Source organism: Scleropages formosus, chromosome 1 (assembly GCF_900964775.1).
Source record: "Scleropages formosus chromosome 1, fSclFor1.1, whole genome shotgun sequence".
In the NCBI taxonomy this organism is placed as follows: domain Eukaryota; kingdom Metazoa; phylum Chordata; class Actinopteri; order Osteoglossiformes; family Osteoglossidae; genus Scleropages; species Scleropages formosus.
The window spans coordinates 34,934,542-34,987,159 of NC_041806.1; the positions used below are offsets into that span (position 1 = coordinate 34,934,542).

Below are 52,618 nucleotides of genomic sequence, written 5' to 3' on the forward strand. Positions count from 1 at the left end.
ACTACATGTAATCTTAACCAGTAACACTGTAAACACAATGAAGAAACCATTCCAAGGACATCCCAAACTGTTTAAGTCATGATATATCATGCATTTTTCTACTCTTGTGGTGAAAATAGTCAGAAAATGTTAATACATTTCTTTTACAGACATTTGAACATTCCAAGGAAACTGCAATTTTACTCACCCAAGCAGTGGACTTAGTTAAATTTCACTGACCATCCCACCAGTGATTTGAATTCCACTGAAGCTACGAAGAGAGATATCATTCCACCACAGGATCTATCTTCATCTAAGGACAGCAGCAGCTCTGCTATGGTAAGTGTAAGATCGTGAACCCTCTTCTGTATACCTACCCACTAATCGGGCCCTGTGGCTTCTATGAATAGAAAGAAAAGCCACTTTAATCACCTTGAAATTATGCTGTGAACTCCAAGGGACATTGAAACTGGTCCTGTTCCATTGCATAAATGTAGATAAACATAGCTCATTCATGGCATGAAGCTGTTACCTTTACATGCCACGAGATTTAACCTCGTGGAAAATCTGAATCAGTTCTGTTTTTAGACATTTTTCACTAATTTTGTGCATGGTAGAAAGGAACTGTCAAATAACTCACTATGAAAAAAACTTTTAAATAAATGTAAAATTTATTTATTCACTTTTGGAGTTAGTGAGAAACATTGGTGGGAGCTGGTATTCACAAGTGCTACATTTTGAGATGACATCTTTCAGTATTAAAACACAATTATTATATATCATGCAGGAAGTCTTATCCATGGAGAGCATATCAAACAAAAAATGAGAGAACTTGGATACACATTTACTTCTGTTTCTTTAGCGGCTGCTTTTCTGCAAAGCGACAAACTGTGCCAATTACAAATATTTTAACCCTTTTATACAGCTGGGTAATTTTTCAATGGAGCAAATTTAATGTATGTACACAAAAACAAGTACATTTTTTAAATTAAATAAGTTGAAATATGTGGATTATGCAAGATGCGCATCTTTCCGAAGTTTTATCTTGTGACACGAAACACCTTGTTCATTTATTTAAATTGATGCGAGGTGTGGGAAAACTGAGCGATACGGGACAGTAAAACAGAAGGTGGGGAATGTTGCGTTTAACCAAGTGGGTGGTCTTCAAAGGCACGGCTCTTCTTTAAAGTCATCCACTTCAAAATGAGAGAGATGCACACATCAATATAAGGCACAGTACGGGTCAGGACAGCTCCATATGAAGGTTTGGCAACCGGACGTGTGTATACACAAGTTTTGTTAGTACTTTATCTGCTGCTTTTGTTAACCAGTGTGACATATAATGTGCCACTTCAGCAGAAAGTATGACTTTTATCTTAAATGGTCACATATACAGGAACGTGTCTGGAAATGATTTACTGTAACACGATTACTGCAGAAGCTACCAAAATTTACCCAAGGTTTTTACTTCCCAGTATCACATGGTTCTTGCACTTTCCAAGGCACTCGAGAGCAATATATCTACTTATCATCTCTCAAGAAAGGACAGAAAAAACACGGAGAATATCCATAATTTTAACTATAAGGCAATTAACGATCAGGGTTTTTATACATTCCTATTATTTTACATTCCTTACACTACAAAGTCACTGCTTTAGTTATCAACAAACTTCTCTCTGGCTGAGTCTAAAAAAAAACGCAAGAAGCAACAGTCAACAGTGACTGAAAAATGGACTCAGGTGTTCCAGGGAAGCTTGGCACTCATAAACCTGAGAACCATTATATATTAAGTGGATTAATTAACATTTATCTGCCAGAATACTGGCTTGCTGTTATCCCGATGAAGATGACCTGGGCGACCAGCCTTCACCTAGTGGAAGCTGAAAATGTCCCAAAGCAGCTCAGCATGACTGCTGCAGTAGCAGTAAGACACAAGAGACACATGTCTCCCGTTGCTATGGGTGATACCTGAAAGCTTTCATACAGCAGAAAGGGAATAGCTGGGAATTCAATCAGAGTCAGAGCAAATATTGCTAATGACCTGTGATCAAGGGAACTGTCCCACCTACAAGTAATTTACACAATAAGCATTTAAAGCTTTCTTACTGAAGCTTTCTTTTTTTTACTCCTTCACTAAAGCGTTCATATTCTTTCAGCTTCTGTCATGGAAGCAATAACGGAATTGATACCAGTTGATACCATTTCTGTGTTTTCATTCCATTGGCATAACTGGGGCCACACTATATTATCAGTTGTCCTGCTCTTTAATAAAAATCAAAGATTTGCTGGTCAATATCAATAAACATTTTTCCTAAGGTGGAGCTCTTGAGGTGTTCCGTATCTTACACTGAACGCGCCGGCTGTTACAATAGTCAGCACCTTTGTTTAAAACTGCTTTGACTTGGGGCAGTGACAAGTAATGGGCGAGCAAACATTTACTTGGTCATATTATGACAGACTGCATTCGGGGGGCAAATTCTGGCGGGGTGGGTGTGTACCCAGTCCGGATCCGCTGTAGACGCAGCCCTGCCGTTCAGCGTACACCCTAAGTAGGATGCCAGTTCATCTCAGGGAAGGAGTAAAATTGTGTGTGTAAACAAGGCAAAATTATATATTATATACATGAGTAAAAAATGAAGTAATATTTTAAGGAGAAATAATAATGCACGCATGAATCAAAATGCTTGTAGTTTACTTTTTAGGATGAAGGAGAGGGGGATTATATGAACTGTTTCCTTATAGCTTGGTGTCCCGCTGGAGGATTGGGATCCTTACAATTTGACAGCCAGGAGTACAGAACCCTCTTTTAGCCTGTTGAAGGAAAAACACTGTATTGGAGTTCTGTCCCCGTATGAAAAAGGTGGTATAAAACTCTCATGGACCCCAACTGATTGTGTCCTGTTCAAAGAAAAAATCCAAAAACTGTAGAGGTAAGAGGAGAGTTTCAAGCAACGGTAGTGAGTAGTGTTGAGAGGGCTAGTATTAACTACATCTTTCAAACTAATGCATTTTATGCGGCTACTTGAATATGCCAATAATCAGTCATTAGATATTATACAATAGGGACCTTTTCCAGTTGAGCAGATTGACATGCTTCTGAAAATCTGTTCCGTGCACTCGCTGCAAAATGTTCAGTGCTGGAAGAATTCCCACCGAGTTGCTATATTTGCAGCAGACAGTCAAAACATGTTGCCAAAAAAATTAAAGGCCTTCTGAGTTTATCGTAACAGAGTGGCCTCTTGTCGGTACAAAGACAATATTAAACAATTAGCGAATGTGTCCCTTATCAGCACTCGGCAGCTGGCTGAGTCACCCCTGACCTTGATGCTGAAGTTGTGATTGAACGCAAACTGCTTATTCATCAGAGAGCGTACCTCTCCCGCCCGCCGCCTCAGCCTCCCCACAGCGCGTTCCCATCCTGCCGCCTGACGCCTGCCGTAAGGAGCTTGGGTGGAGGGGGTGTTCCAGTGAGTCACGGGCAGCGAGGCGCTCCTCTGACTCAGAGCAGTGGAAGCGATGGTGAGCAGCGGGGTCCTCCCTGCGACGTGGGGAATACGCCCCACCCAAGAGCGAGTCAGACTGCTGTCCACTGGAGATCCCCAGCCTGACGCCTGAGTAAATGTCAGCGGGGGGGGCTTGAAAGCACAGGAAGGGGCTTAGCTGCACAAGGGGGACATCCTGGTACCCCTCTTCAGCCAAAGCATTAAGACGTTCACTAGAGCCAGACCGACTCGGCGGCGGCAGCTGTTGGGCTTTAACTGCAATAAGATGGTTTTTACTCTTTCCTTATAGAATGTGGCCTCCGTTGCGAAGCATGCTTTCGCAAACCATCAAACTAAAGCCCCAGATTTTAAGTTCATATTTGCAACAACAGTTGAAGTTCAGGATTAACAACAATGAAAAGTTACCGAATGAAAGCAATATGTGTTCCGCTGAGGCCGAGTCATTCAAAAAGAAAATCGTTTTAGTACAACATCGATTGTTCTGAAGCGTAGGTCGTCAAGTAAAAGCCTAAAATGTCTTTTCAGGACCATTTTAATATTTTTCACATCCAGCTCATGTTAATACAATATTCATAATATGCAGCTCGTTTAGAAATCCTGGTAGTTATTTAATTCTGTTTTATTCCCTCTCATACAGTAGCTGGTTCCCAGTTCTTTGGAGCGAAACAGCTAAGCAGCACTAACTGTGCACAAGCCTGCCAGGAAAAGGTTCCTGCAGTGTTAAAACCATTAACCTCATCAACCTTTCCCTTAAAAGCCTGATGGTTAGGGCACTTAAACTGAACTACACAAAGGATATATCTGTTTTATATTGACAGGAGTCATAGCAAGACGCTGAGATTTTTATAGTTTGTTATTAATAAAGGCATATTACTATCTTGGCAATCTAGAATGTATTTATAAACAATCTGGTGATCTTCAGCCATCACTCGTTTATTTCTCCTTATTTTAGTTCAGTTTCAAAATACTTACATGATATTTAAAGCAATGGGGGTGGTAAAAAGTTTAAAATAATATGTGGGTTTCACTACCATGGAAACAAGTAAAAGCATGTAGAGCCGTCCGAGTGTCGGAACAAAATGGGCGAGTCGTTCGTTCGCTCTTCCCTATCTCGCGTGGACCTAGTTCTCCTCCTGGGCACTGAACGTTTCTGAGGTGGCGCAGGCCTCCGGGCCTGGTCTGAAACTGCCCCGCAGCGGGACTAATTCCTCCTGAATGCCACACGTGAGCCCAGGCACCGGTGTTAGTCACACACTCTGCCCCAACACATCAAGCCTAATTAGCAAAGACGTGGATCTGCTGCGAGCTTCGACTATGTCCGCCGCCATCCTCTCCAGCTTTCCTTCCTGGGCTGAAGGTTGATTGTGCGACACCAGGTTGAGGTCCGCTCTCATGCGTTAGAAAAGTCCTTGAGGTGGTTATTGCTGTTGGAAAAAAAGAACTTCAAACACCCACCCAGTCGTTTCGGTGGCTGTTTTGGCGCCCGTCGTCTTCCGCGTGTAAATTTCTGTGGATTTAAAAGTCCAAAGAGTGTTTTATTTTTAGCCTGACTCAGTTCAGACAATCCCACACTTCTGCAAACAACCATTTACTGCAACCAAAAATTAATGATCATATCGATAGCGCTAATCATATGAATAGTTTCCAAGTTTTTATCATGTGTGAGCATCAACATACGATGGAAACGTTATTCATTTAGCAAGAATGTTTTTGCATTTAACATACAGTATTTCCAGTCTCTTTTGTTTTTCTAAATGGAAAAAAATCATAAAAAATAATGCATGTGCAGTATGTTTGTAGGTGCAGCAATTTTTTTATAAAAATGATACGAGTGTGGAAAAGAATATATTACATAAAAGAACTCGTTTATCTTCCTTCTTTCTTATCACACGTCATACCCAATATAAAAAAAATAACTTAAATTGCATAATGCAGTATATACACATACACATACATATTTCAGAACTGGAAACCACATAAAAATGTATTGTTTTATCACAGATTTTCATAAAATTACCCCAGCGCTGCCTGCTTATTTCAAATGCTAAGAACATAAGTAGAAGAGGTCTTTATACACTCAAGGTGACAAGCTTTAGCGTTTATGTAACCAATGCTGGCCTTGCGAACGCCATTCCAGTCCGCAGAGTCCACGGGATAAGAACGAGAAAATCGGAAGTAATTGCGTGGAATTTGCAGCGTGTAAACACCTTGTCAGCTGGTGTAATTTACGTCAGTGATGCAAGGTAAGATGCTGCGCACGCCTTAGAAAGACCGATTTCTGTCCCAGCTGCACATCCTCAGGGGAGCACTTTCCACCTAACAACGCAGTACATTTTAGGCAGGCTACATCTATGCCAACTTGCAGATCCTATTAACAGAATCGAAAGTCTTTAACAGCCTCAGATTAACCGTAAGATATTCAAACGTGAGCCAAAAGCTGTCGGGAGCCAATTCTATCCAAAAGGAGAGTGATCGTCAAACATCCGCCAACAACACACCGCTAATGTTAGTGCAATCATGTAACCCCAGCGGTGTGCGAATAAAAGTACTTAAGCAATCTGAGATATTAACTGTACGACTGACAAACACACTGTCACGTTTAGGGAGAAAAACATTGTGACACTTTGCAGGTCATCTGCATGTAAAGGGCTCGCAATGTATGCTCATGTAGGGCTTTTTTTTAATATTTATTGTAAAATTATAAATGAACAGGTGGAAAAAATAAGAAACAGCCAAAAATATGTTAATACCAAGGGCCTAATTAGGGCCACCCTTTGCTTCCAGAACACTTCAGTGCTTCTTGTAATGCTGTCATACACGTCCTGAACTTTGTCGGGCATTGCAGCATTCTTCAGGAAGAAGAGCCTCTCGTTCTTTGAGGGGTGAAGGAGTTTTAGTGACCGATGCCCCCTGCAAATCAGACAAATTATGGTGCGGTTGTGTCTGACATTGCTGTAACTCAGATGGCGCAAAGAAATTAATAAGGAACAAGCACACACACTAGCTGAAGCCGCTTCTTCTGTACGGGGCCACGGTGAGTCGGAACCTAACCCGGAACCGCAGGGCGCAGGAGGAGGGGACACGCACAGCATGGGAGGGCAGTCCATCACAAGGCAGCCCTAGCAGGACTCAAATCCCAGACACACCAGAAAGCAGGACCCAGCCGAGCCCGCTGCGCCACCGTGCCCCCCAGGAACAACCCTAACTAAGTCATTGGTTTCAAAGACAGCAAACAGAAAAATGTTCGCATTCACCAACAGAATAGTAATAAACATACGTCAAAGGTCCTCTGCATATTATTGTAATGTTAAAAGCATGGTTATAATATCAAAGTATCACTGACCTGTAAAAATATGTTCTCTTTGTTATGCTATCACTAGCCTTGTCGCAAAAATAAACCTTCTAATCTGTTGCAAAGCCTCGCCACTTACCTCAGTATACTGCGACGTACCGTATTTTAGCTGGGCCTAGTAGCACTGTGCTAAAGGAATCGACGTTTACTACGGTACCTAAGAGCTCCCTTTCCCTTGCAGGTCGCAGCAAACAGCAGCTGTGAGACCTGCCATCATTCCACTGCTGGGGACAAATCCCATCCTTTGTTGTCATGAGCTCACAAAACCATTTCAGGGTTAAGATCATGATCAGCATGTTGTCCATACGTGGAGATTAAAATGCATTGATATGAAAGAGGATTAAAGTTCTTTTCAATTTTACTATTAACTTTTGTGTTATAAAATGTTATACACACACATTATTTGAAACCGCTTGTCCCATACGGGGTCTCGGGGAGCCGGAGCCTAACCCGGCAACACAGGGCAAAAGGATGGAGGGGGAGCGGATACACCCAGGACGGGACGCCAGTCCGTCACAAGGCATCCCAAGCGGTACTCGAGCCCCAGATCCACCGTAGAGCAGGACCCAGTCCGACCCACCGCGCCACCGCTAAAATGTTACGTGCATCTTCGAAAGCTACTTCTCAAAGTGCTTTAAAGTAGAATAGAGAGGGGACAATTAGAGTACTAGAAGAGATTTAGTGCAAATTACAAAAGCAAAACTTGGGCAAAACAAAAGTGAACAATAAACTTGTCCAGGAAGAGTATAATACAAGCAATTGTAAAACGAATCGAGAGTTGGGTTGAAAAGAGGAAAAAAAAAGAAGCGAAGAAGCAGATTGTGAATACGTGGACCTTTAGCCTCGATTTTAATTATGCGCAACACGTCCATCTGGAGTTCATGTGCTTAGATGTATTTATTTCATGAGTGACAATGGTTAATTGATTTTTTTCTTTTTTTTTTTATTGAGAAAAATTAGGGCTGTCAGAAGTGGGATTCGAACCCACGCCTCCAGGGGAGACTGCGACCTGAACGCAGCGCCTTAGACCGCTCGGCCATCCTGACTACCGGCACACTTTCCCCTTCAGATTGTGCTTGATGCGATTAATACCATTGTAAAAAAAATAATATTTAATGTGTTTCTGTCCTCCTGAGCGATCGCTGTCCGTGATGATGAAGCGCAACTTTGTTTTCGCTCCCAGTTATTATTCCATCATTCAGCACTTCATTCCACTTCTCTCTGTAAGGCAACGTGTTTAAACAGAAAATTAGCTTAATTTTCAAGATTGTACATCGTTCTCCATCATCGGACCATGACTTCCAGTAAATGCAAAACACGAATAAATTCGTATTGGCAGAAACTATACTTTATTTCTTTTAACTGTGGTATTAATACTGCTCAGCACAGGAAAATTAATGTAACATCATCACATGGCAAAGATTTACCTTTAGTATTTGCTAACACAGGTTCTGTTTACTAAAGTCTCAGATATAGCTATAAATTATTTTTTTTTTTAATTTAAAAGACAATATACCCGATTTTAGTAAATTTCCCTTAATTTTCCACCGCGTTAAAACTGAAACTAATCTAAAATGACTGAAAATAAAAAAAAATCCGACGGTATCAACACCAGACACAGGTGAGAAAATTGTGTGGTAAAACATCTGAGACTCAGAGTTCCTCCGGCAAGTGTAGACTTGTCCTTTTTTGGGACATTTTTACTGACAGCTAATAACTTTATTCAGAAACGAGCTATTTTTCCTAAACAAACTAGAGAGGAAAATACTAGAAAAAACAAATTAATAAACAGGAAAATGTTTTTATCTTTCAAAAAATGTTTAACTGAAGTATTCATTCCCTGTGTATGTGTGTGTGTGTGTGCAGTAGTATTAAGAACAATCAAGGACAGTCAGTGTGGAGCTCTTATTTTAAAACTTTAGAGAATTAAAGAATTTAAGAATTTCTCTAAATTCGTCACTAGACTAATGGGACTGTCACTAAAAGTCAGACTAATTCCTAATTAGCAAGCTAAAAAAAAGGTCAAAGGGATACCGCAGCACCCCTAGGGCAAACTTTCTGCCCTTTGAAATTGCACATCTAGTATATTCAGCAGGTACAACTGCTTGGGAAATAAATATGAGCGAGGCCTAATAGCAAAGTTATCAGAATGGCTATTTCCTTTTCTACTAGCGCTACGAATACTTCGTAAGTCAGCGGCTCGGCTGGTCACCGGCCTCTCGTTGAGTCATTCGACCGGCTACGTTTTGCACAAACAAGGTCTCGTTCCATTCCTTGACACTCTACTGAGTTGGACCGCGTGGGCCTCCAGAACCTAGAGGCATTTTCCTGGTTTCGTTACTCATTTGTCCTAAGAAATCTGACTCATTTTCTTGCGATCGGCACATTCTTGTAACAAGAGAGTCAGCGTGATGGTCATCTACGTATTTCTCTTGCTCGCATCCTGTTATGCACCTGTCAAGGTGGTGCGGTGTGCGGTAAGTCGAGCTTCCGGGACAGTTTGACTCATTTCCTCGTGTCTCCTTATTTGATCTTCCCCCCTCAAGGAAGTGAGCGTGAGCCTCAAGCAGGAAGGGATTCCTTACAAACACCGACATGAACATCGCTGAGGCTCAGCACCTGCGTGGGGTCACTGGAAACGATGCAGTTGGCGATCAAGGTTTTTCTGCTCTCTGTTGATGTTTGCCAGTGGAAATGAAATGCTCTGGACCAAAGCAATGAGCATCTCCTGGGTTACACATACCGTCAGTTGTTCACTCCTACAAATTCCTACACCTCCAACTGTGGCATTTATGCAAATCCTTTGGATCTAGAGAGTTTAAGTTGCATGCATAATATACAGTAAGGCGAGATGCGAAATGTATTTCTTCAGTCTGTTTTTCTGCTGTTCTTAATCACTACAGCAAATACTACAGTTTATGCATAATGTACAGCATGCATAATATACCATAAGAATAGATTCCAGTTTTCATTTGTTTAGTCTGTATGCAGTTTTAATGAGGAGGACAAACATTCCGGTTCAGTTGCTATTTTTGCATTTTCTGCTGTGAACGTATCTATACGGCTACGGATTAAAGTTTTCTTTTTATTAAATTGATTATAAATTATTTATTTGATTCATGAAGTGCATTTCAAGGCTCCAAGTGGAATAATAACCAAAAATATGCCAAAGTCAATACATCGCATGGCAACATTGTTAAACTTTGAATGAATGTAGTCAAATACAGCTTATGGTTATGTTTATATGTGATTTCTTTTGTGCATACCGACAGCCAATAATAGCATTATCATTTAGCTGTTTGCAGTTTATATTTATTTTCTGTTAACTTTGTGCCAGTATATAGTATAAAAACGAAGCCATGCAACCTATCAGCAGCTCCCTGGATTAAAGAGCGTATTCTGGGTGAATCATCTGTTTATAGTAATAAGGCTGTATCTTCTGAAAACAGGAGATGGCAGCCCTTCAGCAGCTGCATTCATTCTCAGGTATAGGTGGGCGGCCACTGGCTGCCTGTATTGTCCCTGAAGTTTTCTAGGGTCTCCATCTGCATCTGTGGAACACTTATGCCAAATGGCAAAGATCCCTTACCAAGTCTGGTCCATTCTTTGGGATGCACCAAATACACCCATTTGCTGTCACATGCTGTGTCTGTTGTTTCATCACAATGAGGGGGAAAAATTGCTATGGCCATAATCCTCTGCCTTAGTTTTTTTTTGTTTTTTTCTTGCACAAATAGCCAGCATTGTTAGCCAGGTACAAATTATAAACTAATTTATATTATGCAGCAATACCATTTGTAAACTTGACCAAAACAGTCTTTCCAGTGCCAAATCTGGCTGCTGTTTCTTTATAATATTATCATTATGCATAAATAGAAGTTGGGTGCAGACTATTTCATTCCTTGCAATTTTTTTTTCACTTCACGCAGTTTTCTGTACTTTAATAGTTGTAGTGAAAATTTGCTTTAATGGTAGCGTTCCATTAATAGTAAAACCACTAATGTTATTTTTTGTTTGTTGCATAGTAAATTTAATTCCAGAAACTGCTGTTTGGGTAATTACACTGTACCAAAATATAACATTTTTTGAGTATTCTGATGAGGCATCACTTGCATTTTGTCGATCTATCGCAATGTCTGTACATGGATTTGGGAGCACATATTGAAATTGACATTCAAAGTAGACAAAGTCACAAGAATCTGTGCTTCCCACTGACTGCTGGTTGAAAAAAATCTGAAAACTACTGCTGAAATTGAGAGAGATGTTATGATGGATGCATTTTTTTCCTTATTGTATGAAGATATACAAAAATATCTGTTCCGCACAGTGCAAACCCATCTTGCATCATTAACTGTCATCTTTATATAGATATCAGATGAAGAGTCCCCTTTCTCCTGAATTTATGCTATTTAAAGTGACGCAAACAAATAGTCCCAGTGGACGGCTAATATTCAATGCAGCTGTGCTGACACAATGCGTTTATAGCAACTGGTAAAAGAGCTGTCAGGAGGATAAAGCATTTGAGACACTAAGTTGTTTGTTTGTCTTTGGATATGACGGTTTTAGCAGGAGGAAAAAGGAAACATAGGAGACGACCTGACGACCTGAAGCTGTGTGTTGACCTGCATTTGGAGGTAATCCAGAAAGCACCGGGAAAAAAACATTTTCGTGGCTGAAAAGAAACAGAAAATATGTGAAACGTTTAATCAGCTATGGTAAAAAAGGAAAACTCCATGACTATATATCTTGCCATTTTCATATGTAGCCTATATACTCTTCACCATCACGTCAACGTCTGCAAAAGGAATGTATATGACATCATAAATTATTTTTAAAATGTTATATATCATTTGAACTGGCTTTCTTAAGTAGTTCAACTTTTCATACTGAGGGCATGTCTGTGTGAGTTGTAAGTGCTATGTTAATAAAATCACCATTGTGACAACTTATCAGATACGGGGGGGAGCGAAAAATATTACAGTACTTATGAGTTCTGCGCATATGGTGAAGGGGATATGTTAAAGCTTGAATGAGCACTGAGGAGACACTTGGCCCCTGCCCCCCCCCCCCAACCCCCATCCCTACCTAATGCCCTTGTTCATAAATAGCTTGGAATATGAATGATTGGCTGGTATTTATCAGTGATGCTTTGAGAACTGAACATAAGCTCAATTAGTTTCACTCACTTGCATGACTAAACAAGTTCATTGTCAATATTAAAAAGGAATCGAGCGAGTATGGCTTTGTATTCCCTACACGCCAAGGACATTGCATCTGTCTCCGTTTGTGTAGGTCATCACCCCTATTTCAGTCAAACACGGTCTTTCCTGGGATGATTAAGACCAATATTAAGGCCTTTGAGAGGAGCGGCGCCCTTTAGCGTGTCGCCCTACCCCCAGGTGATGGGAAAGGAGTAGGAGGGGCTCCTTGGGTGTCTATGGGGAACCACAGCAACGGGGCCTTCTTGGAGGCAAACAGGCTGACCCTGAAGGTGCCGAAGCTGGTACCACAGCCAAGGAGTGTGCCTGGAGCTCAATCCCCTCGTGACCCCTGCTCCAAACCAGCACCCCCTCGCAATGGCAGGCCACCCACCCCCCGGGGCACGGCAACATCGCAGCCCAGAGAACTACAGCGATGTTGGCTGGACAAAAGGCAGTGAACCCTGCGAGAAGGATAAGCAAACCTAAAGGGTTTTGCACATATCTGTTTGCAAGACCATCAGAACCATCTCTGTTTTAATTACTCGTGGATACACATGGTTTTCCACTGACGTTGCTTGTCTCAGGACGATGAGAGAGAGCCTACGTGGGCTGCAAAGACCCCCCCCCCCAAAAATGAGGGAGGTGTGAGATGTTAATCAGCCAGGCTTTATTTCCTCCCCCCAAACCAACGGTGGCTCCCCTTCTCTCACGACAGCTTTTTAATACGGGATAGCTGGACCTAAACATCCTGATGGAGAGGCTGGCTTATCAGGCAGGAAACACCTCTCCTCTGGAACATCCTCTTTACAAGAAATGCGACTCGGCCATTCCTGAAAAAAAAAAAAAAAAGAGCCACCAGACGTGAATTTGTCAAAGCCCCAGAACTCCTTTTATCAAAAGAATTCACAAAAGGAAAAATACGGAACGTTTGAAAAAGTCGACGTTCAAGATTTTTTCTCGAATTCTCCGAGATTGCAGAAGTCTGCATCGGGCAGATAGCGCGAGGGGTCGCGGTTTATACACAAGGGTGGAACGAGGGGCAAAGAGAACAGGGGTGCAAGATGACGGGTGGGACTGCGGTACACCGATGCACCGTACCACGTTACAATGCAGCAGAGAAGAGGCGCCTGGGAGAGGGAGAGGATGAGGCTGGCACACGGCACAGAGTGGGTTCCTCAAGCTTAGGTAGCACATTGAAGATTTCACCCTGGTTTACGGGTGGCCGTCCATTGGTTCCAGCAGGCGCCGGTGTGGAGGAAGCGTGGGGGAGGGTGGCTGAGAGGATGAATATGTTCACTCGCCTTGGATTCATGTCACTGGTACCGAACCAAGTGTAACACAGCGAGGCTAATGTCTGCCCACAGCACGGAGGCGATTCAGTTTATTATTGTTAATTGCTGGAAATGTCTATGACAAATGAGTATTTGCAGTACGCCTTCCATCGCAAGGCTTCTTGCTGACAAACTTTTGGTCAAAGTTGAAATGTAACGCAATTTCCATGCTTTGTCAGGCATGGCGTGAAAGGGAAAAAAATGCCACGTGATGTTTCAGATTTGCTTCTGCTAAAGCGATAAGGCCTGTTATTATGAAGAAAAAAAAAAAAATCTCTGCAGAAGCGATCAATAAAATTCTAATTAAGGGGACACTCAAAGAAAAAAGTAATTAAAAGTAACTTATTTAGAATTTCTTATGCCTTCTGCTATTTCCTGATTCTTAAAGCTCCACCTCATGCTAATTAATTTCTCTCTGATGCACATGAAAACAGGTAGAAAAGGAAATACAATGGTTCCCTTTAATTAATCTGATTATATTTATTTCGTTGCTTTATTACCACTGATCTTTTTCGAGTGGGACAGCATTCTATTACAGATCTCACAGAATACAAAGAGCATCCACAATACATAATTTTCATCTGTCCGAGTTCACATTACAGAACGTTGGTATGTTTGCAGTGTGGTGCAGTGTATTTACACAATGGTATTTGATATGAGATTACAAAAGGGAACAGCTTACTTTAATAAAATATACAGTGTGGTGTTTTTTTTAGAGCTCACCTCCAGCCACTGACATATCGATGTTGCTCTGCGAGTGTACGGACGCATTTAATTACATATCATTGGTGTTTCTCTCTAAAAAGCACTTGTTTTGTATTTAAATTAATTTAGTTTCAAAATCAGCACTCAGTTATAATAACTATCATAATCATCATCATTATCATGAGTAAATATTTAAAAACACAGTGAAAGCAGGGAGCTTATTTTTCTTCATAGTACACCCATTCGGACCCAGTATGGACAATTTCAATCATTTGAGACATTTGCATAAGAAGGTTCCAGCACTATTTAAGAACAGTGTTGAGGTAAAACTCCCAGATTAGTGACAGAATAAAAAGTCATACATATTTTAACAAAAACCGAAAGAATAGATTAAGGGACTATGCGGGACACCGAAATATTTAAATAAGCTGAAAAAGCATCTGTACATGCCGAACGGACAGCAGGCAAAGAAATTTAACAGGAGGCCGTTGGTCCTTCACATCACCTTTCTGTAAGAGTATGAGACTGAAAGACATCACTGTTCTATCTGTGCATCCCTGAGGTGTCCATAAATAATTCCTTGATGCCCAAGCTCGTTGTTTTTCCCCCATCTGTGCTTTCCGCCAGTGACTCTGCGTTGTTCTCACGGCCGCCCAGGAGCCGTTTCTCCGTGAAGCCGTCAGCCAGAGAGGCTTTAGGAGAGGCTGTAGTTGTTGTAGTAAGCAGCCGTGGCGTCTGCCAGCACCGAGATGAGGCTGGTCTCCGTGGCGCTGCCGGTACACGACGTGGAGGCCGCAGTCACCTGGATGTGTCCTGCGACCGTCATGCCGCCTTGCTCCGGACGCCCGGTGGAGTTCAGGTACTGGTCGAACTCGTTCCTGTCCACCTCCTCCAGCAGCTCAGCCTGGCTGAGCTGATCCAGGGTCTCCAGGTTGCTGTGCTCCGGCGGGGGCGAAAGCTGGCCCAGGTGGCCTTGGAGCCCGTGCTGGACAGGCGCAAACGGGGCGCCGTAGTACGAGAGAGGCGGGGCGGACATGAGCGGCGCGCCACTCTGAGGCATGGCCATGTGGCCAGCGTGGGGCCCGCCGCAGTGAAGAGACGGGCGGGAGAAGTCGGGGTGGTAGGGGGGCGGGCTGCCCATGTGGGGAGGGGTCGGTCGGCGGTCGTCGGGGCAGGAGGCGGATGAAGCCGGGGAGCTGTAGAACGAGGGGTGTTCGTGCTCCACGGCGTCCAGCGGCGACATCTCCGGCGGCGTGGGCAGGCCGTAGGGGTAGGTGTCAAAGCCGGCGCCGGAGCCGGGCGCGTCCCTGAAGGTCCGGATGGCGGGGAGGCCGGGGGAGTAGCTGGCCTCGTCGTCCTTGTCCAGCGAGCGGCAGCAGCCGCGGGCGTCGGGGAGCGCGTTCTGATCGGGGGCCAGGCCGGTGAGCAGGAAGCCGGGGTCCACGCGCTTGCAGATACGTTTCAGCTGCTTCTTTCTGCGCGGCCGGTACTTGTAGTTGGGATAGTCCTGCATGTGCTGGACCCGGAGGCGCTCGGCCTCCTCCACGTAGGGCCTCTTCTGGGGAGGGGTCAAGGCCTTCCACGACTTACCTAAGACCAATGTCAGAATATTTACAGCATTAGACCTCTTTCGGTTTCAATTAAATGTTGAGTGGAACATCACAAATCTGCACCTGTGGACTTGCTGCATTACGTTAAGAGAACGTGTTGCAATAAACGAGGATTTTCTCTAGTCTTAGAAAAAGTCGTCTGCAATGTGACAGTTCTTCCTGGAGCTGCTGAAAAGGAGACATTTCAGTCCACCACAAAAGCCACAAAGTAGGGAAAAGGTTATTAAAATAATCTTCATATATTTATGGATATATCAATATTTTGAAAATCTGCACATAAAATTGTTCACATTAAATTAAATTAAATTAAAACTTTTTTCTGTAACTTCACTGGAATCAAAATTAGGCACATAACATACATTTTTAATTAATTATTAAAATGTTAATAAAAATTGAATACATTTTTTACATTTAAATATTAATAACTAAAATCTCATCATAATATCTAAAGTATTTCACTTACAGAGTACACTGATATAAGGGTTATTCAATGTTTATAACTGCAGATTTAAAATATTTACCAATTAAATGTTTAGACGTCTTCACATGTGCCAGGATTCATACAATGGATGGGTGTTTGAATGCACAGATTTGTGGATAATTATCCAAAGAAATATGGTCTCTTATTATAATGGTACAGTGTTGTAAATTTTGCAGTCTTTGTATTTTTTCTTCAATATTTTAAGAAAATAATAAAGCAAGTATAATTTTCCTCTTTTTATTTCAAACACTACACTGGTCAGTAGCGGCCATCTATCAAATTACTCATTCCAGATGCTTCAACTTGCCAACATGAGTGATTAATTCATGTATTTATTGTGAATGTGCACAAAAATCTAATAAACATATTTTAAGGGAAATTTGTCACTTTGTAAAAAAAGCATTGATTCTATAATGAAGAGTTAAAATTTAAGTGAAGGAAAAAGTAAAAGTGTTCAAAATAACTTTGCTTTAAAATGATTTTGTGGCCATTTCCAAGGATATTATTACATATTTAAGACACTGCCACAGACAACGTATCACAAGCACTACATATTGACAGCTTCTGCAAAGAATGATGCAGTTTCCCAGTGGCTCAGAAGGGTCACTGAAAGAGGGAATTATGCATTATTATTATTATTATTATTATTATTATTAATGTCTTTTTTTATTTCGATTTTTATAAGAGCGGTTGTTTCCTAAGAAACACAAACACACACACAAACACACACACAGTGACATCATCATCATGAGCTGAACTCCAATCCTTGCCCACAGAGAAAGTGTTTCCACGCAGCTGTTTCACCACCTGAACCGCACATGAAGGTGAACTTTTTACCGCGCACAGCTGCTAAAAAAAGGGGAGAGACGAGCACCTGGACACGGTAACCGCTCCGCTAATATATGAAAAGTGTCTCAAGGGCCACTAAAAGCCTGGCAGTCCATCCATTCGACACTAGTAGTAGTTCAGCCTTCAGGAGAGAATCAATCAGTCACAGAAACTTTAACTTTCGCTCACTCAGCGACACCAATAATAGAATATATTTTATCATAAGGCTTCAGTTTTTGTGCTTTTTTTCAGTTCAGGAAGGAATCATGTCACAAGGTTGTCACCACTAGTAGAGATGCACTGCTGATGGAGAATTAGAGAACTAGTCTCTGCCCCACCGCCGCATTCATTGGACTTCATCATTAATTAATAATAATATGGTTATAACAGATCGAGTTATTAATAATAGGGGCCGGGGGATGGGGTTCCTCACCGAGCATCTTGCTGAGCTCCGCGTTGTGCAGGTCCGGGTTCTGCACGGCCAGCCGCTTGCGCTCGTCCTTGGCCCACACCATGAACGCGTTCATGGGTCTGCGGATGCGCGGCTCCGCGCTGCGCTCCCCCGCGCTCCTGCTGCCGTGCGCGGCCGCGCTCTCGAGCAGCTCCGCGCCGCCGCCGCCTCCGCCGCCGCTGCCAGGGGAGGAGCCCTCGAAGCTCTCGGGCCACGACGAGAAGGTGCTGATGAGGGCCGCCATGCTCACCTGGCTGTCAACTTTCTCGGCACTTCTCGCAGTTGCTCAACTCTTTTTCTCGTGCTCTCTTGTTGTGTTATGGGAGGGGAGGGCGGGAAAACAACAACCAAAAAACAAAACAAAACAAAACAAAAACAAAAAAAAGCAATTCTCTGTTTACCGCTAATTTACCGTCAGATGGAAAAAAAAAAAAAAGAGCGAGTTATAATAAAGTGACTTCCACTTCCATGGAGACACGGGCGCCGCTTTGCTCTATGTCTCTGTGTGTGTGTGTCTGTGTGTGGGGGGAATAAGAGTGTATGGGTGCATGATCATGTGTGCGCGGTTGCCGGTTCGAGGCGCGCTCTTAAAGCCCCTCCTCGCAGGCTGTGATTCACTCCTTCCTCCCACATGGGGGGTTGGAGGGGGGGGGGAAAGAAGCTCTTTATATTTGTACACCGGGTTCCAGCAAAAGCCCCGAAGGGCATTTCAGCTCCTCCTTGACTGCAACCTGAGAGCCGCGACAACAAATGAAAAAGAAAAGAAAAAAAAAAAGAAAAAAAAAGCTGCCGAACGCAAATGAGCCGATATTCGCAAAAATGCTGTAATATTCAGTGTTTCAGAGTTCGAAACTTTGAATGAATCGCTCATTTCGAGCTCTTTTTACACTTTCACATATTTTTCCTAACTAATTAAATGATAAAAGTGCAGTCGGGACTAGGCGACTTGCTTTGCAATCTAGTTTGGGCTGTAAACTTTTTCTATCAGAAAAGAAAAATGTCATTACAAACTGCATTGCGAAAAATGTATTAATTACCCTTTCTCCAAAGCTACTAAGGTATCTACGATTATTTACCCGTTTACACAACCAGGTAATTTTACCAGAGCAATTTTAGGGTAAGTACCTTGCTCACCTTGCTACTACAGCTAGAGGTGGGATTCAACCCTACAGCCTTTTGGGTTCAGAGGCAGCAAATCTTAATTACTGCACTGCCAGCTGCATACATTTTCACTCCATATTACCTGTAGCTCATATACTCACACGTGCTATACCATATTATTTCATATATAATTCCTACATCAGACTCCGCAACACTTTTCCCTCCAAATGTAAAACAAAAAATGGTTTCAATAATAGTGAGCCTGGAAAACAATTTCTGTTAATGTGCACTCACTCTTCATATATTATGTGCCACTCTCATTTATTTACTGCAGTATCTCAGTGTAATGCCATTCATTCCTCTCAACTATATATAAATATTCCCTTGAAAAGAAATAATCTTTTTTTTTACTCGAAGATCAGAAGCGGAAGCAGTGTTTTCGATGCGGTGCCGAAGTGTGTTTTGCCAAACCAGATTACATAAATTGCAAAGTATTACAAAGGGAGACCTACAGCGTCAGGAAGAGCAGGGTGTGGGAGTGTGCGATTGCCCGCCCAGAAATGGGCCGGTGTCCCTTCTAGGGTGGACCCTGCCTCGTGTCCAGCGGTTCTGGGATAGGCTGTAGACCGCCGTGACCCCGTTGACCTTTTTACCTTTGGGCAGAGTCGAGGCAAGCTCTCCGAAACCTTTAACCTAGGTGCTGGAGAAGCAGCAGGAAATCATAATAAGATCAGTTTCCAGCGTCAGTCCGAGGAACACCGTTGACAGGACTCGGCACAAACGTCCGGGTAAGACACTACAGGAACGACAGGAAAACCTCCAAGAACTGAGCAGCACGTTAATTTGTAGCCGCCGCGTTCTTCGCTGAATTTAGCAGCGGCCCCGACAATAAAAACCAGGCGACGAACCAGATCCTGTGACCTATTCCTCGCCGAGTGTCCTGCCCTGACCCTTTGCGACACTTCCGAAAGTGATGCTGTGCATCATCTTTTTGTCTCGGTGCTAAGACTGTGCTCGCGCACCACATTTCTTCAGGGAGCTCATTCGGATCCCTTCCTCTACAGCTGTACACCACACAACACTGTGTAGCCGGTGCTGAAAAAGGTAAGGAACATTCATACCAAGAATTCAATGCTTTTTATTAGATGGGTCTGCAGATCCGACAGAACAGAACTCCTTTCTCCCACCTGGTATCAGCTGGTGGTTCAAACTATTTCCTGTTTTATGCCTCAAACAGTATGCATGACAGGTCATGTTAACTTCCAGTGTGTCACAGAGAATTGACATCAACGTTTACCGAAGAATTTCACATTCCTCGTGTCGATATCTTGTAGGGACGGCCGCACGTGTAATTCCTGTTAGATCGGCACCTGTCATTACACCCTTGCAGAGAAACAAGAATGTCTTCATGTTCGCTATTGTGAAATCAAATCTAACACTTTATGACTAACACTTTAAATGAAGTAGCAGTGATTAAGGTTAACAATGCAGCCTTTTAAAATACTGCTCTCCTGATTATACGTGCAAAATGTATGTATAATCAAGAGAGCAGTATTTATGTCAACCGCATTAACCTCACCTTTATGAATAGACCATGTTAATTTATGTAGGCTGAAATGATCTTGATTGTGATCTAAAAACTCTCAAACTACCAAGGAATAACATTCAGCACATTCAACACAGAAAAAAAAATGTGCTGTCTAATCTCAGCTGCAAAGAGTCTAATAATATATGTTAGCAAACAGTCGGTTCCCACATATGCAGAGACTGCAAGATCATTTTATAATGATCAGATGAACAAAGCATTAATTGGGCCTGTTTTCTCTGAAAAGTACGCCAGGCAGGTTGCTCAACATAGCAAAGGTAGGATGAGCAAAAAAATTACTCATTTGTAAAATGGCAGAAGATATTTAAGGGGTGTGGTTTGCTCTCCGGTTCAGGTTTCTGAGGATTAAAGGTATATTAAAAGCAGTTCTCAGACTGGTCGAATCACCTTGCAACAGGTATCAGGAATCAGAACGGTAAACAAAATGTATTTTCATTTTCTGTGTTCATTTTTAGAAATTCACAGTACAACAAATGCTGTATCTTGGAAATAAAATTTCCAAATGTGTAGTTTTAATCCAGATTCAAAGTTTAAAAAAAAAAAAAAACCCTGAGCATAGGTATTCCAAATTCCAAACATAAAATCTGTATAAAAACCATGGAGTCATAGAATGAGGAAATGTTAAAATATTTTGTGGTACATGAATACAGTTCCACAAACTGAAACATTTCACTTCCTTCAAAATTTTATATAAATGTAATGATAGTTTCATGTGAGTTTTATATACAGAATTAAAGAATTTTGCTCTCCCTCAGAACTGCTGAATCTCTTTCAGCCTTCAAGAAGGGTCTACAAATCCATCTTTTTCAGACACGCCTCCCTAGTGAACTCCTAGCGTTTATTCATATTTATTCATTAACAATTTTATGACAATTTTAGAGCCTGCAACTCAAGTAGCGTGCACCAGCCAAAAGGCAGCAAAAAAGCTGTGCTATGAAAATTTTGTGTGTGCATCTAAATCTTTTCATCTATTGTGAAAAGCACTTTTGCTTACTACATGCATGTCATTTTTTTTATAAAAACATGACACATCCATAAAAGAATGTGTAATTCCATTCACATTACTTCAGAGCAAGGTGCTATGAAGAACTAATAAAAATGTTAACTGGTTCACTGTGAACCTTTTTAGTTCCAAAGGTTTTAGGAGAAATATCTAATGTAGAGCATGGCTAAAACCCAAAGATATACTGAAAAGAGTTAAAAACCCTCCTCAAGCTTAATTCACAAGAAACACAATGATGTACACATGTTTAATGGTTATAATATTTAAAGGTAATGTTCAACAAATTAATGAAAAATTCATGTTGAAGCAGATCTCAACATCATGTCATACAGGTCTGACCACACTTCAAAAAGAGAAGGAAGTTGGTTGGTAATAAATAATACTATCCTGTACAAAACATGTATTCAGATGACTTGATTTTCAAAACATGGATAAATGTCCTTGAGGGGAAATTTACAGTCAAGCTTTCACAGGCATTTCAAATTCATTTCTCTAAGGTAGAATGATTAAAAAGGCACCAGTACTGATTACAGTACATCAAAAAGGACTAAACACCTCGGCTGTCAATTTCCGTTTAATTCATGTTTTCTTTTCTTTTTTTTGTCTTTTTTGGCCTTCTTCTCTTCACTTGCTTCTGGAGCCTCTGCTTCCTTTTTCCTCTTCCGACCCTTTTCAGGCCTGTCCAAGTCAGCAGCCTCCTCCTGCACTACCGTGTGTTCGTCCTCCACGTCGCTCTCTTTTGAAGGCTTCTTGTGCTTCTTTAGCTTCCTGTCTGTGTAGTGTTGAGCCTCCTTTCCATCCCCAGCTCCAGTGTCCAGGTGCTCTTCATAACTGGAAGTTGTGACCCCTCCCGTTTCCTCCTTATCCATGGACCGCCTCTTTTTCTTTTTCCCACCTGTGCTCCTGCTGCTCTGTTCATGCTCCTTTTCCTCATGCTCCTCCCCATCAGGGGAACCAATGCAATCCTCCGTTTCCTCTTTACCTACGTCTTTGTCCTTATTTTTACTTTTCTTCTTCTTCTTTTTCTTCAAAATCTCATGTTTCGTATCAATGGCGTCCAAACTGTCTTCGGACGTGCTGGGGGTAGTGGTGGGGTTGCGCTTCTCCTCACGTTCATTCTTCAACTGGGCCATCCTCTGAGCAAAGTACTCCTGCATGGTGAGAGTACTGGTGACCGTGTTGACTGTGACCTCTACCTCTGAACAAGGAGTCTCATTCTCCTCCTCCTCCAACTCCTTTTCGCCTTGGGAATCCTGGCCATTGCTCTGTTTTGAAATGAAAAAGCAAAAAACAGAAGAGTCAGTCATCAGAGAGTGAATGTTCTTCCGGAACCAGAAATTTAAGGTATGCTGTTATAGAATATTCTCAATACAAATCAAGGTTTCAGAGTCTAGAGGCCTGATTCACTACTATCAACAATATCTTTGCCTGGGAACACATTTCAAATACAACACAACAAACCATCACTAAAATTAACAGCATGATACGTTGGATAAAATACTTCACTGTATTTCAGACAGTTCCATTTAATACAAAGTACTTTTACAGGTCTTTCCCACTTTCGCAAAAAATTGGTATAAAAGTTGAGAATCTTTGACAGCCCATCATAAAGAAAGAATTGCAAGAAAGGAGAAAAACTTCTGTGAGGTTCCAGTTGCTTTCAAGTAGTATATAACATTTGCAAGGACGGACACGGACACACACTTGCTGAAAGCACTTGTCCCAAGCGGGATCGCGGTGAGCCGGAGCCTAACCCAGCAACACAGGGCGCAAGGCTGGATGGGGAGGAGACACACCCAGGACGGGACACCAGTCCATCACAAGGCACCCCAAGCAGGACTCAAACCCCAGACCCACTAGAGAGCAGGCCCTGGTCAAACCCGCTGCGCCACTGTGCCTCCCTTCATTTGCAAGTAACAGTGGGTTAATTGTAAAACCTTTCAGAGAATAAAACCCCAAGCATTTGATGTAAAGGGTACCAGAGAAAAGAGAATTAGAAGAAAAAAATTCTGCCAATATAGAAAAGCCTTCACTGTGAGTGGACCTCAGATTTGTAGAGGTTATCTTATGTAAATTACAGAAACTCAATTAACTGCAGTAGTGTTTAAAAAACATAGGACAAAATACAAATACAGGGAAGACTTTTTTTGGGGGGGGGGGGGGAAATCAACTGTCTTTGGTGATGAAGCTTACAACCAATCAAGCTCATGGTTTTAGAAAGTAAATAATACTGGTAAAATATAACTCAGGTATAAAAAGCCACTGCTTTTTGGGGAGAGGAAAAGAATATAAGTATTATGTATGTTTCGCTTATACACATCTGTAATGCAACCTTTGGGTATTTAAATTTATTCACTTGGCAGACGTTTTTCTCCAAAGCGACTCACAATGGATAATATGTAGCGCTACTAGCCCACACGCTTTATTCACTAAGGTGATTTACACTGCTAGATACACTACTTACACTGGGTCACTCATCCATACATCAGTGGAACACACTCTCTCTGTGACACTCACACACTACAGGGGAACCTGAACAGCATGTCTTTGGACTTTAGGAGGAAACCGGAGCACCCGAAAGAAAGCCACACAGACACGGGAAGAACATGCAAACGCCACACAGACTGAGCAGGGATTGAACCCACGTTCTCTCACACCACCCAGGCGCTGTGAGACAGCAGCGCTACTCACTGTGCCACTGTGCCACCCATATTCATATTCATGCTCCATTTGAATGACTGTTTCATACATCAGTGGCATTTCATGTGACATTAGTATTAGCATATTCTTTATTGTAATGTATTTTTTTTCTAGTTTTTAATAGGCAGCAGCTTAATTTACACACTGCAGTTGGTATTTCACGCATACAGTAAACAATATACGGGGTATCGTTAAAGAAACTAGCTAAAACTATTGGCCATTTGGAACTGTCCCTATAACGCCCATGCTCCTTTGGGTACTATTTCCAACCACAAAGATGCAACTGTCACTCAGCACCACAGTTGGTTCTGTTTCAACAGTGGAAAACCCAAGAAAGACACTCGCAGAGTAAGTGAGAAAAGGCAGGAGTAAGTAAAGATTGATATTTGTTACAGGAAAAGAGATGGTCTCGGTGACTCTAAAGGACCGCTCATATGGATTGTTCTGTATTCTCTGTATTCTATGAAAACACTTTGTCATCCATACCAACGGTCTCATCCGTCTTCATTTTCCTAATGGCCTACTCAATGCATAATGATTCACTATGAAGAATATCCAGTTCGAAGACCACACAACACAATACACTGCCTGTAATGTCCACGAGACCCTGCTGAAAATGGTACCCTAAAGCCATTATGTACAAACAACGGCCCTCAACTTCCCCCTTTAAGATCACAAAAGTATTGGTGCTGAGGTGTACTTTAACACCAACTCCAATTCTATAGCTCATAATGAACTTCATGGTCCCATAAAAAATTGCCATATAAATGCTTTAAATGGCTCAACGTTACGCAATACCCTTACCTAGAGCTAATTTATGAATTCTAAATTGAGTGCAAAAATAAACTTCGCAATTTTGTTACAAAGTGCAGACCAAAAATATCAGTTACAAACTAGCAGGTTAACATACAAATAAACGTGTTAGTGTTTACAAGACCGGACTTTGAGCTATTTTAACAACTGTCCCAGAAAACATTATTTCTGTAAAATGGCTACATTCTCCCAAGCCATCTCACAACTCACATTTAACATATTGTTAAAAAGTGTATTAAACTCGGTGTTTTGAAGGAACGCAGCAGGGAAGAATGGAGAGCGGGGAGAACACAGAACGTCGAGCACTTTGGTTCTGGCAGTGGCACAGGGTCAGAACCAAGAGTGTAACAAGATGCAGCAAGGATTTTGCTTTCAATTAAGAGCTGGAGGCCATCTGAGAGAAGCGCCTGAGATTACTCTGAGGAGAGGAGTGCCAAAATCCAAGGAAATGGCAATTTTGTGCACAGTCTGTCACTGGTCAGCCCGAGGTGGTCTATTAGGGTTATCTGCAATGTGGCTGGAAGAAGTGCTGTACACAGCATTCCTGCTGCTGCTGAGCTGTACTGTCATTCTGCTTATACTACAGTACACATGTAGCCTCTTGGTCCCATGCTCCGTGTGTACTGTAGTGTACTGTGGTCCAGCAGGGCAGGTCAAGTCATGTCTCCAAAATCAGAGAACCATTTTTTAACAAAATAAAAGGTCAACAAGAGATTCAAATTATCTATATTGACATCTAACAACTTCCTGATACTGCGCTGTCCGTTTTGACCAACAGCCGGATATGAACCCAAGGCTTGAATTCTGAAAGTGCAAAATAAAGACTTGACCCCAAAAAAGGCCACTCTAAATTTGAAACTATGCTATGCTATAAACTAAAGCTACTTTTGGAGGTAAAATTGCAAACTTTTTTGTTTAATTGTTTTTGAACATTTTCTTTTAGATGCCCTAACTTTTAATCTACTTAGTTGCAATGAAGAGCACAGGTGTGAAAAGATGTTAGATTTGGTTTCTGACGGAGCTTCCCAGCCAATCTTGAGAGTCTCTAGTGCTTCACTTCACCGCTGCTCTCAAACCTTTGTGAAAGGAACTGTGTATCCCACAGGTCTTTACCCACTCCTTTTGGGCCACAGAAACTCTGCCGGAGGTGTACAGGCAAGTGTATGGTGTGTGTGTGTGTGTGTGTGTGTGTTGGGGGGGGATAGATCTGGTCTCTTACAAACTGAGCTGGCTGGCTAACACCCCATCCCATCTCCCCCCACCCACACCCAACCTCCTCCTCACGGCACCGCGCTCCAGGAAGGGGATACGCTCCCGGCACCGCGTGCGGCTCCGAGATAAGGCTCCTTCAGAGGGAGAGACTGTGGGCTATCAGCCCTTCCTGCTCCGCTCTCCTGGCAGGGGCCCGCGGAGTGGCGAGCGCAGGGCCGAGCAGGAGCAGCCAGGGAGGGACTCCAAGAAAACATGGGGGACTCCGAAAGAACTGGACACTCCCATACCCTGTCTCCACTCCAAGCATATTTATACACGAAGACACTGTGGGAGACACCGAGGCCGGTGTAGCTACAGCAGCCGGGGCTGTCTCCTCCCGCTACCAGGGCCTACACACACTTCCACTGACCAGCTCGTCCCCAACAGCCGTGCTACTTACTTCTACAACCAGGGAAGTACAGCGAGTAATGACCAATAACAGCCTATAAGAAACAATTTCAATATGCATGAAAACATTTACTCATAATACTTGTACTCATATACTGTATATAAACCAACCAAAACATGTACATTGGTGGCTCCAGACATAGTGCTGACAGTTGAAAGGTTCAAATCCCATATCCTGCTGCAATACCCTTGACCAAGGTACTTACCCTGAATTGCTACAGTAATACCCAGGTGTATACAGAGGCAAATCACTGCTTAGTTTATTTGGAACAGCTAGTGGTGTAGTGGTTAGAGCTACAGCTGTTGGACTCAAAGGTCGCAGGTTCAAGGCTCACCTACAGTTGTAATACTCTTGAGCAAGGTACTTACCATAAACTCCTCCAGTAAGATTACCCAGCTGTATAAATGGGTAAATAATTGTAAAATACCTTAGCATTGTCAGTAGCTTTCGAGAAAAGCACCAGCTAAATAAATATGTTTTTTTAAAAAGAAAAAAACTCATAGTACAAGCAAAATGAGAACATTCTGGTCCCACAATACAGACATAACTGTAGTTTAAAAAAAAATTACATATATATGCACAAACATGTAAACAGTGGCCAATATATCAAACCAAAACCTCCTATGGATCAACAAGATATGAATGATTGATGGGGAATATCAAGCTCCTTGCACATTTTAATTATGATAAGCTGCCGCAGATATTTCAAAGATGGCTAAATCACCTCCCAAATTACAAGACCGTTGAAGCAGAAACAATAAAAGAGGTCAATAAAATAAAATATTAATGACAGATTGATTCTGGCACGTGATATTTGACGTGCACCGATTTCTCTTGTCTTCAAAGAGTCAGATGCAGGCAAAGGGTCAGACCGACTGAATTTGAACAGTTTAAAAAATAAATTTTAAAAAAAACCTAATTTTCCCCTCTAAGATTCAATCTGTTTCACATTCACATTTAACCCAAGTATCCTTTAGAAAACTGCCCTGCTACAGATACACTCAACTAAAGGCTTTTAATTAAGATACACACAAGTACAGCCAGAAGACCAAAGAATGTGTTTCAGGTATACACAAGTAGTAAAACAAAAGCTGATTTTGCTAGAATTTCAGAAAATGAATGGCTCCCAAAATGTGAAACTATGCTATACTATAAACTAAAGCTATGTTTGGAGGTAAATCCCACAAAGGACTGACCCAATGTTTCTCCAGAGGGTTAAACTGTGGTCTGCTCACCAAGCACCACGCTGCTCTGTCACACTACTGGGCCATCTGCCAATAGTATACACCAAATATTGGTGACTGCGTTCAGTGCACAGGAAAGTCCCTCATTGTCCTGCCACTATTATAAATTTAGCCGCGGATGTGCATTATAGATCATAACCACGACCCATGTAACAGCACCCAAGATGTTAAGTAAGCAGGTAAATATCCTTCATATCACTGTAAGCTCACGTAACTAAGAGACTACTTATTGTTATCATAGTGCAGACAACAACAACAACAACAATAATAGAACAGGCCTGCTATTCATTACAATTCGTGCAATATACAGTGCCAGGTACAAGGTCAAGATTATTATGAGCTGAATCGTCTCCAGGGATGAGTTTGCATTCTGCATGACTGCAAAAAATATTTGGCATGTGACATTTTGATTTTTTCATCATTATTTTATTTGGCAGCAACAGCTCATCAAAGTGACAAGATGTGTTTTTACCGAGGGATATCAAACGGTAAAATATCTCATTTAAGGTATAAAACTTCCCAACTTGTGCAATTTTTACTGTATAAAAAAAATATACTAAATACATTGCAAAAACACAGTTCTGTTAAAATGGACTCCTGCTCCAGTTTAACACAGTGCAAAAAGGAAGTGTGTTTTCATGGCTACATTACCATTTTACACTTGTATTCATGAGTAACAAACAGAAAAAACAATATGTATATGCAGTGTACCCGTTCTACGTCTGCCTTCCCTCCTCTAACCCCAAGGGCTTAGGTGTCCCATCCATGATAGAAGATATAACATTTATTTTCCTCCGTGTGATTTATTGGAATAAAAAGCTGTGATTAAATGCAACCTGGAGCCACAAAACAGCCGAGGAATTGCAGATCTTCAGGCGGTTAGCTTTACCCTCCGCTAATTACCCGCCGCAGCATTCCTGCCTCAGCCTGTAACTAAGAGACGGCGATCTCTGCGCTAATCTGTACGTGTCTGGGAGCTGCCGGGCCCGGGAGCTGTCGAGTGACTGCCAGAGGGGGGTGTCACTGGCGGGATTCGAGTTTCAGCAGCAGCAGCAGCAGCAGCAGCAGCAACAGGCCTGTCAACAGCACCCCTCTCTTTTTTTTTTTTTTTTTTTTTTTTTTTAAGAGGCAGCGCTTTGTTTGAGGCAATTAGATGCTATCGGAGATCAATTTGGAGCGCCGACTTCACAACAAACATCTCATTCAGCGGGACAGGAGGACTGCCACGTTGCCACCTGCCAAACCTCTGAGCGCATCAGGACAACCCCTTCCTGGAATTTACTACCATGACTAAAATTACTACTGAACAAACTGTATAATAAGGACTTAAAAAAGAAATTAAACATAGCTGGTTCTGCTTAATTTGTAGTTCTATATAAAAAGCTACACTGAAATAATTAACACATGGTGTAGCTTAGCAGAGGCAGTTATTATAGTGCATTATGACACCTGAATAAAATATGCTCTCGAACAATGTCAGCAAGTTCTTATTTCATGACCTGCTTGGCTTCTCAGTCCATGGCAAAAGCATGGAGGTCAGAGGGTGGAAAGGGTTGACTGGTCAATAGCAGGGAGGGGGGGAACCACCTGGCACAGACAGAACAGGACATCACAAAGCCACATGGGCCTGCCTTGTTCTCGGTATCCTCCAGCAAGCAAGCCTCCCACTTAGAAATTAAACCATCTCTGCAAGAGCAAACAGAAGGAATGAGGAACAACGAAGGAGAGCTGAAAGTTAGAAAGATGTCAGATACCACTGAAGCAGCTGTCAAAAACAGCTGCCATTCAAATGATCAGTCTTTCATAAAATATGTCATTTTTCGGTGCACTCCAGCATCATCTTCACGCTGGCTCTACTGTTGTTCCTCAATTTGGCTTTGCTCAGTTGACACACGCCCCCCCACCCCAATTAAGCCAAAGGTGAAAGTGTGTGACCCCAAATGAACTACTGGTGCATATAAAGCAGGAAGAAAGAGTGCCCGGCGTCACCTACGATTTTGTGTATTGCAGGGCCGGGCGGCTCCCCCAACCCACGCACTGCGGGCCACGAGGGGCTCTTGTTCCCCACCAGTGGGGATCTACGCAGACACACCATTCTTCACCCGCTGGCGCGTGGGCAGAGCGCACCCCCAACAGGTGCTGCCCGCTCACCCTGCTTCCTTTGTGCTTGTGTGCGAGTGGGTGTGAGAGGGGTCTCAGGGGTCACACCAGCCCCGGCCTGCGCGCCCCTTCCAGCCCGACCCAAACCTGTCACCTTACCCCATTCGTAACCACCCATTCATCAACCGCACACATTAACATGGGGAGACATACTGAAAAGGGTCCGATCTATTAAAAAATAAATAAAATAATAATAACTCAGCAAATCTGCTTTGTCATTATGGTCCAGGTATCACTCCATTATACAAGCTCAACCACATGCATCTGCCTTTTTTTTTTTTTTTTTTTTTTTAAAGAATTAAAAGCCTTATTCATAGTCCTTCTTTCACACTCACTGACAAAGTAAATTAACAGCAGCGTAACAGTACCTAGTACCTTGCACTTGTCTCAGAAATGATATTCTGTTAGGAAAGGTGAGCTAAAACAGGCCGACTCACGTGCCTGTGAGAACTGGAAGACTTACTCGTGATGAAAGTGTGCGCTGACAGATAAACCCATTCAATATTTTTAAGGAGGTACTTTTTCCAAAGTACCACATACTAATTAATTTTTCAAAAGAAAAATCTATGCAGACTTTGTTCAATCATTTCTTATATGTTTGGCAACTGCTGCTGGGTTTGGCACGATCACAAATCATAGGGTGTGACCTTTCTGCATTCACTTTTACACGCAGACTACACGTTTTTACATGACATTTTTACAAGAGAAAAGAAACTGCAAGCAGAAAAACCGTCACATCATTTTAATTTTGGGGTACAGCGAAACAAAAAAAGTTTGAACATCCCTGATCGGTGTAAATGGTAGCGAACACGTTTCGTGTTCTGCCCTCTCCAACCCCAGCTACACTTTGTTTACTAATCAGGATGGCATGTTGCCTACACGCTCCTGTACGTTCACAGCGCAACAGGAGCACAGGTGCGTCAGTCTGCAACACAATGAAATGTTTTACTAAGAAAATGTTTGGCAACAGGTTGCTTAGAAACATTTCTGCCATTCGGTAACAAACCTAGTCGGCTGGAGGATCAGCACATCGAAACAAAACCGAACGTAACATTCATACAACCATTCCGATTGGGAAAAAGTACCTGCTTATGAACTCTGAGCTGCTGCAAAGCTCAAATGTTATAAAGCAGCAAAACGGCTGTATTCGATGTGCTTGCGACGTAGCGATCGGTGTCGACGTTTGGTGAACAACTAGGTGCCACCGGACACTAGTGTATACTCTGTAAAGGGCACGCGTTCATGTGGAATGATTCACTTATCAAAAAATTCCTAAAGACGCAAAACAGTTGTCTGAAAACATATTTTCAAACCGACAAAAAGTAGAAAGGCTGGCAGAAAGAAAAAGGTCTCTACGATACACCTTTCATGCAAACGGCAGCTTTAAAAAATGACTAACTTTCCTTGATGTATGAATTGGGTGGGAGACCATTTATCAGCGGACCCGGTTCCTCACCCGCTCGGGTCCCCCGATGTCGCGGGCCATGTCGTTCCCCTTTGACTGATTAATTAGCCAATCAGGGGACATTTTTCACCGGGAGGCAGGATGGTTTATTTCAGCTAATGCCGGCTCTCTAACAGAGACACATTAGAGCCAACTCGGCTGTTTCGGCCTGCCAGCGTGGCCAGGCCGAGGGGAAGGGAGATAAATCAAACACACTCCCCGCGGCTCCCTAACTAAACCCCCGAGGAGAGCGACGGCCAGGGGCGCCGCTCGCCCGCCCCATGAGCGGGAGTGCGGAGCGTCGCCAACCGCCTTCGTTTAAAAGTGCCCGACTCTTTGATTTCCAGCTGCTCATCATCCATCTTGCAGTGAGTAATTGTGTGGTGGCAGAAAAGACAACAGCGCTAGCAGGCGTGGGCATGTTGATGGATCGCGGCGAGATCTATTGATAGCTAGCTGCTTGGGCAAAGGGGCGGCTGCTGGACGGAAAGTCGTTTAATAATGTTTACCGAATTTATTTTCTCGGAGGGAGGGGGGAATAAACAAAGGGGAAGAGGGAAGAATTCGTCTTTTTGGCTGAGAGGGACAGGGAGGTCTATCAGTTGTCCACCTTTTAATTGCACACTGAAAGAGTATTTAGCTTAATCTTTTTATTAATTACTCATAAAAATCCGCCGTTAAGAGGCCCAGGTGAGGAAACTGCATAAACTATAACCGACAGCCTTTGTCAAGCCCTGGCATATGGGGAGACGTGGGTTTCATTTAAGAAATGATTTAAAAAGAGCTCCACACAATAAATAACTCTGACCTGGAGTAGTGAGTACAAACTGCACCTGCCTCCCTGAAATTGCTCACTAAGCGCAACATGCTACTAACCAGTTTTAGGCAAAAACAACACACATGCCTTTGCCCAATAATGTTTAAATAAAAATGGCAATACATTGAACACAGACACTTCAGAGCAAATAGGGAAAGTTCGTGGCCTGTGGTACAGCTTCCCTGCATAAATCACTTACACGTAGACAGACTGCACCCATAATACTACACCAAGGAATATAAACTGTTCTGCACATATACTGCTTTTTATTTGAGTCCATTTTCCACAGAAAATGTATATCTGAATTTAAAATAATTCTTATTATGCAAGATGTTTTTGAAGAAAGTACTGTACTATATACAAATGAGCCAATGTGATTCCTGCCCACTAAGTGAGAGTCACAACTCACTTAAAGTGACAGAATACCCACCAGTCTATCCAGTTTCAATAACGATCTGGAGCAAGGTCGTGGTAAATCAGAGCCTGTCCCGGAAACAGCGGGCACAAGGCTGACGCGGTACACCCCACACAGGACACCAGTCCATCACTGGACAGAATACACATCAAATATATGGGCAACAAACAAGAACCCCTCAGAACATACAGCAGTGGCATTCCAAAAATCTGACACCCAAGGGGTGGGTTACAGGTACATATTTATTTATAGTATATGGTACTGTAAGTGTTTTCTTCTATTAAAACACATGCATTGTTGCCTCCCTCTACTACATTCCATTCACTGCACTATAATTAACACACTGCATCAGGAAAAATTACCTAAATACAGGTAACTGTTACTATCATATCAGCTACATAAAACAAACCCAAATAAGGACAAAAAGTAAAATACTAAATTATTTGACAAGAAGGGTAAAATAAACAGAAAATATAGTAGATAAAGCATTGCTTACACTTGTTCCACATCCTCAACCTCCAAGAAGCTTCCAGTTGCTCTTTGTAAACTTTATGGACATGAAGTATACCTCAGCTTTCATATTTCCCTGCTCTAGTTAAGTTTTTCAACAAGTTTGTTGCTTGTTGGGATTTGGGATTAATCTGGGATTCAAACAAATTTAAAGCTATTTGTTAACTTTTACTTGTACGGTTAACAAGTAACTTTAAATGCTGACCAAAAAGAACTTAAGAAAAATCCAATCCAAGAAAAAGATAAAAAGCTGTCTGCTTGGTTTTCACTTGTCTACTTTTCTCACATTATACTACATTAATGTTTTCTATTGTTTCTCATTAATAAAAAATCCCAGTTACATGTTGTTTCAGCACATGCAACACTTTTCCAGTCTATATTAGTGTCATATAGAGGTGACCCTTTGTATGTATCAGTTACCCAGCAAGTGAAGTAAACCCAAGTAAATGTTATAGTGGGTTTGTATCCAGCATGAACCAAGGGATGGACAGTATCGTCTATATTTCTTCCTTGATACAGAAAAAGGCTGAAGGTTCAGCACCTCTGTCTCACCCACAACTAATCTTGGATTGCCCTTCCGACCATTTTGGAATGTAGAAGGAAAGGAAAGAGAGAGATTTGGTAGTGCTGTGTGGGCAAAGTTGAGTTGTAAATGAAATGCAGAGCAATAGTGGGATCTCTTCTGAGATTGGCTATTGGAGTTTGGTCTTTCGGTGGGCAGAAGCAAACCCATGGTCACTGAGCTGCCTAAGTGGTTATCAGGGAGTGTTTTTACCAGCGATAAGTCAGTCAGGAAGCAGAGCTCCACAGAGGAAGGAAACTCAACAGAGGGGCTGGCCATGGGGTACCGACTCGTGAGGGGGAAGGTGAAAAAATGTTTAAAAAACAGAAGGATACTTGCAAACTTCATCCAGACTGAACCCACAAAAATAAATCTGTTCCCTACCCTGGGTACAAAACGCAAGTTGCGCAAAACCAAACACTGAACACCATCCCCCTTCTTCACTCCTACTCCAGAGATCCCTGGAGATGCCATTGTGATTCTGTTCAGTGTTTTCGATCTGTTCAACGGCGCTTCTTCTGGAAAGGACTGCAACAAATACAACAAAACGATTTTTTTTCAAAAATTAATGCTTTTGTTTCCAATTTGAATCGACATAGGAGCAGTGGCCATTGTTGCCGCAGCTGGGCTGGGAGCGGAACAGGCCCAGCTCTTAGTGAGAAATATGGATCCCAAAGCCAATTTTTTCCAGAGCCAGGCACCTGGAGAGAAAGGCCAGCATGGTGTTGCTTAACCCCGTCACATCTTACTGGAGAAATAGATGTCCGCTACGTTACATTTTCCATTCTGAGATCTCCCATGTAAACTTCTGGGTAACAACTGGAAAAACCTGAGAGCTAATGGTAATCCACATGAGTATATTATAATGTTTGGCAACTTTAGGAAGCTCCAACAATTTTTAAAGGCTTGTTTCACATTAAACTTGATCTTGTAATAAGTATATGCTTGTTCTCATTACCACTGTTTGCAAACTAGAAAGAACAGGCCATTAAAAAAAAAAAAATTTAAGCATCACAGTCATCGTGATGGTAGTGCTGATATGTGGGGGGGGGGGGGGGGGGGGGGGGGACAGGAGTGAAGAGTTAAATTGCACAGCTCTGCACAAGCACACGACTTTGCAGTAAGAGAAAACCAAAGGCCAAAGAAAATGTTTGTGCATAGCAACACCTCAGAATGCACACAAAAAACATCTCTTGGACGTAAGCTAGATCACAGGTATTGTTCTTCATGTTTACACACACACACACACACACACACACACACACACACACTTCGTATGAAAAGATGGTCATTGTATTACAAACAAAACTATAAATCTCACAGAGCAGATTTCTCCTGTAAGGGTAAACACAAGAGTCACCTATCACCACCTGCTCTTTTTTAAACAAAATTTTATATTAAACCATATTTACAGTAAGACATTTACTCTGAATAAACAGAGGTGCTTAGCAACAAAACCACCGGAGAAATAGAAGTAGCATCACAAAACACCTGGAAAAGTTTGCCTTAACCAACAAGAATGTTCTAAAATTATTTCTGAATACAACATGGTTCCAACTGTCTAACAATCAGAAATTCCAGTGAACTAGAATTTTTTTTCCTTCACAGGATATAGTTTGCTTCTCAAAAACTGAAAAATATTAATCAGCAAAATTACCAGTTCAGATTTCAGGTATTCTTAAATGTGAGACAGGACTGTACTACAGACTGGAGTGGTACAGGAAGAAGTAGGATTGAAACCTGGGTCTAGCGAGCCAATGAACTATCTACTGAACTTATGTTTCTTTGACATCTACTGTCCCACAAGCATAAGAACTACACATTGCTAGCTCCATTACTCTCTTAAAAAGATGCCATATTAATTAATGCCCTGTACATTTACTAACTGGGGTAACAATTTCAGGAGGTCTGCCCTCCTGAACAATATTACAGTCACATTTAGGAGAACCATAACATGGGGGTTTTTAAAAAAAATTTAAAAAAAAAAAAACATTTTTGTGTTGTCTACGGGTTAACAATGGAATAGCAATATTTTACTACCTTCCACTCAATAAGACGTCCCATAATAAATAATGAAAGGAAGAGAAAAATTTAATTTATCAGTCATCCAAAGTGAGCAGAAGAGAAAACTTTCCTGGGCTGCAAGAGTCATCATATTAGATGTGAGCACCTCATCCCTTAAAAAATTGCTGGGGGGCTCAAACCTGTTCTAGATCCTATTGGCACACTAAACTACCTAAAGAGGCTGCAGCCGAAAAAAGTCTAAGTGGTAATCTGTTAAAGGGATTTCTCCCTTCGCTGTGAACGCTGACCTGCTGGCTCAAGTTGGGCTACACGCAATGACACAGCTAATCTTGACCATGGGCTGCTAGGATGGTCTTCCCTAGGGTGACCCCATGCAGGGAAGAGGGGGGGATTATCACAGGCCCCCATCAGCGTTGATTACACAAATACTCAGAGTAAGCTGGGGTGTCCTGCGGCATGATGACTAGCACCATCATCACCAGTAGTGATTTCCTGCTTTCTGGGCATCTTGCAGTTTTTTCGCATGTGTTGGTTTAGTGTGTGGCTTCGCATGACAGCCATTTAAGGTCACTCTGGCTAAAAGCACGATGGGTCAGAGACTGGTGAGCGCGAAGGCTTAAAAATGAAGTGTGCGCGATTTTAGTGGTTCTGCAGCTACCATCAAGGTTGCCATTTTTTTTTTTTTCCTTCTTAAAGCTGGAACTCTGTGACGAGTTTGGGATCAAGGTGACTTACCTCCTCTTGATCTTTTGATTTCTTCGTCCTTTTCCCAAAGATGCAGGCCAGATCAGTCTCACTGCGGCTAGAAAGGTCCTTTCCTGAAAGGAATCATCCAGACATTTAACAAAAGGCTTACTGAAATTTGATTTTACACTGAAAAATCTAAAGTATGAAAAGAAACTACACGCTTGTAAAAATACAGAAAGACAATCTGTTCTCACAGATGTTGCGACTTGAACTTTATTTAGCATTCAGACCAGATAAAACTTGAACTTACAATATAATAGTGTCACGTACAAAAACAAGCCATACACCACAGAGCCTGGACTGCCAGTGCTAGATTTTGGTCTATTAGACAGTTAGATACATCGATTGTGCCCCAGACTCTGAAGTGCTGAAGCACACTTTGTGAGGTTGCAAGGCTGTGTGAGAAATAGCCAGGAACAACACAGGGCCACGTTCACCCTGTACATGTCAGACTTCAGGGGCAACACTGACTGAGGTCACCATCAGAGCTTCTCAGATGATACAAAAGTTGGGTAGATCAAGGTTGGACAGAGTGATGAGTACAAGCTTCACAGAGAACTGTGCTGGTGCAATCTGAACCAACTGCAGCTCAACAGTGGAAAGGCTAAAGAGATAGTTCTAGACCTCAGGATACCCAGGGATCCACACTGCTGAGTAGCCACTCATGAAGAGGAAGCAAGGGTTGTGTGAAAGTATAGGTACCTTGGGTGTCCCTTCGGCTACAAGTTGAGGCTTTGTACAAGAAAGGCCAGAGTCACATTTACTTTCAGAAGGTTCAGGTCTTTCTGAGTTTGTGAGTCCTAGTAGCACTAGTTCTACCTCTCTATTGTAGGAAGCAGCATCTTCTACACAGATGCATCCTCCAAAAATGGCATTTCTACAGGTGATGCCAACGCATTACGTAAAATAATGAGAAAGGCTCAGTCATGGGAATTAGAAAGGACTCTGCAGGAAGTGGTACAGAGAAGGACTCAAACTCCCAGCTATCATGGACAATGTCCCCCACCCTCCACACACCATCCTGGCTAAACAGAGCAGGACATTCAGCAACAAACTGCTCCGGTTGTGGCTAGTAATTGAGGTCATCCCAGACAACAGCCGTACGAGTCTTACCGTCAAGAGGGGTAGTAACCTCCAAACAGCACTGAGCTGTTGGTGCCATTTTTTAATTATCATTTGCACTATATAAGTATTGCTATTACAAAAACATAACGTTATCATTTGCAGTCATTTTTCTAATAGTGATACTTGTGAGTCCGATATCTTCTGTATTAGGTGTATGTATGCTGCTGTAGCCTTGCACAATGCCCTTCAGGATTTAGACAGTTTTGACCCATGCATCATGTACCTATCTAATGAAAAAGATATATTTTCACCGAGTAAGTGCAGGTCAAAGTGTGACCGCTTGAACTAAATATCGTGTAAGGTCAGGCCTGACTTGGAAGCGAGAAGCTGAGCGCAAATCACATGGCAGCCAAGGCACATGACGTAGCCAGTTGAGGGAAGGCAACAAAGAAAAATAAACCCCCCAAGGTGCCACACCCCACAGCCGCTGTTTTCCAAAGGCCGCTCGCCTCCAGAAGCACACGGCCACCCTGTCTCAGACTGAAGCTGTGTTCGTACAGCTGCATCCTCTTCCGCCAGCCAAGCACCGATAACGCACGTTATTTATTGCTTTTAACTTTTCTTCCCCTCCTTTTTGCTTTAAAGCAGCAGTCGTTTATTACTGAAAACCACAGGACTGGTAAGAACACATCAAAGCACCAACCCTGCAAAATGCACAGATAGCTTGTTGAAAGGGAAGCGTAATCTGCTCTCCAAGTGACAGCCAGGGATTCCATGCCAAACCTGTACAAAACCACCTACTGAGTGTTAAAGTAGTACGGCTGTATGTTCACGTTATGGGACGGCGAGCTGTACCAGAGGCAGAACGGAGGACCACAGGTACGGCGCCGCATCTGCTATCACTATGTCCACAAGTGGCTAGTCCTGCAACCAACAGCCCAGTCGCTGTGCCGTATTATTCCTTTACTCCTCCAGCTGACGCTTTTCTCCAAAGCAGCTTACAAAGGTTAGCCCATTGATACAGCTGGGCAATTCTTACTCTATCAATTCAGGGTAAGTACCTTGCTTAAGGGTAACATAGCAGGACTAGGGTTCCATCCTAAGCCACTGAGTCCAAGGCGGTGCCTCAACCACTATGCTTCTCGCTGCTTGCATATCCAAGAATCTCAGTCATAAACGTATATACCAGTGCACTTTGTAATTATTACAAGTCTGCCTTCTATAAAAAGAAAAACAAAGGCTAACAGTAAGTTCTTTTCAAATAGATTTATTTTTATTGTATGTGTTTAGCAATATTAGACTTAAAAAAGCTTCAAGTCTTATCAGAAAGCTGGCTTACACAGAGTGGGAAAGGCAACCCGTGGAATGCTGTGGGTTCCGGCAACTAAACTTCACATCAAAAGTTCCTGCAGACAGTTGATAAATGTGTAGACAATTAAAAATAGGTTACTGGTTTACGCTGCAGGTATGCAGTGGGCATAGGAGACGCTGGTGCTTTTTCCTCCAGAAAGGACGGCCATCAATCCTGAGCACTGATGGCGCAGAAGCAGGCCAGGGCACGACATCAATAAGAGCTGAGAGCAGAATGCTCTCTGCTGTCAAGGGTCCAGTGCTTCTATTGCCCGGCTGTGCCTGGTTCCGCCGCCCAAACGAAGCACCTGTGTCCCGCACTCCAAAGAGTCCCATTTTTTTTTTTTCTTCATAAAGGAACCGCAGTGACACACATCTGCCTAATTTTGACATTCACAACACACGCACACATTTGGGTGCAAGTATGATCCACATCGATTCTTCATATTGCTTGAGGTGGATCATTTCAGACTCTTCATAAAGGCAGAATTAAATTAACATTTGTAAAATATCCAAGAAGTCAAAAGTCTGAGTACACTTGCTGGACACTTTGAGAGGCATTTTATTAATACGTTGGAACAAAAAACAACCGAACATGTCCTCCCAGTTCTACTGCATCAGTTCCCAGAGATGTAGGACACTCGTGCTTTGCTTTCACTTTGCTGTCCACCTTATCAAACACCCTGGCCAGGTGTACTCACACTTAACTGTACTACATGAAGAATCCACTAACAAATGGTCATAACTCAAGATACACTCATTCCGGTGACAAGAATTTCACATTATAAAGAGGTTCATCTAATCGTTCTACTGGGCTTATCAGTTTTATTTGCATTTTCAAAGACAAAAATTTGATTGCACGTGCCTCCCGTGAGCTGAGCGCACACACAGCGTAAGATATTTACATTCATTCATTCAGTGAACACTTCTTGAAAGTGGCTTCCAATGATTACAATGTAGCGTTCAGCTGACACCTTTACACAAAGTGACTAACAATGCTGAGCACAGCACCCTAAAGTGACTACACTGATCCATCCACTCACACAGCACATACATGCAACACACATACAAACACACTATGGGCCATTGAGATGAAACTCGTGTTTCTGGACTGACTGTGGGAGCAAACTGGGGCACCTGAAGGAACCCCACACGAATGAGGGAAGCACACGCAAGCTCAATATAAACCGTGCGGGGATTAAACCCATGTCCCATGACACAGTCCAAGCGCTGCAAAACACCCGTGCTACGTGCTGCACCACTGTGCCAGCCGTAGCAGTAACTAAAGCCACCACACAGTCTTCCTCGCAGCTATAGTCTGGCTCGCACTGCACTACTCTCCCCGTCTACATTACCCTTGTTTGCAAGTTGGTAAGCTTGGTTATCATGGCCCTGTTTGGACTGTCCAAACCAAGTCTGCTGAGCATCAGTTCGTTTGCACTGTTCTCACTGATTTGTTCTGCTTTTTTTGTACTAAAAGTTGAATTAACATATTAACGAGCATCGTGTGTATGTTCTGTGCGAGTGCTTGTTAAGCGTACGGTACGCAATAGTCACGAAAGAGCTGAACGAGGAGAGGTGGACAGACATACAGCATTACAGGGTCCTTCAGGGTAACGGCCTTATTTTGTTGCGTTATAATTAATGTCAGCTATTGAAGTAATTGTGCCTATTTCAATGGGAGTTGGGATTTTTTAGCATAAATGAGTATCCATTTTTATCCTTACCTCAGAACCAAATTTACCATTGAAACTACAGGTAAAGTTATGAAAATTAACCTTACAATGGGTTTTCCCAAGGAATAAATGACATTTGTAAGACCATGCACTTATTCAGCAGCTAAAAAGGTTATTTTTTTCCCCTACCCTAAACTAGAAATGGGCAAGACTCGTTTTTTGTTTTCTTCAGGTATGTCACATGTAGTGAGTCAGCTGTAAGTGGCAAGTTAAACATTTATATGTGCAAGACTGGGGTACAGTAACAAGGACTCAAAAGGATGGAGTCTTCTGATAAGTATCAAATAATAAAGCTTGAGAACTCTTGAAATCTTGAAATACTACACTATTAATTTAGTTAAAACTAACTATGTTGTTGACATGGGTCAGAACTGCTTTTCAATATGAAATTCAACTCAGAAGCAGCAAAGGTCACACACGTTGGTATTTAACAATTCAGATTTCTATCTTTTATGCCGAGCAGTTCATACGAGCAGCACAATTGATCTTAGTTCAGCGTGACCTTTTCAACCGAAATGTAAACTGCTTCACTAAAGCAAAGCCACTACTAGCCTTAGGAGACACATAACCCACGACTGTTCGTGGGCTTCTCGGTCACCCGTGTCTATCAGCAGACATGCACGGTGGTGGGACACATGGTGGGCAAATGATACACCTGTCTGGCGGACTGCACTTTCACAAGGTTTCATTCTGAAATAAAAACAAGGAAAAACGAAGGCGAGGCAACAGGGTAACAGGTGAACCCTGCGAGCTGTCACTACCAGGGCCGCTTTGCCTTCCAGCAGCGTTGCCCTGTACTCGAGGTGGTTGTCTACACACCCAGCCATGTAGTGGGCCCTAATCAGGAGCCCCATCTTCCCCGCTCTCAGTACGGGACAAGCGGGCAGCAGTTAAGTATACAAGTACAGGCTTGCAACAAAAAGTAGCGTAGCAACGGGAGAGGCAACGAGGAAAAGCCAAAAATCCAGTTATACCGGCTATTTAACTTTCATGTCTAAGGGACAGGAGGAAAAAAGAAGTTTCTGCTTACAATGACATTTAATATCCACGCTAACATTCCCTGCAAACTCTTACATGACCGACCATTTATCACAGCATACAAGTTGTACGAAGCGGACGTTCAACTTATGCCTCTTTACAGGAAGTACACAACAATTTAAATCCAGGCACGATCAGAGTCGATAAAGGACCGATTTAAGTGTCATTATCAATTGCTTGGTTAAAAGGTCTGAATTTTCTCCACAAAGTTCAAAATAAGACGAGCGCCGCTGACATCGCCTGTTGCCCGTTCTTTATCAGCATGTTCTTCCCGTGGTGCAACCATTTGACGGTTCAGATGAAACTGCACGTCATGTACTGCACACATACGCTCCGTTTACGCACTTAATGCTTCCCACTAAGAATCCCATTAACAGGACTCTTGTGCAATTATTAAATTCCTTTCTGCCTAATTGAGCAAGGGGAGCTCTATGCATGTTACATAACATTTATAAAGACAAAACGAAACCACCACATGCAAACGCAGACCCTTTGGAACCACCGTCAGGTTGCTCTCCATCATACCCCTGAGCAGCGTTGCTTCAACTGCTTCCCAAGACACCCGAACACAGACCTGGTCAACACCAACCAGTAGGACTCCCAACAGCTGTATAGTTTAAATAACAGTGGTAGCGGTAATAACAATAGTCTGATGATGATGATGATAATAATAATAATAATAATAATAATAATAATAATAATAATAATAATACCCAGACATTAATTGTAAAGAAAGGGCCGCTAAACTCAATTCAGACCTATTCCCTCACCAAGCTCCCGTCGCCTTCCAGTCCTTCACCAGCTGCCACTTGTTATCCATCCGTTTACCCATTTGTGTGCAATATGTGCGCTAGAACAGTGGTACTGGACAAACAAGTTGCGCTTTGGGAATCAGCTGTACCCAAGACCTCTGTGGAGAAACACAGTTTTGTTTGTTCCAAGTTGAACATCACTTTGGAGAAAAGCGTCTGCCAAACACATGACCGTAGATGTAATCATGATCCATAGTCAACACAGAGCAAGAGCTAAAAGAAGGAATCTGCTGTGCCTGGCCTGTGGAATCTGAACAGGAAATCGTCAAGGGTTAGTGCATCATGGCCTGGGTGGACCCTCTTCCTTTGTCTCCCAGGAGCAGAGCGTTCCATAGAGCTACATTTGGGCCGGTGAACAGCAACGCTGTCCTGTTCAACGCATCGGAGTCGTGACTTTTCGTTATGCCAACTCCAAGCGAACTAGGAGTAGCATGAGCTCGGGAATGACCAAAGCCCACTATGCACCGAACGAGCGACCGAGCTGCTCACACAGGAAACAGGAAGTCCTGTTGCGCAGCACACTGAACCCCAGGTGAAGGGTGCCCGCTAATCTCCTCAGTACTTTGGATCTCGCTTCAGAAAAGTCAACATTCATTTATACTTGACCCAAATCTCATTCCCAGAAAAACACTTTCTGGTAGAAATCAAAACTGTACCGCTTAAGCAGGAAACCTAAGACAACAGTCGAGAGATTTAATAGCATCGGGTGAAAGTTATGCAATGGTTGTTATGGTAGCAAGTTTCAGCTTCCAAGGAAACATAATCGTTAGTAAAGCTTTGAACTGCGTATTGTTTCCGTTAACACTAAACCTCAGCGTGGAGTTCAACAGGTGACAAGTGGGCTCAAGGAGATCGCTGACATTTTCAGGCCTTGTGGACTTTATGCTGTACCTCTGTAGGAGAGACACACACACACACACACACACACACACACACACACACACACACACACACACCTAATCTGTGGATTTCTCTCCTCAAAAATACCAGGGAATCCCCTGCTTTGGGCACCCATGAACCAAGGGTCATAACCCACATTTTCACAAACATTTATAGACAACACTTACCACTCCTTAGTTCTTCTGTCTTTTATCATTTATTTTACTGTTGTCTTTTCATATCATTTCATTGGTTTACTTTATTGATGTTTCACCGTTGGATTTTTAATTCATCAAATTGTTTTTAAATTTGTTTCACCGCACTCTATATATCTTTTCCTCTGAAACAACTTTTAAAAACACTATACAACTTTATTATGATGACTGTCTATTGTGTCAGACCAACACAAATGTCTTTCAGGTTCCTTTCTTTCACTTGGACCACGAGACTGAATCCTCCAGAGCTCTGGGCTGACTAGTTCAACTTCTCTCTCTCTCTCAGGAACTTTGCGTATGCGACTTTGTGCTTTCATCTAGTTCACTCTCTGCAGCAATTAGGACATTAGAAACTGTAAACTTTTTCATATTCAAGGAGAAAAACAACTTCCAAAGTCTTCCCGAGTTTCTCATTAATTAACAGTGGGCCTTAATGAGGGCATTAGCGCATCTCTACAGCACAACTACGAGGGCTGCGGCCGGACACAAACTTGAGGGTGTGATTTAAGCCCAAGTCAAGCATAAGACCCACATCACCCATCTGTAACGCGTCTGATTGAGCTGACAACTGCACAGAAACCAGAAAATGTCCACATCACTGGTGTACATTAACATACAGATCAGTACAGGGAGTCTACTATGAAATGAAACCCAACTACAGCTTCATGGTAAGCCAAAATTAATTTCACAGTGTCCCCTATTGAACTGTCACATAACAGCTCTGCAAATGAGCTGTCACTGTGGAAGTCATCAAAAAGCACATCTTTCATGTTGCTGGCAGGGGGTGGGGACTCTGACCTTTGGTAAATTTCATATAGTGAACCCGCTTTCTGGACGTCTTCGACTTCTCTTCCAGGCTAAAACTCTTCTTTTCCTCAGCTACACATTCTGAAACACAAACATCATGCAGCAAAAGTTATTATAGATTAAAATTATCATGGATGAAAATCTCTTCCACATTACAGATGTGGATACATAACCAATACAGTACTTTTTTTTAAAATTTGATATAGCTAAATCTCGGTCATATAATCTGGATTTATGAATGAGTGCTTAATGCATCAATTAACACACATTAAGAACAGACTAAGACTTTAAATGGTTAAATTAAAAATTCTTAAGTGAGATGGATAAAATCAAAAAGTTAGCGCTCCAGTAGAAAACCTGATGCTGATGAAAGGAGAATACTTTTGAAAAACATCTTCAAAAAGTACATTTAAAAATAGGATACTTCTGTGTTTTGTGGGTTTACAGGACATTTAAATTGAATAGTATTTCTACAGCAAAAGGATGTTTTTCCCTTAAAAACACATCAACAATGCATTGAAAATGAATAGAACTTAGACATTCAACACTATGAAAATACAACAAAAAAATTAAATGAACTGCACAATAATGGAAAGAAAAACTACCATGAAAACAAAACTTGCAGCAAGTTAGACAAACCAGATATTCTCTACCTTTGTAAGAATTAGTTGCCCTTTCTTTCCAAGTTTCTACAAACAATTAATGATTTTAGCCACGGTCAAAAAATTGTTTTACACAGCACAGCTTTAAATCACTTGTAACTACACGTGCAATAATAGAAAGGCCTATTTGCATTTACTGCTGTAAAGTACACTGGTTCATATGGTGGAATGTAACAAATTAACTGCACTCCACAATCACGTTTCTGCACCCAGATCTCTCCTTCTGTTGATGTAATGCACTCATTGCATTCTGAGATGCATGTGGCTTTGGAAAAAAAGTGCTTGTTAAATGAATAAATGAACATACTGTAAATGGTCATGGGTTTGAGTCTTATAAGAAATGTGACAATGGCGCCACCTCGTGTCCAATTACACATCACTGCAGCGTAGATAAGATATAAGGAAGTGCATTCTGATCAGCCTTGGTTCCAAACAGCTGCCCATCGTGTGAGGAACAGGCATCTTTAACCAACAAGACGAAAGTACACAAGACTCCGAAGCCCTCGGCTCTAAGTATGAGCCCAGTCATTCTAAACATTGCTGAATACATACTGAATCCTCAACCTGAGAATACACCTGACACTGAAAGAGAAACTTGTTCCGGTCACAATTCCAAAGTCAGTCAATAAAAGCTTATAAATACAGGATGTATTCAACGATTAGGTTCAGTTAAAATATCAGAAATAGCTACAATTAGTTAAAAATTTTAACCTTAAGATACATTAAAGAGGATTAAAATTTTACCAGAAATAAAAAAAAAAAAAAAAAAAAAAAAAAAAAAAGTGTCCACAAACTCTAATCCAATCCCAACTGAAGACCAGTTTTTCCCCCATACGGAGGTGCAACCTTTGCCGTCGTGTGGCCTCTTTCAAAGGTGTCAACAGGCCTCTTTACCGATACTGTTATTACTATAAGAATCACTACTTTGGGATAACAGCTCTAAACACCGTGGAATTAACTTTAGACCTGATCTTATCCCACCCTCCTATGTGGATGCATTCTATTTCAGTGTGATATCTACCGGCTGGCTGCATAAATACATGTCATGTTTGCTCTGCAACAACCAGAACATAAAAGAAATGTAAATGAAATCAAATCAAAAATAAATGTGAAAAATTGTAAAATAAAAAACTATTTCAGTTTATTTTTGTATCTTCAAGAAGTCAACTATATCGTTTGCAACTTCAGGAGCCACTGAATTTTGACATCCAAGACAAGAAATGTGATTTTCACTGGGTGAAGTTTGAATCACATAACAACCAAACTATTTATAACAAGTAACCATTTCATACAACTAATCTAGCAAAGTATTTCTAAAGGTTCAGGCAATCCCAAAAGAGACAGTGGTTTTGTGATCACAGCGCAGAAAGCTGGAAAATTACCACTTTGGCCATGGCAGTTGTTCAGGTCTGCGAGAATCTGGTTGAAATCGTCTTGATGAGCAATCCAGTTGTCCTGAATCGATAGACATACAAAGTGCATTTAAATGGAAGACATAAGAGATCATTCTTGAAGAGATCCATCAGCCTAACATATACACCATTTCCAAAAAAGCTAATAAAAAGCACCCAAAAAAAATAATGGCTGACCACTGACTTTAACTTGAACTTAATCTAGTATATCCATACTTTATTAACACTGTCATGTTGAGTAAAGGAAACTGTTTCCCAAAATATTCCAGAAACATTTAAAACTACATTAATACACTCCTCCATAGGGTTAGAGGTCCTGAGTCTATTCTGAAATTACAGGGCACTTAGCTAGGAGGGTTAACCCCTGGACAGGACGTCATTCTCTCGCAAGGCTTTTCTCCAAACCGGCAGAAATTCACACACTAGAGGCAATTTAGAATCACCGCCAGCTGGATTTGAACCTACAGCTGAACAGCATAGATGCTTTGAGGGTGCCCCACATTAACAGAATAAACCCAAAAATTCCTCAATCATTTTCAACACGAGAAAGACAGCTAAATCCAAAGAAAGACCTTCAACTTCCCATACAGTACCAAACACAGTGACTGTGCACTTGCATCCAAACAAAATACCTCCAGAGAAGGAAGAAAGAAACACATCCTCTCAACCGACCTCGTGGTTAACGTTTGTTCCCAAGCCCAGGGTATTATTCTTCACTTTGACTTTGATATGCTCTGTAGCCCCTTGTTCTTCCTTCCCAAGGCCCTGAGGGACAAACACAAGCAGAACACAGTGATTCACAGTCAGTCAGGGAAACTAGGACAGCTGTCTACAAAACAGTGACCACAGTTAGAAAACATATAAGGTACTTTTACCAGGTTGCCTCTATTTGTTTCTTTTCTACATGTAGTTGATGCCTTTTGTCTAAGATGACTTACATGATCTTCACATGTATTCTTACTGCATCAACAACCCAGGGTAAGAACGTCTGATCAGGAGTAATAAAGCAGGGATTCGAACCCTCGCTCTCAAACCTTCAGAGCGCAAAGCACCAGGGCCGAGCGCTGCAATGCGGCCGCTCACCTTTCCCTTGGACCACCCCATTTTCTCCAACATCTTCTGTCCAAACTTGGACTCATCTTTGGTCCAAGCGCTGTTCCTAGGATCCGCTGACCACTTCTGTCTCCGACGCGCTTTTTAAGAACAAACATTAAAAAGACACATATTTGCCCAATTCGAAAGCACTGCACATGAAATGCTGCCTGAAGCACCTCCACCACTGTGGGAAACACAACATAGCAGAGGTGCTGTGTCTACAGCACGAATTACCTCAGACCAGCTCACCTTGCTTGCACCAAACATGCACTTCTTCATAACTATATTACACAGTTATATATATAGTATATATTTACATATTTAGCACGAATACACAACTAAAATGAACGACTAGTTTGAAAGCAGACTCAGTCAGTGCAAATGGGGAAAGACAGAAATAACTAAACCGCTGTGCGGCCCAACTTGTATTCGCTATGTTCTAGTGAACAAAGAATAAAGGACAATAAAGAAGTGACAGTGGAATGACACGTCAGGGAAATTAGTGGGAAACAAAACCTCCGGCTTCTTCTAGTCTGGAAGTCACTCAGCGATCAAAAATCCATGAATATCACCATTAACCACATTTCACTCTCATAATACTGACAAATTCGGCGCTGATTAAGTCTAAAGTGCGCCACTTTTCGGTATTAAAGTCACTTAGCTCTAGGTTTCGTAAATATAACACAAAATGTAAATAACTGGACACATGGTGAAAAATACCCACGTTCCGCGAGCATCGCCATTTTGGGGTCCTCACAAGCGTTACGTCACTCACGAGTGTCTCAGAGTGTGCCTGTCTTAAAAAAATCGGCAAAGGCAAAATTGCAGTGGGAATTTTTTTTCAACAATCAATAATTATGAAGTAAATCAAATCAAGTATTAATTAAAGACAATTTCTTCTGATTTCTCCGTTGAAAAAATTCCTTGCGTTCTTGAAACACAGGGAGTTTAGGACCGAACACTAACGCCAGAGGGCGGTAACTGCCCTGTTTGCTGCTGCTAATAAATCTGTTGTCCGTTTTCAATCAATAGTAACAAATAAAATAAAACTTACAGTACACTCCCCGAGAACATATTGCTCAAAATGGCAAGATGCTTTGCCAGTGGAGCCACCAATCCCACACACATAAAGGGAGAACACAGCAGCAGTGAGGCACCAGCACTACCTGCTGTGCCACTGTGCCTGCCAGTCTGGATTTTTCTTTTCGCAGCTTTACCATCCCTTGTTAACAACAACTTGTCCCGAGCAGGGTCACAACAAGCCAGAGTCTAACCCGGCAACACAGGGCACAAGGCCGAAGGGACACACCCAGGATGGGACCCCAGTCTGCCGCAAGGCACCCCGAGCAGGACTCGAACCCCAGACCCACCACCCAGCAGGCACTAGCTAAACCCACTGCACCACCACACCTTTGTAACTTTTCTAGCAGATTAACGTATTCCTCAAAAGGGTGCGGGTGTGTGGTGGCGCAACAGGTTTGGCTAGATCCTGCTCTCTGGCAGGTCTGAGGTTCGAGCCCTGCTTGGGGTGCCTTGCAGTGGACTGGCATCCTGTCCTGGGTGTATCCCCTCCCTCTGCAGCCCTGCGCCCTGTATTGCTGGGTTAGGCTCCTGCTCGGGACAAGCGGCCTCAGCAGGTGTGTGAGAACGGTGTAGTGCAAAATTCATGGTATGGGCTCGAGAAGTCTTCTTTGAAAAGCCCACTCCATGTGTGAAATGTACTACTGTACATGAACAGCAGGCCCAAGCGGCACTCAGAGAGTGTTCGAAAAAGACTGAACCCCTTACACATTTTTGCTTTTTTTCCGTTCTTAAGATCTTGCTTTATATGGAATTCTTGCTTAAAATAACAGAACCCATGCATTCTCCACGACTGGGATTACAACATTAGGGGCAGTTGGCAAATAGCAGAATTCATATTTTGTCAGCTATGATCTGTTTCTGTGCGCGAAATAGAAAATCGCCTTTATTCTCTTAATAGGGGGGTGCGGTGGCGCAGTGGGTTTTACCGGGTTGTGCTCTCTGGTGGGTCTGGGGTTTGAGTCCTGCTTGGGGTGCCTTGCGATGGACTGGTGTCCCGTCCTGGGTGTGTCCCCTCCCCTTCCAGCCCTATACCCTGTGTTGTCAGGTTAGGCTCTGGCTCCCTGTAACCCTGCATGGGACAAGCGATTTCAGCTGATGTGTGTGTATTCTCTTAATGAAACTCGTAACACATGCAATGCAAGCAAAACTCGCACGGCAAGTAGAATTTGCCCTCTGCAAGACGCTGTGGAAAGCTGTAGGTGATCCAGGCAAACTCTCTCTGAATGGACTAGTATGTGTATTTGGTGACAAAGGTGGATTTTAAATGTGACTTCAGTGCAACCAGCTTTGGTGGAGTGTGTGATGTATGGAGGTGTCTTGAGCCACCAAAGAAAAGTAACTCTAGGGTAATTTAGGGTTAGACTTGGGGCTAGAGTTAGGGTTAGGGTTAAGGTTAGGGTAGTACTTAGAGTTAGGGTTATACTTAGGCCTAGGGTTAGGGTTGAACACCGCAGATGGAGCACTAACAGTACTACACTGAACACCTCAGAGCCCTGCCCTCAACATAACTGAAGATGTGTGGGATCTCTGAGAAAAGAACAAAATGCAGCCAGTGTCAAAAAAAAGAGTTACAGCAAATCCGCCAAGAAGCTTGGACCAATTTACCATGGAGCTACTACAGCAGTGTGGTAAACCTCATTGCTTTAGTTTTGTTGTCTGAGGGAGGCCACATAAAATACTGTCTTAAGAGCACAAGAAGTGTGTGTTACTTTTAACTGTATTTTTTTTTTTGTTTTTCCATTAATGTTATATAGTGTTTTCATGGGCAAATAAACACTTACTGCCAGGAAAGTAGCTTTAAGCATGATTTCTTTGAATGGCCTGAGACTTTTGCACTGTATTGTAAACACATTAAACAAATTGTCTCCGTACACAATTCTACGCAGAACATTTTCTTGGGGTCAAGTAAAGTAGATGTAATCTTAGCAATTAAACATAAAGACCTTTGTTTAGATGTTGATAGTCATTTGCTGAGTATCCTTTTGTGATCTATTCCTTCGGCTACGCTTTTTAAAACAAATGCTGACTCATGTTTTTCTCTCACTGGTCTCGCTTATCTTCTCTCCTGTGCCCTTGGAATGTGTGTTGAAGTGTGTTGTTGAAGGAAGAGGGTTTGGTCCTACAGAGCACACGTCCTGTTTTCATTTTTGAGAAGATTCTTAAGAATCCCCTGCAGAGCAGCAAACGAACGAGAATTATTCTCCAGTTTTTACTGATGAATGTTCCTAACTTTAGGGGGTGTGATGGTGCGGTGGGTTTGATCAGTCCCTCACTGTGTGGTAGGTCTGGGGTTCGAGTCCTGCTTGGGGTGAACGGAGGCTCTGCGTTTCTCCCTGCGTTGACCTCCCCCAACGTGCGGAGGAAGGACCTGGCAACACACCTCCCTTGACTTGCTTTGAAAATTGCACGAGTGGTTGCTATCGGTTGGGTTTGACTTGGCATGCATGCATTCCTAATGTCACTGTTTATTTGTTCCCGTGAGCGCTGATGTCCAAAGACATGCTGTTCAAGTCACCCACAGCGTGTGAGGGACGGAGACAGTGTGTTCCACCGATCTATGGATGAGTGACCCATTGTAAGTAGTGTATCTAGCGGTGTAAGTCACCACAGTGAATAAGGTGTGTGGTCTGATAACACTACATAGAGTTTATTGGAAGGTGCTTTGGAGAAAAACGTCTGATAAATATATAAATGTAAATGATTCTCTGATGTGTCTTGTGTCTGATGCAGATAGTAGACATGCAGGGCACACGACCAGGGAACGGTGCTGTCTGGAAGCAGGGCTGCTGCATTGCCCATTGCCAGCACTGAGCTCTCATTGTTGGCCTCAGGCCTGGAACAACTTATTTTAGAGTCGAGGCTCCAGAAGCTGAAAACAGGTTCTTGGAAAAGGTTATAGAGCTCTCATTCAAATGGGATGAAGCTCGCTGGAGAGCCACCCCCGCCACGAAATGACGGTGTGTCCTGGAGTTTTTTCAAGTAGTTCAAGTACAGTGTTAATGAACAGCTGGGCAAAGTAATTCTACAGTAAATACCTCTGAAAAGGTAAATTCACACAATCTGTCAGCGAAAAGTGCAGGAATCGTCGTGCGAAGACCCGCTGAAATGTTGCGTACCGCTGACTCGTCCCGTGCCTTCATGTGCTCAGGGTACATGGCACTTGGACTGCAACGGAAATCCGTCGCCGAACCTACAGCATCATTCAGAAAATGATGTTGACTCGTCGTCATACATCGCATGTCGTTGTGATTCTTAAACCTCTTTCTCTTCCAAAAGGGTGGTGCAGCAGAAAATTTTGGTGCCTCACGCCATCTGCACTGTGAATTGGGATGAGGGTTCGAATGCTTCGTGGAGCCTGCACGCTCTAACCTTTTGTTTCTGTGTGGCTTTGCTCCAGGTGCTCTGGTTTCTTCCCACAGTCCAACAAGATTTGTTCCAGGTCAATCTGTGACTCTAAATTGTCAATAGCATGTGAATGAGCATGTCACATTGCACTGCTATATAAATGGACAAATGATTGCAGGTTCGCAGGCTTGCCATTTACTGCAGTGCGTCCAGCATTGCATGGTGTTAGTTAAATACGAGATAATAATCATTGTATGTCACTCTGGAGAAAAGTGTCTGCTAAATGAATAAATGCAAAAGCTATGGTTAATGTGGAGCACCCAGGTGAAAAAAAGTATGCTACTAATATATTTTCAGTTGAGTGAATTGTATGAGAGAGCTGGAAAAAATGCAGGTAGATGTAAATCATCCCTCACTTGCTTGGTGCCTCACATAATTATAGTAATTGCAGCAATTATGTGCGAAATTCTACCTTACACTTACAAGGGGGGTTGGAGAATGGTTCTGAAAAAACAGAGGTGCTAAGTATAAATAAAAACTGCTGTACAACAATGCTACGAGCAATTTTGAGAAAGTATTCAAGAGTAATTCAGCTGATCAAAAATGAAATGAATGCCTGTGAATAGACAGGACAAGAGGTTTTTTGTACTGTCCTTCAGCAGTGAAAGTCCACCTTGAGGCAGAAATGCTCAGACCGGGACAGGGGTGGAGCACCGAAACCTTCCGCAGTGGGGAGTTCTCGCTAGAGCCCCACCTCTGTAAACATCTCCACACCACAGGCACCGTGAAATGAATACGAGGCACATGTTTACTGTACACTTGCGCAATCCTCATCGCCATGTGGTTTTTCACAGAGATGTGTCTCCAGTAC

General features: G+C 42.5%; 2 protein-coding genes and 1 non-coding gene across 3 annotated transcripts; all 3 read right to left on the bottom strand.

The window, feature by feature from the left end:
- Positions 1-7,797: 7,797 nt before the first annotated feature.
- On the bottom strand, positions 7,798-7,880 carry trnal-cag (transfer RNA leucine (anticodon CAG)). The gene has a single exon. It is a non-coding gene; the product is annotated as a tRNA-Leu (tRNA).
- Positions 7,881-13,835: 5,955 nt separating this feature from the next.
- On the bottom strand, positions 13,836-18,000 carry sox7 (SRY-box transcription factor 7). Its single transcript, XM_029246982.1, has 2 exons — positions 17,424-18,000; positions 13,836-15,661 (listed from the first exon to the last, which is right to left on the bottom strand). The coding sequence occupies exons 1-2, from the start codon at positions 17,683-17,685 to the stop codon at positions 14,766-14,768; spliced, it is 1,158 nt and encodes a 385-aa protein (XP_029102815.1). The 5' UTR covers positions 17,686-18,000; the 3' UTR covers positions 13,836-14,765.
- Positions 18,001-20,967: 2,967 nt separating this feature from the next.
- Positions 20,968-48,083, bottom strand: pinx1 (PIN2 (TERF1) interacting telomerase inhibitor 1). The gene is made up of 7 exons (XM_018743875.2): positions 48,044-48,083; positions 47,308-47,417; positions 46,897-46,989; positions 46,195-46,267; positions 44,142-44,231; positions 36,237-36,319; positions 20,968-22,416 (listed from the first exon to the last, which is right to left on the bottom strand). The coding sequence occupies exons 1-7, from the start codon at positions 48,060-48,062 to the stop codon at positions 21,715-21,717; spliced, it is 1,170 nt and encodes a 389-aa protein (XP_018599391.1). The 5' UTR covers positions 48,063-48,083; the 3' UTR covers positions 20,968-21,714.
- Positions 48,084-52,618: the final 4,535 nt, after the last annotated feature.

Coding starts and splice junctions, on each gene's coding strand:
- pinx1 (XM_018743875.2), bottom strand. Junction 46,990..47,307: donor TGGGGTGGTCCAAGGGAAAG/GTGAGCGGCCGC, acceptor TTTGTCCCTCAG/GGCCTTGGGAAGGAAGAACA. Junction 36,320..44,141: donor CTATATGAAATTTACCAAAG/GTCAGAGTCCCC, acceptor GATTCCTTTCAG/GAAAGGACCTTTCTAGCCGC.
- sox7 (XM_029246982.1), bottom strand. CDS start 17,685: ATGGCGGCCCTCATCAGCACCTTCTCGTCGTGGCCCGAGAGCTTCGAG. Junction 15,662..17,423: donor GGAGCTCAGCAAGATGCTCG/GTGAGGAACCCC, acceptor CATTGGTCTTAG/GTAAGTCGTGGAAGGCCTTG.